Genomic DNA, 72,089 nt, shown 5'->3' on the forward strand with positions numbered 1-72,089 from the left:
GGTCATTCTGCCTCTTTAAAATACCTCTTTCATGTACCCTTACCTCTTTGGATAATATTACAAACACTTCTGAGCAAGTTTTTTTGCACCAAACAGATACAGTCTCAAAGTCATGGCACAGTATCAACACGGGCACACTCTAGCCTCTCTCCTTACAGCCTGGAATTTTGTATTCCAACTCTGGCATTATATTCCAGAATTTTGAGTTCTACAGTCTCATACTTACTTAATTTATTAATTCTTACCTCATAATTAGATTCCACTCATCAGGAATGACCGTCTTTGGAGATGCAAGCTGTGAGGACTTTACGAGTCAGTAAGATTTGAAAACAGACTGTATAGAGAAAGAGGATTTTTAGTCTATGTTATGAAGAGTTCTCCATGTATGTGAACACTACCCGTCAAGGAAAAAAAAAAAAAAGAAAGAAAAAAGGTATGAGATACAAGCATGGACACTCAATGGAATTGTGACCAGTTAATGATGTGGCTGGTGTGCACAAGAATGGGCTGAAACTACATTTACATTTCCCTGAGGATATGAGAATACACATTTATTAGGGAGAGTAAGCTGTCTGTTCTGTCTGCAATGAGCAAATTATGCATCTGCAACTAATAGAGAAGTATGAAAAACTCCATACATTTGCATTGGTAAGGTAAAATTCTGTCATCTCAGTCAAACAACTTTACTCTTTCAGTGGTAAACAACAGAGTTTCTTGGCCCGTTAAGAAAAAGAAATGTCTTACATCAGAGTCTGTTTCTCTATTAGAATCTTACTCAGAGAAAAACCTTTCAGCAGAAGGTACTACAAGGAAAAAAAAAAAAAAAAAGCCAAAATGCATATGGCATTTCATCCTTTTCCAATAAATTAGTATCTCAGTGAGCAATGTCACTAAACTTGAATTTTGACTGGCATTAAACACAACATTGCAGACATAAGGCTATGTATTGAATGCAGATTTTATTTGGGTTGCATCCAAGTAAACTGATAACATGCTGCTATTTTGTGATTTATCAAAAGTTGTACACAAAATCATTTATTCCATTAATTCAACATTTATCACAATAAGGTAATTATGAACTTATTAGACATCATTTATTCCTTAAAACAGATTTATGCAGTATTTTATTTCCTTTGATGGACACTCATTTATTTTTAGTTTTATTCGTTTTTCTCTTGGAGGTAAATTATGCTCTGCATTGTAATTTAATACTGCATCTGTGATAATCACATTGAGAGGATCTACACTTCAGACTGAGATAGACTATTACAGGAACCACTTCCTGTAGAAATTCCTCTTTATATACAACTCATCAATTTTTTAAGAAAAGTATTGACCTTAAAATTGAGTTATCATCATCATTTACCTAGTGCTTCTAATTCTTAAGCTGTTTTAAACATCTAACAAGTTATATATGGATGATAACAAGTTATCTGTGGCAGAATATGTTTAAGCTGCTCAGCATGACCTTGAGTGGAGCCACCAAAACAAAAAATAATTTCAGAAGTGACATTTACCAGTATTACTTCAAAAACTGGACTTTATTCAGATAAGAATATCTAATCCTAAATCAGATCCTGAGCATAACCAAATAATATTAGTATATTTGTTCTCTTCATCATGAAAGGAAATATTCTTGACTAAGGTAATCTTATTAGGAAAAGTAGTTTAACTTCTAAACAGAATACCGTGAAGTCTTTGACTGCATCTTGGCTATTTTAAGAGAAGGAAGAGAGAAAAGTATAATATATAGTGAAGAGAAACAAAACAAAACAAAAATAATCCAATTTTCTAGAAAGGCTGATCAGAAAATAGTTTTGCTTCATTGTTCATTATTACAGTTTGGTGAGCTAGAGATTTCTGAAACTAACACAAAGAATACTTCATAACATAAATGCCGACTTGATGCATTCCTGACTATATGCATCTGCTTCCTGACCACCTGTGAGGGAGGAGCTGTGTGAATTAGTAAACAACATGAGGCTGCCTAATATTGCCCAGGAAGCCCGAGGCAGGTGTGGGGTGTGTTTATTCAGCTAATTGTGTTACTTAGGAAGCACTTAGTCTGCAGGTTTTCTTCAGGAAACAAGAAAAACCTTTTCACCCCATGTTGTGTTGTCTATGCATGTTCAGTGTTTAGGTCTAAAACCCTGAGATAAAGACCAATGCAAACAGGTATTTTGACAATAATAGATTATTTGAGGGCCCGGAAGAAATCGTTTGCTCACACTTTGCAGAGGCTGGTGATGTTTCTCTCCTGAAATCAATCTGTGTTCTGTAAATAAATTGTTAATAAATATGCCTGCTTATTGGAATCAGCCAGAGAAACAGATAAAATCCCCAGCCAATTACTCTGCTGTTCTAGGAATCAGGTAGTTGGCTGATTTGTAATCAGATACACAGGCTGGCTGTCCTTCGGGGGTTCTCTGTGGGAATGCTTTCTGAACTGCATACATATCACCCTATCAGAAGAAAAAGGGAAAAAAATAAAAGCACCTCAGCAAGCATCAAGGATCTAGAGTGTCAAAGGGAAAGGCTTAAGGTGCCAAACTTTCATGCTCACTTTCCTGAGAGACACAGAATTTGCTGCTACTAAACCGGGTCTGTCGGAAAAGAACAGCTCATGAAAGTGGAATGAGAGAAAAACAAGTCTCTGATGGCCCTCCCCAACCAACTGAAGCAAAGTGTTTGATTTCACCATTTATATTAGTACTAGCTTACAAGACACTCTGTAGATGGGATTTCCTGCTGAAACATTTCTATGCAAGGTTAACAGATGAGTAGGAGAAAGCTTTTATTCCTGCAATGGCTTTGCTTATGAAGAGACAAATGTGTGGTGTAATTACATTGCAAAAGCTGGAGTCCTGCTTGCTGGATGTCTTTATAGACAGTTTTGTAAGAAAGCCAAACTTTCTACCTAAAGAATTTTTCCCAGATATACAAGTTCCCATGCAAATCATGTAAAAAATACATTTTATTTTGCTACCATACTGGGAGAATGATTCACTATGAATCATTTATTAAATGAGTTTAGCCTCTTTTTCTGCCTGCAGAATGTCTACAAACGTATCAAAACATTATTGCATATATTTGTTATTCTAAATTACTTGACAGGTCTCTTTTGTCTGTGAATTTGTTTACTCTGTAGGTTGCAATGTAGATTGTGAAATTATAACTTACCTAACAATTTGTGACTGGTTATCTAAATCAGGAAGCTTCCTGTTGTTTCCCTGGTTGTCAAATTGCTCACTCTATGTAGGACAATCCTCTTAGTATGGATAGTGCTCCATCTGAAGTTAAGGATGCAGCTTTGTTCATCCACTATCAGTCCTCCAGAATAGAAGCAGAAATCTGCAGTGAAAGCATATGGTCAGAAGTTTAATGTGGTGGGTTTTGTTTCTTTCTTTAATTAAACTTCTCTAAAGGCCAATTGCATCATCATTTACTAAAGGTAAGAGGATCAGAAACCCTTTTATAAATCTAAATAATATATTTCATTATGAGCTTAATGTCTTTCTTGTTGCAAAACTCTGTAAAATTCTCTACGCAAATAATCCAGTAGCTAGTGATTTCTAAGTGTCAGATGTGCATACTTGGGGGGAAAAAATAAAAGTAAGGGAATTCTACCTAGATGTGAAGCTTCTTCTGAGCAAAGTTCAAGTAAATTCTAAGGGAAGTTGATTCATATCATCTCTTAGGTCAATGGGAACAGATGGAATCTCCAATGTCTGCTGAACACTTTTTTTTTTCTAGCATCATTATTTAGTTATTAGTTACAGAAATTAAAGATTTTTTGTTAATCTAAGGCAAATAACAGTTTCACAGTAAATTGAAATGCTAGATTCATCATTTAAAATGTGGCTTTAAAAGACTATTTTATATGTAATAATCTTGCATCATCTTGCTGGGTGTGTCTGAAGCACTTGGCATCAATGTGATTCCACATTCCCACTTGCAATAACTGTGGCAATATTCATGGAGACTGTTAAGTGTTATCCAAAAGCCAGTGAAAACAAAAGTTTAATAACTGAATCCCATTCTGGTTTTATCATTTTCAAACTGATATACCACTATTGATTTTAGTAGATGAAAATCAAATGAGAACCTCATTTATTTTGTTGGTGCAAGCTTTGACTTGACACACACATGCAAAAGAATGTTCTCACTTACCCCAGAGGGGTAAAAGACCTTGTGGTAAGAGGAAGGGAAATAAAAATCCTTTATCACTGCAAGATATTTACCCACTGTCCTCAGAGATGCTAAGCTAAAATGGACATCACAAGCTGAGCATTCATATATTAAAACTAGCACAATGTTCATTTTAAAATCTAACCTGAAACAAAGGGAATGCACTTCTGTTGAAATACTGAGTGGATTAACTCTGGACATGAAAGGAATGGGATCAATGAGTTGTTTTCTAAATAGGGATTTAAAATTTAAGCACACAATTATACTGTGGTGGTTTCCAGATATCATTTGCACCTTTACTTCAGGAATACAGGCCTAGGAGTACTATCCACAGTGATAATAAGCATAGGTTGCCTCAAGGAGAAAGAAAGGCATATTAGAAATATAGCATACGTCAGAGCTGGTATATACTGCTGACTGAGAATTAGGCAGTGACAGGCAGCAATTCCAGGGGAGCTGTCAGTGGCTCCACTAAGCTTTTCTAGCAGGTGTCATTGTAAGATAGTGGCATCAAATAAGCTGAAGACAGTTTGGAGGAAAAACTGCAAAAGCTGCATAATGGATGGGATGTATTCTTGTGTGCATGTGTGTCCGTGTGTATGTAGGGTCTTTATTGTCTGTGCTATCTGACTTAATAACTAACCTTTCTTTCTATGTAATGTCTTCTGATCAGGAAATAACTGGAGACACATTTCCAAGATCTGTGTTTTCTTAACCCATACTGGAACAAAAGCAACTGCTGGTTCACAGACACCTTCTATGGTAGATAGAAACTTCTCAATGACACAGAGGGACCTAGGGCAGCACAGTGAGATTTTGGGTGTGTAAATGCATAGTTGTGCACATGCACCAGCATGTTCTTTCAAGCCAGCCTTGACACATCACTACTGCCTAGTCTAAAGACAAACCAGTGTGGTACCCTTTCAGTAGCAACTATGCCTACTGTATATGGCTTCAAGGGACAGTTTTGTTCTATTTTTAGGCTCTACTCTTAATTTTCTAATTTTCTCTCATTGCAATATAATTTTATTGTGTAGGTTTTATACTTGTCATTCCTCCATTACCTTGCCCTTTAGACACTATTCTGATTTGTGTTCTGCCTGACTGGATCCACAATATCAGATGCCTCCTTGTCTGACAGTCAGTAGAGACTTTAGTTTTATTTCCCATAACAAATAAAAGTTATCTTCCTTCTTTAAAGCTTATCTGTGACTTGGAGAGTCTACAAGTTCAACAGTATACTGTTGGTGGAAGGCTATAATACCAATGAGCAGATGAGACAATTAGACTCTAACCATTTGTTTAAAGGATTTAAGGTCTCTTTACAGCCTCTTTGAGCCATTATTAGTATTTTATTACTTTGCCTTGTAATGGAAGGACACATAAGACAAAAGACAGTTTTTTCAGAGGTTTTTATGATGGAAGGTTTGATAGGAGAATCCACACAAACTTATGAGCTACCTGTGCTATGCCTGTGAAGCAGCCCCTTACTTGGAAAACATCCTCTAATGAGAACAGTCCTTTCTCGACTCTTGTTTTCTCAGTAGTAAACAATTTTATAATCCATAAATCCGTGTTGCAATCGTTCCCTTAGAAATTGTACTCACAGGCCTCCTTTCAGCTTTGCTGAGAAGTCACATGTATATATATGATTAATTAGAAGTCATTTTATTATCTTAATTTTGTGTCAATTAAAAGAAAAAAAAATATGTTCTCAATCCTGGGTAAAAGGGTGAAATTCAAGAGAGGAGAGATTGGGTGAGAGGACTAAATACCAAGACCAAAAAGAGATGGCAAGCAAACAGTTTTTATTACAGGCAGATAAATCTTGACTGTAGTTCCCAACATCTCAAAGAGCGGGGCGGGGGGGGGGGGGGTGCTATGCAAAGGTGGCAGATATGCAGGTCAGGGACAAAGGTGTTTTGAGTCAGCACTGCACTCTGTTTCTGCTGGCATGTTTCAGTATCTGTGGACAGCAAATTGTTCAGATAGCCAGCTGTTTATTGACACGTAAGAGAATGCACTTTCATTTTATGATTCCTATAAGGATATAGCCAAATAAAGCAACAACATTCCATGGGACACATGAGGTTCTTTGGATCACAGTCTGCTCCAAGAAAATTGTACGTTTGAGGACTTTGAGATGCTCAGAAACTTAAAGAAGGAAGGTTCACAAGCTACAGTACCATTTAATGTTATTTTTCCCTTTAATTTTAAGGCATGACAAACTCCAGAGTTCAAAGCTTGTTCAAGCCTTTCAGCTTGAAATGTTAAGAGCTTTATAAAGCAAACATGTTTTGATCCTCAAAGAATGACATTTGAAAAAAAAGTACCTTAAAGGCTAATAGTACATTTAGATTTTTGCTTATGTTTCTAGGCCAAATAGCATAGCATGTAATTTTTTGTAGAACAGTAAGAGAGTGCCAGCGTTTGCATTTATTTGGTTTTGGCTAAGAAAAAAATTAAGATAAGAATTTTACAGTAAAATATGCTATCATAGAATGACTGAAAATGTGAAGTTATAAAAAAAAATAAATATATAATTGCCTGTTATCTTACAATGAAAATTGTTATTTGCTGCTACTTCTAATTACTACAAGTAAACCTATTCAACTATTTCAGATAGATGTGTTAGAGCATTGTAGTGTAATATCTCAGTAATTAACAAAATGCAAACTAGGAGACAGACAGTTAGGATACTGCGAATAGTATGATGGGCCATAAATGCGTTTTTTAGGCCATAGCAGAAAAACTTGCCTGGTTTACATTAGTCAATTGTTTGTCCAGAGGAAGATAGCATCATCAAGAGGCAGAAAATAGATAAAAAGTCATCTTATACTATTCATGACTAAGAGTTGAAAAGTCACCAAGAAAGGAAAGTAAAACTAGATGAAAATGAAAGGGGAAAAGTGGCCTATTAACATAATTCAGAATATCCTTAAAGTTTAGAATGCTTTGATCAAAATTCTTTTTCCAGTACAAAAAGGAAACACCACCTTGTGGGAATCATGATGCATTTGAAAAATAAATTCTCTTCTGCTAAAAGGAGAAACTGAGTGGAAAAAGGAGCCAGTTCTCCAAACTGATGAAATGTCTGAGCTAAACTGAAAGGTGATCTTAAGGGATCCTCACCACTGTTCATTCTGTACTAGGTAGATGAGAGCTGAGACAAACTCCAGTGTTCTTTCAACACCTCTTTAGGCAGACGTCCCTGTAGACACCTTCAGCCATTTTAAAAATGACCTTGCTCAGCAAACTACATAACCAAATTTTGTCCTAGTTTGGCACTCAGGGCAAGTTCTAGTACATCTACTGATTTCAGTGCCAGCATCAGAGATGGTAATCTTTTAGTTGTGCCAAAAGACAGCAGCAAGATGTTACTTCGCAAATCCATTTGTAATATATATCGTCAACCATAAAGTAAGTCTCTAAAGAGATTGTCATAATTTCCCATCAGATGATGACTTGTTTCTGATGCTTTTAGAACAAGAGCAAATTAGTGGAAAAGCAAATGAATGAGTGTGTACTTACGAGATTAATTCTCAATAAGTATAATAACTTATGAAGTGCTTGGAAATCAACAACGGTGAGTGCTTATTTTGAGTGTTTTCATGAAAAAAAAAAATCCAAAATTAGTGTTACTAGCAATGGTATCTTATGACAGTGAATATTCTAACCCGCATGTCATGGACTGAAATGACAGGGTAAGTCTGGAATGTGTTTTGCTATGATATTTGTTTTCAAAAAAAACAGAGCCAGTGTTTGATGACAGGTGAACATTATTTAGATGATTTACTGAAAGAAAGAGCACACAGAAAGAGACAAGAGAAACCTGTCCCTGTGGAGATCAGGGATGTCTGGTAAGAAAGCCAGGAGGCAGAATCTTTTTTTAAAGAATCCATCCACAATGAGATTTATAGTATGTAAGGAAAGAGAGGAGTGATGCCATATAGATTATTTTTCTGCCTCATGGCAGGCTCAGCTATAGCTATGTTACTCCAGAGCAATATTTGGCTAAACTGTGTAATGGATATTCTGCATTACTCCTAGACTTTCTGTCTCACTGGTTAGTTATTTTTGTCTTTTTTTTCCCCCCCACTTCTGCAAATGAAATCTTTCTTGTGCTGTAAGACTGTATATTATTATCCTACACATAGTAGGCCTGGTGAATGATTTACCCCCTTTATCTTTACATATCTGAGTACCTTTTTCATATAACCTTCCCAAGTAAATAATCCCATTTCTTCCACTCTTTATCATTATCTTTATCATTATTTTCTTCCTGAAATGCAGCGTGATAAAAAGCTCATATTGCTCTAGCACAAGTCATTAAAAACAGAGGTGAAAAATTATTTCACATATTTTACGAATGACACTCAAGTTTATACACTGAAGGCTGATACTTCCACTACTGCAAGTCATTGCTAATTCCCATCCAGTCTATGATTTGCTGTAAAGCACAAGTCTTCCTCTGGAGACCTGATGCATAGACCACTTTGCTACTTTCTACTCCTGCAGCTCATTGTTTTTACTACCTGATACTTCCTGAATAATATCTTTTTTTAGTTAATTCTTGCAAATTGTTAGAGCCATGTATAAATCTATTCTTTACCCCTGTACTGGTTGGTAGCCCACTCACCTTGGTATCAATAGTAAACCTTGCAAGTACCATGTCTATTACAAATTTTAATGAAAATAGCGACAAGTTTTACTACCTTCAGAACATGACTGGGACATGACATACTTTTGATTATACAATACCAATAACCAAATGGCTTTGAATTCTATGACTACACAGAACAAACAGTGTCCATATTCTTTGAATATAATTTTACGACTACTTCTGTATCTACATTATAAAAGTTCTATCTAAATAACATTTCCTTTTTTATAATACTGTCAGAAAAACTGTGCAACCTCTGGTCAAAAAATGCCACATCTATTTTTCCTTCACTCCAAAAGGTCTCTTAAGCTGCGATAAAAAGAAATCAGAGTGGTTTGAAGTGTTTTGTTCTTTACAAATATATGTTGCCTTTTACTGTTCTCTATCTGTTTACAAATGTATTACCCAGTCAAGATTTTTAGGGGATGGGATCACTTTGCTTTGTTTTGTTTCCCTTTGCTTCATTTTCACAGAAATTAAGGTCGGGAAGACTGTTCTGCAAATCCATGGTTCCTTCAGCTCTTTTAAAGAGCAGCATGGGCCAGATTTTGACAGCCTGCATTGTGTTCCAATTCCTACTACTGGTCCTCCATACTGACTGGGTGTATCTTAAGGACTAGACCCTTAAAAAGAAACATGAGACACAAACATTTGCGTATTTACTCGTGCGTTGATATGTATGATTATGAACCTCTGTTTTATTTTTTCCAGACTTCTGGAACGTCTTCATATAAATGGAAGTGCAATACCTTTGAATTGTTATTCCTTTAGCACATGGGTTAATGTTAATGTTGTTTTAACACTTATTGCTCTTCCAAGGGAAGAGCCGTTATAACCAAATAGTTTTGCTATTGACTAAAAACAAGGACAGATTCAGCTTTAAAAAGAGATGGTTAAATTTTCAATATTAGATTTTAGGTCTGATGAATGCAATTTTGTACTCTCAGACATATAGACCTGGCACTTTGAAAATGCAACTTTTGAGAGACCTTTGGATATGTAATAAAATTTGGTATTTGTAAGTAAAATGGCTGCAAGAAGGCAGAGCAGAAACGAACATTTATTTTTTCTGAAATTATATATATATAAGCATGGACTTAACATGAAAATATGGTTTTGGCCTAAGAGCTAATACATTAAAGTACATATCTTTTTCTAGAAAATTATATCTGGAGTGAGGAAAATAATGGAAATCTCATACCACACAGAATTTAAACAGTCAACTTTTTTTTTTTTTAATTCAGCTTTAGAATAGAAATCAAAAACTCTGATACAGTGTTTCCATTATTTTCCTTCCTGTAAGTCCTTTTTAAACCAAATAAGTTTTAATTTATTTTTATATGTAGTATGAATAAAAGCAGATTAAATGTTGTTCTAAAAGACAAAAAATCAGTTTTATTTTTGTAATTCTGAAAAAGGCAAATTTTATATTCTTGGAATGTATTTCTTTATTTTTATTTAAAATTTGGTTAAATTGACCTTGTTCTTTGAATGACTTTGAGGCACTTAAACTTATTTCTTCCTAAGAGAACCCAGCTTTGTCATAAAAGTTCTAATTGTATCTTCTGAATAACCAACATAAAACTTTTGCATCACTAAAAAGACAAGAGTATTCTGGAAAATAAAAATGGACTGAAGGTCAGATCAATGAATCTGCACTAGAGTTTTGATTTAGTGTCCAAAATTCCAGAACTATGATCAACCTTTAAATGATGATATAAGAAGTCAAAGCACAACTTCCAAACTCTTGTCTGTGAATTATAAAACCACTATCCATAACATTTAGAGCAAATTTGATAAAGAAGTAATTTAAAAATAATTGTGAAAATGACAAAATCATTCTTCTATATTCACAGAGCATGCTAACAATGAAGAGAAGATTTTTATGAAAATCAGAGGAACTCCTAGTTAATATAAGCAAGAAATTAAAATTAAAGATCAGGTAAATCAGGATATAATCTTATTAAACACTTATTGTTTGGAGCTTTTAAGTAACAGGAGAGGATAATTGAAGAACTCAATTGAGGAAAACACTATCAGTAACTTAAAGAAAAATGGATTGCGTCAACTGCAGCCACCAAAGAACTACAGCAGATTTTCTCCTGAAAATCAAACAAATGGAACAAAACAAAAACAAACAAACAAACAAACAAACAAACAAACAAACACAAAAACAAAAAACAAACAAACAAACAAACAAACAAAAACCCCAAACATTTCTAAGTTAAAGTCTAAGGTAAACTAGACTTTAGGTGCACAAAGTGTGACAGAATGTATCTTAACTGACACTGTATTTATATGTTTGGCATTTGAAAAGCCAATGGTGATGTATTCATTAAGTGGGATTAACTACCTGTCACAGTTTTCAACAGCTTGATATTGTTCTGGGAGTCAGGGGGATTAAGAGTGCCTATGACACCAAACTCCAAAATGTATCCTCTTATGTTCCATTTCCACATCATCATCAGATTAGATCTCTGATTGTTTTTTGAATAAAAGACCTACTGTTTCTCTCTACCTTTAAAAGGTTATAGCAAAAAAGCCTTTTAGATTTGCACTAATAAAAAGCAATCACCTCACTGCATAGCCATGTACTGTAGTTACTCTATCTACACTATTAAACTGGCAAGCTTTGACAGAAGTCAAAGAAAAACTGTATAGTAAAAGCCATTGTTTACTTTTCTCATTACTTTTATTTTATCAGTATATTGGAATTACAGAAAATAATATACTGCAGCCACAGGTTGAGACAGATCCTTCTGATATACACCTAAATTAAATTCAAACTTCACAACTGGAGAGAGTGGAGTGATCTCCCTGGAGGATGCTGATGCCATTAAGGCTACTTCTCATTATTTCCTATGGGGTTGTTTTCAAGTGAGTACATACTCAGTCTTAACTTTAGTGCTCAAATTTTAGCTTTTTACCAGTTCAAAAAAGGCAAGAAAGAAAAAATCATTCTTAACCAGAGTCACTTTGCCTATTTTCCCCATAAGACACAAGCAATTTTTTCTTATTTTTTTCTCTTTTGCCTGGAAATACAGCTTTATGCTTGATAAGAAAACATTTCTTGACTGTAAGAAAATGTAATTTGTATTGAAATGTAAAGAATAAACTCCACTAGCTGTAACAGTCTGAAACTTGCCAAATCTCAGTCTGAAGGGGGAGTCCAGAGAAAGCAGTTCAGTGTAGTCATTTCATTTTGGAGATGAAAGCTTATGCAGTGCATAAGAAATTGCATATGTGATCTAAAAACTGCCTTGTTTTTAATATTTTGGTCCATTTCACTGGGCTGAAAACAAATGAACAAAAAAGTCACAATCATTCATCCTCAAAATGTGTGATGCGGCAGTTCAGATCAGGATAGCAGTGGTCATCTGTCTCCATAACACAATATTTAGCTGAAGTCATCCAGGTTTTTTTTTTAGTAAATAATGCTCTTGAGAATACATTTCATTGGGAGATTTTCATTATGGCTTCAGATAGACCAAAGTAGTGAAACAAGTGTCTTCTTGATAGCATAGCCTTGAATTATCTTCCTACGCTGCAGGAAATTGAAAGCCGAGTTACACAGAACTTAGTGTATTGTGGCAGGGGGCTTATGTAAATATTTGCTTAATAGCTATGTGCCATGCAGGTCTTGAAAATGTTTGTTTGGATTTCAGTGTGACTTGATGTGTACCCTCTCAGCTGTAACAACTTGTTTTGAGAAAATATTTGTGTGAACTTTGCAAACCAAAAGGCTGTTGTGCAGCTCAACTTCACACTTTTTTCTTGGCCAGCCACATGAATAAGAAATATGGTGTTGCCTGGAACAAGGCTTGTGTTGCATTTCTTTGGGTATTTCTGAAAAAAGACTATGCTGCAAATGTTATACAAAGGTAGGTAGACTTTTAAAAATAAACATGAGAAAAAATACGAAATCTCAAACAATGTGTTTTACATTACTTTAACCCAAACTGTCATCATTCAAAATAGAATTACAGATGCTTTTACTTAAAGTACTTAGATTATAAATTATAATAAGCTGGAACTCTCTTTTGTCTGGTGTTCATAAATCACCTAGCACAATAAGGAAGCATCGACCATTAAATACTCACAAACAAGTATTAAAAGGCAGTGTAAGCATTCAAAACACTACTGATTCATTTTGGTTTTACAAAATAAATTCAAACCACATGGTATCTAGTTTCTGGGGACACTATTTTCTGGCAGTTCCATGTATTGGGGTATTAACAAAAGCAGCTGTTTGAGATAACTGAGAAGATTCAGCGCACCAACAAGACTGAACTGATCTGAGGTAGCCAAGATGCGTCAATTATCTGAGCTATCTCAGAGAAGTCTTACTATTTCTTTCATGATTTGTAAAAAACTACTGAACAGAGCTGGAAAACAAAGTCTATTTTCCACAAGTAGAGTCAATCAGCTGAAAGGCCATGTATGTAAGTTATTCATATGCTCAGAATAATAGAGTATTTACAGTTTAACTTTCTTCACTTTGCAAATTATCTGGGTGCAGGTTGTGAATTTTACAAATATATTTTTCTATTTACAGTTCCTCAGTAAATAGCTTGTGTCAATAAATTTTAACTCATGATTTGTTCATGAGCTGATCATTGAGAATATTCATTATTTATATTATATAATTTGTCCTCTAAATTACATGGCATTATTTATGTTCCCTGAATAGGTGATTTATAAACAGCTTTATAAATAAAATTAATTGTATTTTTCTTTATCAGATTAACCGCGAACTTTCCTGGTTGTTCAAATCTATCATCCAAATAATAAGAACAACTTGCAAATTGAACTGCTGATCCCCACAATTCCAATAAAATTGATGGTGCCTTTGTTGTTAATGTTTTCATTAGAAATGTTGAAAATAAGCATTTATGTGTTGGAATGTAGGTAAATTACTGAATGAGAGAAATTATAAACAAAATAGTCTGAGGTATTATGAGTTCTATTTTTATAGAAGCAATAATGTGGCTCTTGTACTGAGGTATGTGAAAACATTATAGGGGAGAAATATAGGGTAATTTGAATGAAGCTTAAGATTTCCAGGGCTGTTATTGTGTTCACGAGAACAGACATATTTATCCTATTGGTTTACTTTAAGAAAGAATACACTTCTTTTTAAAAGAGTGAAACATTTTACAAAGAAGAGAGGGAGGCCAAAAATTGTTGGGGGGGGGGAGGGGAGTTAAAAATTACATAGCAACAAAGCCTTCAAATTACAGTTTTCCTTTCAGTGCTGCCTAACCCATGAGCAGTAACAAGCAGTGCACAGAACAGCAGGGTGCAATCCAAAAGCCACTGGTTCTGGGGATAACAATGTCCCTGAAACAATGAGAGGAGGTGGCACAGCTGTAGCATTTCCCTCAGACTTTCATTTTACAGAGGTATTTAGAGCAGCAGTGGCATCTGGGCCCTCCAGCTCAACTGCACAACACAGTAGGGGTTGGATAAAAAAAAGAAATGGGAAGCAATGTACTTGGTTGGAGTCCCACATCTGCCTGGCACTTAAATACTGTTGAAAGTGCCAAAAGCCCATTTCTTTGGGATTCCTTTAAATAATAAGAACAACAAAACCCCTCACTATGAACAACAACAACAACAAAAAAAGTTTTAATTTAATGCTTTTTTCTAACAAAAAGAGACAATGAAACAACAGGGAAGGAAATGCAACTAATTTGTTGCAGGGATGTGTGTTATTGAAGTCACCTTGGGTGCAGGGGAAGGCAGCATCATGAGCAGGCTGCTCTCCAGTGAGAAGCAAGCTGGGAGCCAGGAAGGTCAGCAGGGCAGTGCCCTCACTGACAAGAAGTGCAGTCCCACAGTGCCAGAACAAGAGGAGCAGAGCAGGTTTGGTGACAGTAACCAGTAACCTACGACATGTGACAGTCTCAGGACCAGAGCTTAAATGTGCTGCCCAAGCCAAAGAGCAGAGGATGCGTGGGCAGAGGTCCCAGATGAGCTTCTCACAGCTTTTTTCCACGATTTAGCTCTTTTCACAGGGGTCTGATCCAAGGTTACATAGATAGATGGAGGATATCTTAGCACACAATCAACAGTGATGGTTACAGGCAGGTCAGGGTATTTAGAGCCTGTCAGTGTACTTAGGACTGCCAAGCACAACCATCCAGGCTTTTCCGTAGATCTCATTGTGTATTTTATTATTTATTTTTGAAACCAGGCTTTCTCTGAGGTGCTAAAGGAGCTGGGTAAAATGTTTTAATATTTGATTGTCTTGGTGGAGTCCCTGCCAGTTCTTTCAAAGGAGTTTCTTGTACTACAGTCCAGAGGCTGATGAATAAACCCAATTTGCTTTCTGCCCACCTGGCCCAGACCTCAGAAAACTAAGTGAACTCTGTCAGAAGCATGATGAAAAGGAGACTTTGCCTTGCTGAGAGATGGCAGCCAGGCAGGAAGAAAAAATTAAGAGGCAAAGCTCTCCCATCAATTATGATCATGAAGAATACTGTTCATGAATATGGGCAGATGCTGGGATGAGAGATGGGGAGAGCATTTCCCTCCTCAGACTGTCCATATTACCCAAGCTGCTGGAGTGAACAGCTCCTTCCCAAACATAGGAATCAGCTCTGTCCATGCCTTCTTTTGCTCCCACCTGCACAGAGGTTATTGAATGACGAAGCTGGGTTTTGAGAGGATTAATCTTTCCCCTCACCAGTTGAACGCCTGGTTTTGGGAAAGCACCAATAGACAATTATGTGGTCTCTTATGACAGCCAGGTACTTTGCCATGATTCTGTGTCTGTATCGTTGAGTATCACACTTTGATTCCATTACAGAGAAGAATTACAAACTACTTTTATTAGACCAATAGATGTGGTTGGAGGAAAAAAAATAAAAATCAAACAAGAATGGGTGATGCAGTAAAACTATTCATGCTTTCTGCACCTCTGAATGTATTATTTCTTTTGTGCCAGGAGCTATGAAGATAAAACACCTCGGTTAGCAACTAAATATTCTGAATTAATAAGAAAAACTCTCATCTCTAAGGAATATTAAATGCCCCATAGAAATGTTGATTAAAATCATGTTTGGTGATTGGGAAGCAGATCATAAGAATGAATGAAAACAATAAAAAATTAAAAAAAAAATAGGGCAAACCAAACTCCAATGTTGAGTAAAGAGATTACAGGATATTTGCATATTTTTCTAGTTACTTTCAATCCAAAATGGGGGAAAATATATTAGAGGTCAGTGTGGTAGAATAACAACACAAAGGTTACTATTTAAGTAATACACAGAACACTTTAAAAAACAACAGAGGCAAATTAAAATCATGATTATAGGAGAAAGCAAACACAAAAAGTCAAACTGAAGCAAATATTTCAGCTTAATGTGTCCACTGGAAGGTCACTGTAATTGGTTTTGAAAGGTTCTACCAATTTTGCTTTTAGGGTATAATTTTTAATTTGATACTGTAAACCAAGAGTATGCCACATCCCACTACTGAATCTCTAAGGGGCAGATCCATCTTACCTCTTGGGCTGCAAGAATTAGGGGTTGCAGCACTTACTCACAGGCAAAGTACCTAGAAGCCTGGCTATCTAAACAGTGGTTCTTGTAGATAAGCTGAATGCAAGCAACAATGCATTGCGTTGAGCTTGGGAAAAAGGGAGCAAAGGTGTTTCCTCTATATGTTTTAATGTTTTTTTCTCTTTGTTTCCCAGTAATCAAATCAGTAATTAAATATTTTGAGTGAAGTTAAATTCCCCATGTTGAACCTGTCTTGTCTGCAACCATAATTGATGAGTGATTTCCCTGTCTTAATTTTGACCCACAAGTTTTCTTGCTCTTGTTATTTCTATTCTCTTCTTTATTCCACTGTGGGGATGGAGTGAACAAGTGGCTGTGTGGGTGTTTGGTTGCTGGCCAGGGTGTATTAGGTTTGCATGGCAAGGTTTTGGTAGTGGGAAGGCTACAGGGGTGGCTTCAGTGAGAAGCTGCTAATAGCTTCCCCTGTGCCTGACAGAGCCAGTGCCAGCCGGCTCCAAGATGGACTCACCGCTGGCCAAGGCTGAACCCAACAACAATGCTGGTAGCACCTCTGGGATAACATATTTAATAAATGGAAAAAACCCTGTGTGACAGCAATTGCAGCCAGAGAGAGAACTGAGAATATGTGAGAGATACATCCCTGCAGACACCAAGGTTAGTGAAGAAGGAGGGGGAGGAGGTGCTCCAGGCACTGGAGCAGAGATTCCCCTGCAGCCTGGGGTAAAGACCATGGTGAGGCAGGCTGTGCCCTGCAGCCCATGGAGGTCCACAGTGGAGCAGATACCCACCTGCAGCCCATTGGAGGACCCCACACTGGACCAGGTGGATGTACCTGAAGGAGGCTGTGATTCTGTGGGAAGTGTGTGCTGAAGCAGGTTCCTGGCAGGACCTGTGGCCCAATGAAGAGTGGAGCCCATGCTGGGGAAGGTTTTCTGGCCGGACTTGTGACCCCATGAGGGAACCACATGGAAGCAATCTGCTACTGAAGGACTGCACCACATGGAAGGGACGTCATGCTGGAGCGGTTTGTGAAGAACTGAAGCCTGTGGGAAGGACTCACATTGGAGAAGTTTTTGGAGGACTGCCTCCCACAGGAGGGACCCCACGCTGGAGCAGGAGAAGAGTGTGAGGAGTCCTCCCCCTGAGGAGGAAGGAGCAGCAGAAACAACATGTGATGAAATGACCACAACCCCCATTCCCCATCACCCTTAGCTGCTCGGGGGGAGGAGCTAGAGAAAACCAGGCATGAAGTTATTCTCACGAAGGAGGGGTGGCAGGAAGGTGTTTTTCAATTTGGTTTTATTTCTCATTACCCTATTCTGATTTGATTGGCAATAAATTAATTATTTTTCCCCAAGTTGAGTCTGTTTTATCCGTACTGGTAATTGTTGAGTGATTTCCCTGTCCTTATCTTGACCCACGAGCCCTAGGTTATATTTTCTCTCCCCTGAGCAGTTGAGGAGGGGGAGTGATAGAGCAGCTTTGGTGAGCACCTAGCATTCAGCTAAGGGTCAACTCACCACATCAGGGCCAACCCACCACAAACACATTTTTTAACATTCCTGAGACACTTAATTCAGTATATGGGAACGACCCAGCATTCCAGACAGAGGTGCTGTTTTTGCACATTCACCTTTTCTTTCCATGAAAGCAAATATAGGAAATGGTTACAAGGAAGATGATGTTTACATGCTTTTTCTGGTTATAGAGGCAAATGTGAGCAAGGCATATGGATGCAGGAAGTCATTGGTTCTGGACCTTAGCTGTAGCTATAGGCACCTGCAGGGTGAATGGTGTTATGCCATGTGTTTGAAAATTTTAATCTTCCACAAGAGCTGCCTATTTCTCTCCACTGAATATGTAGGATACCTAGGGTGACTATTCTGCTAGTTTGCACTCCTCAGGTGCTTAAGCTTAGGCTCAAGTAGGTTATTGGGAAGTGCTGACCTACAGGGAAACAGCAGGACTGTAATCAGTCCAATAATCCAACCCCTTGAGTGCTCCTTGGAGTGGTTAGGAAATACACTTGGGATCCTTAGTCCAGAAATCCTGAACTGAAGGCAGGTAATAGCATGAGCTTTCCTTAGATGAGCACAGTAGGAATAATTCCTGCCTCTGAAAACACAACTGCTCCTTTTCTACTTAAAATCCTGATTACTGAAATATTCTGTTAGAGCATGTGATAAACCAGTTCAATTCCTTCCCTTTCTGTCTTTCAACATGCCAATTTTACTTGGAAAATACCTTGGATAAAACATTGGTACTATCCTTGAAACCAAGACCGCAACAAATATCTCTCCCACAAGTTGGAGAATATCTAGAGGGTTAGACTGCTGCTTACACTGTCTGCAACAATTTGTTTTCCCCTCTAAAACCTCTAAGTCTGTATTTCCCACATTTCTGACCTCTCTTAATGAGCACTGAGCTATGTACTTATAACTTACTGGATAAAGAAGAGATGCTCTTTGGGTTTCTGTGCATACCCACAGTAATGAATCCCACAGTGGTCCTTGCAGATTCATTGGGATGATGAGACGCTCGCTTTGCTCTCCTTTGGAAACAAGACCAGGCATTGCAGGCAAGGGATGTACTTGTAAGGGGTCCCTGGTATGGGCAGCTGCAGCTTGGAGACTACTGGGCATGCTGCAGAATGTACTTATGTTGTCACACAGGCACAGCCTTTTAGGTTTAAGCGCTAGCTACGCCTGCATTATGTAACAGAGGCAAAACTGTCAGATATAAAATAATATGAAGAGTAAAAATTCTGAGACCTTGGAACCCAAATTGGACTTGAACTCCACTTTTTAGCTTGTAAAAACTTTTTAAAGTTACACTCATATTTATTTTGTGTTGTTTTTTGATTGTTGGGGGTTTTTTGGTGTTTTGTTTTGTTTGTTTGTTTGTTTTTTCATCTAATCTGCTCCTTCACCCTACCACTGGTGATGTAATCCAACGCTAAGATTCAATTTAACAACTGCTTAACTGCATGGGCAGATGAGGCTACAAACATCAGAGATTGAAAATAATGAGCTGATAAGTATTTCAGACTAAACATCTATAGAATATCTGGGTAGATACAAGATGCTATGAGCTTAGAAGTCAAAGTAAAGAATTTTATTTGAAAAACAAGTTGAAATATAATTATTTTCCTCAGTAAACAGTATTAGTTAAGTTTTTCTACAATGTTAGTCTGAGTTTTAGGTTAAGTGGTTTTCCTCTTCTTAGAGCATCTGTTATAAGCAAATGGAATGGAATGAGATTTTCAGACTATTTTAATAAAATTGTTTATTTTTAAAATGAAGACAAATACAGAACTCTTGAGATCACCTGAATGACATCTAGAATTATGAGAGGGGAATAATAGCAAAGGTACGACAAAATATTCACAGTGTGAATGATTCAGACTTTAGAGACCAAAATTTAAATGCAGAGAGATAGAGCACACAAAGAGTTCAAGCAGAGAATTTCACTTAGTGCCATTGCCAAGTAAAACCATCAAAGCAAATAGCTCAAATGAGTTTAAGAGAGAACTCTGCATGTCTGAGCAGGGAGAGAATCAAAGGATATAGTTACTAAGCAAGAAAATGAGTGTGAGATAAACTTAAAGGGAATGGCTTATTGGGTCAGGTGTCCTTTTCTCTCTCTGACAGTGCCTTCTGTCCTTGTTTCCTAATCTTTCATAAAAGGAGGATTGAAAATAGTCATAAGGAAAAGCCCTAACAAAGACCATAATTAAAATGTACTGCAAATGTTTTAATCTGACTGGCTTGTGTTTTGATTTGGGGTTATCACATTAATTAGAGAGACTATAAAGGCTGCAACAACCATTTCATCAAAGACAAAGGCTTAAAGAACAGCCCAAGACTGAGAGATTCTTTCTTAATGAAAACATCTTCAATATGTGAACTAAAAAAATTTTGAAACTGTGTGTCTGAAGAAGAAAAACTATGTAGAAGTGAAAGGTGGAACATAAAAACTATGTTTTGCAGAAATTAGCCTAAGCTACATAAATCAGAGAGTAAAGTCTCTGTTAGAATTCAGTCTACCTGAAGAAATATTAAGCATAGGTTGCAATACTAGATATTGTACATCAGTATATAACTTTTAATTTGAATCCCAATTGAAACTAATTTGCATTTTATGATTACCTTTCCAACTGTCTTTGGGGAGATAAAAACAGAGCTATTAACAAAACTTCAATGTATCAGAGCTTCTAGACTAAACAAATTTACTCTATGATATTGCCTAGCAATCTTTCCCGAAAATGGCAAAAAGCATAAATATGCTTCATTAAACAAAAAGAACTGGAAACATTGGAGGTTTAAAATATTAGTGCTTAAAGAATATTTTGTACAAACAATCATTTTAATGATTTGCTTTCAAAAATAAAACTGCGGTTTTATTTAATAGCTTGATTACATATTTCCTTACAATGTTTGGGCTGCTATAAACTACACTGTTTAGTGCTTACCTACAAAGTTCATTGAAGACAACTTACTGAACCTTGGAATGTCTTCACAAAAGGATAAGTTGTGGCAATCCTTACTAAAGCCAATGTTTCTCGTGTAGGCAGGTGAAAGCGGGTATCCTGGAGTGCTGAGGGCTATAAGAGAGGTCACTCCTTACGCTAAAGGTCACTGGAGTCCAGTACCTATCCTTCAGATCATTTGTAATATTTACATCACCTGCTTTAGCCATACAGACTAGAGGTACAAGATTGGGCATAATTGTATAGCAAGGGCCTACATGATCTGAGATTAATTTCTGAATTGCAGGTAACTTTCTCTTTCTCCTGTGCTGAGTTTTAGCAGTTGGAGGGATTAGACCACTGCATCACATATCTTCCTTCCTGAACAGATTTTGTGTGTTTGTGTGTTCAGAATTAATTCTTTCCCCCTTTCAAAGTACTGAATTCCAGAATATTGTTCTTTACTACCTCTAATTTGGAAGATAGAGATAATCTGAACCCCAGATTAATTTTGCAGCCATCCAATTGGGATCAGATGACACAGTCAGACTAACAGACCCAGGATTTCTTTTTTTTCTTTATTTTTTTTTTAGGAATAGAGTATTAAGTGTAGAAAACTTCTATTGTAGAAATTTTTCATCTCAGGAGGAACAAAACTAAGTCTGGTTAATAACCAGAATATTTGTGGGGGTTTTTTCCTGGGAAAGAGAGAAGGTTTAGTTTATGGGATCTGCATACAGAAGTTCAAAAAAAGCCACACAGGAGAGTGACGTGTTGATATTAACTACTCTAGAGTGAGACAACATTTAAAATACATTGTTCTTTATTGAATCTAGTTAATTGTATGGTTTAGGCTTACCAGGGATGTTTAAATAAAGATAATTTTGTTTTATGGGGATTTTTTGCATTTTGCTTTTCCTCAGTACTGCAAAATTCTTAAAGGAAAACACAGCATCAGGTTTTCCCAAGTAAAGCCCCAGTCCACTTGGCTGGAAGCCCTTAGTATTGATACTGGGAGACTGGTCTTTTAAAAAGCAGCACAAGAGAACTGGATGAAAATAAAGTAGGTCTGACAGATGAGTTACTAGCTTTCCATAATATCTATGTCAAAATTAGTGCCTGCAGACTGATTTGATGTTTATGGCATGGTATTTTCTAACAGAAAAATACTTTGAGAAAATACAATCCACTCTAGCATACAGACACACTGTGGTGAATCTTGCTATGGTGATTTAAGACAGTAGCTTATGACCCATACAGAAGAGGAAAAGAAAAGCATACTTGAAACACTCCAGTCCCGGTCTAGTATAATTACTTAAGCTGCCAGCAATGGTAGTTTGTGCTGGTATGCCAGAATGAATCAGATGAAACATGCTCACAGGGTCCCTTTTTCCAACTCTGCTATGAGGGTTTAACCTCCAGCAAATGCATGAGGCAGGCAGCAGAGCAGTGGTAATATCTTAAGTAGCTACAGTGATCTGCTTTACTGAGCATGAGTGAGAGTCTTTAGCTCATAGCCTGGCTGTGTATTTTTGCTGTTGGAAGAATGTAACTCTGGGTGCAATAGCTAATGAGTGGAGAGCAGAAATATAAGTTTGTAATTAACTTCATGGTGGGAGAGTAGAATGAGGCCACAGTATTTTGCTTATTTTCATTTTGGATTTGAGATAGGTTTGAAACTATGCCCCTACACATACTCTAAATGAGTGATGTACTAATTCCCTGTGCTGCCTAAAAGTCCTCCAATCCACATGATCTGATCTTTTGTAAATATAATTTGTATCAAGAGAACCCTTGAATTTCATATGCTTGCATTGAAAAGTTCAGTGAGTTACTTGCTCTTATATCTCAACTAGAGAGAAATACTGGGTAAAATCTAATAAGGCATTTTACCACAAAGTAAAAGTAAATCTATATTTTTGTCAGTCAATAAATTAATCTCCACAGGTTTTTTTACTTTTTTTTTTTAAATAAGCTCTTTAGTTTAAATTCAAAATTCAAATGTACATGAATATATTAGAACTTACTTTGCATTCTATGTGGAAGGCTCAAATTTCTTTCATATCTGTATGGATTTTCCTGTAAATTTAAAATACAAGCCTTTTTATTTTCATCCGTTTGTCTCATAATTCCCTTCTCCAGTGTCTGTCTCAAAGATATAATGTAAACAAACATCTTCACTCAGGTTCCTAAGGGCAATGCTTAGAGATATGCAAGCAGATCTGTGTTGCTAACTGTCATTATGAAGCTTTATGATGTTACACCTTCAGCCCAAAAAGGCTAGTTGAAGTGATTTCAAGTTTCTAATACTGATGCCAAAAATGATAATAACATTAATGAAAAATACTTTGTATTTTACACTGTAAATGTATATGATATCTCTAGAGAAAAGGTCAATTTTCATTTCTTTGTTCTTCCAAGCTCATATTATTTGCTACTGTTGATAACACTCTGAAGGTATTTTGAATCCTTGTGGCTGTGATTTCCTTTGACAATACATTCAAAGCTCAGACAAGCTGATTCAATTAAACAAAGATTTGAAGCTGTCAGTATAGGAAGAAGTTGAATAATCTTTTTATATAATTAATTGTACATATGAAACATATAATGAACCAGTCTGCAATATAAGAATATTATTTTTTCTTTAATACAACTGTTTTGCTAATAAAGTTCTGCATAGCCCTGCGAGATTCAGTACATCCAATAAAATGGAGCAATAAGACAGATATTCTATTTAGGTTTGGTCTTCTGGTGTTGTTTTATACCCAACAGTAAACAACTTTCTAACTTGTTCTATAAAGACCAGCTGTAGAAATTTAAAATTATCCATAACCATAGGGTCTATCAGGTTATACCACAAACTATCTCTCCTGTTTTTGTTCTACCACTACAGAACAGATGGAAGAACAAGGACGGTAGAACACAAAAGAAAGGAGATCAAAGAACAAAGTGAAAATATACCCTTCCAAATATATTGGAAACATGCTGTTTTTCTTCTCCCTACAGTTATTCAAGATGTGGCATACTACACATCCCACTTGAGGATAGAAATATCAGAGTCAATGTGATGAGAAATACTTCTGAAGAACATGGGAACATGATAAAACATCTGCAGGCTCCAGGTTGTCCAATATCCATCAGTGCTCTCTTCATCAGCAAACAGTGTGGCACATTTCTAGATTGAAACAGTGTCACCGAGGACCCAGGACCTGCAGCTTTTGGAGGGTTACTTGGGACAGGCTCCAGCCTGGTCTCATGCACTGGACACCCATCAGTAGCTGCAGCACATTACGTGAGCTCCTGGAGCACAGCTTCCAGTTAATGTAAGCAGAAAACAATACAGCTTGTGTGCTTAAATATCTCCAAAGGATATGAACTGAACCAACTGGGGGACTTTTTCACTTACATAATGCTGCTCCACATGAAAATGTGAATGTCCCTTAACAGTGCCCAGGGTTATGAGCTGATGCACCTTGGGGGACAATGTGCCTGTCGTTAGGATGGGATATAGGTGTTCAGTCTTGTTCACATCAAAGGTTCAATTAACCATGTGTTACAGCTATGGAAATGATCACAGGAATCGTACTTCCTTGATACACTCTTCCACAGGTGGCAGAGAACCTTGCATATCACTGCCTGTAATGGACATTTGTAACATAAATGTCTCTAATTGCTTCCTAGACTGCTATAAACTTTTGGTATTCACAATAGCCTGTGGCATTGCATTTCACAGTTGGAGTGTTGGGTGAAATAGTGACACCTTTTTTATTTTAAACCTGTCATGCAGTGATGATTTCATCTGAAGATTCATAGATAAGAAACAGTCAACAATCATTTTTACATGTCTTCTCATAGTTGTATAGATCCCTATCATGTTCCTCCTTAGCTGTCTATCTTTCAAATTAAAAGATCCTAGTCTGTTCAGCACTCTCTTCTTGTACCGAAGCCAATCTGTAACACTGATTTACCTTTGACATCCTTCTCAACCATTTTTTTGCTCTATATTCTTCTTGAATTAGGGAGATCAGACCTGGCCTAAACAATGAAGATGTGTGAAGATTTATGTTTTCTAGTTTGTCTTCTACTAGTTCTTTAGGGATTGTGAACATTTGACATGCTTCTTTGACTGCATCTACTCATTCAGCCAAAGCTTTCATGAGGCTATTTGTTATAAACCCTGAACTTCATTAACTGAATATTAGCAACTGTTTCAGATCCCTTTTAGATATTTAAAGTTAGAATTATTTTTCAATATAGTCATGATTTTATATTTATTAAATTTGAACTTCATCAGCCATTTTATCACCCAGATGATCTGTTTAGTGTAACAAAATGTTTGACAATAAATTCCAGTTTTCAGTGCCCTGAAGGGTTAGCACCAGTAACCTCAGCCCTTGTTCATTCCACCTTGATCTCAAAAGTCAGAACGCAACTTAAGCCTTACTCAAAGAAGATATTGCATAAACATGTCTCCAATGATGTTTCAGTGAATACTGTGTTAATTATTTCCATTGTTATTTTATAATTTTTATTAAAAAACCAGTTTGTTCATGTTAGATGTTAGATCTTTCTAAGTATCCTCTAGTTAGGATGGGATGGGGCAGTGAGAACACTATCTTAATATTCTTTCTCTAGAACAGCTTTTTCTTTAGAAGTTATAATCACATTATATCCTTTCAAGATAAACACTTCCAATACTCTTGGTCATTTATTCAGAGATCTTTTTTTTCACACACATTTTCTAGCACAGAAAGAAAATTACAAGCTCAGCCACTTTTACTGCATTTTGTCATTGTTATTGCTTCCAGATCAACTTCTTCTGAGTGAGAAATTAGAAGGACAGATTCACAGCAATAGCTGCACAAATCAGAGACCTTCAGTTCTGACAGTTCTAGGGGCTGAACTTAATGCATATCATTAAATGCTGTAAATGGGCATGTCTCTATTGAAAGCAAAGGAGACATGTATCTGACACTGTACGATTGTCTGACTCATATTGATGACATGTCAGATGTCATAGGACTCATCTAGAAAATAGCTTGTCTTGAATATACTTGAGAGAATATGGCAATTTTAACTAAAAATGTAAATTATTTTAAAAATAGTTTTGGAAAATGTCAATTTCCAGTTGGTTGTGAGGTAGTTGTCAACTCTGAATCATAAATTAGTATAGAATGGAGACAAACTATCATAGATACATTTTTCTTTTATATGGACACTAGCTATATGGAATGTCAAACTGTGTGGATTGTGGCTTGCTCCTGCGAAAGGATGTAGTGTTAATAAGTCCAGGGCATTGTGACAGCTCGGTTCTCAGGGCTTTCAGAACACTCTTGATGAATCCCTACAAGTATCAATCACTCTACACCACTGGAAGTTAAGTGTGCATTAACGAAAGAGGTTGCTGTTCAGGCTCCATGAAATAATTAGGTATTCTTGTTTAAATCACTCTGACTATAAGTGACATATAGAGTGGAAAGAGGTTGCATTAATTTATCAGCCAATTAATCTGCCAACAAAAAAGAATCTGGGAAAATATCATTCCTAATTTGGGGATCTTTTTTTATTTGGTTATTTCTCATGTAATAAACACGACCCTGCAGCAATGACCTTTGGTGCCATTGGTCTAACATCTTGTAGAGCCTGTGGGAGAGCAACACAAAAAATAAAGAGATGACGCTGCCAACAATACATTCTAGACATAGAAGAAAGTAGCTGTAGTCACATGTCTGCTTTATAAGTGGGTCCCTCTCCTCTTGATAGGTAGGTAGATTTACATTGCTAAAATGGTAAGGAGGAGCTGTGACCCTATGGCTGATGACAACTAGCTACTAAGCAAAGCTGCATTTCTTTGTCTGTTTCCAGTGGCTCTTGTGATTGAATTTTATGTATTTATTTATTTCTGTTGTTTCTTACTGCTTGTCTGCATTACTCTGATGTTGATGTACCTGTGTTCTCTTTATGCTCATGATGTACTAATTTACATTGTAGTTGACATATGTTTATTTCCATTGGGTGTCTGATACTCTCTCTTGTTTTGCTGTTAATTTGCATTCTTATTTTCTCAGATTTCTTTCTACCTGTACTACATTGTCCTGGTAGATTTCTCCTGACAATACAATTTTCTTGGGCTTTTAAATAAATAAATTCCCATATTTCTTTTGATACTATTGTACTTTATTATGTGCTTTTGTTTCAGCAAATGAACCCTGATGCACTCTAGGGAAGAATCTTTTCAGCCTATTGTATATACCTTTTAAATTCTTATAGAAGGTGACCATGTCCCCCTTCTAATGTCATTTGACTGAGTTATTTAGCTCTTTTAATATTTCCTCATCAGCCAGAATTCCCATTGCCTTAGTCATTTTTATTACTCATGTCCTAAATCCTTCTAAAAGCTGGATGCAGTTTTACCTGTAGTGAAGGGAAATGTTTACCTTCCTACTTTTTATATTATGCAGTAGATTGCTTTCATCTTTTTCTTCTTTCCCTACCTTATTATATTGCTTCTTCATCCCCAGTCTTCTGTAAATTTGGGGTTTAATTCCTTCCAAATACTTCGCTCTCCATTACAGTCTATATTCAGATTTTTTCTTTCCCTGTAATGTATGAAGTCATCTTTTTCAGACAGAACTTCCTGCCTCTGACCCTTTTTGATTTATCTCTTTGGCCTCCTTGTCATTTGTAACACCTCTCATTAAATAGGGCCTGAACATTTTAATTAATGTGCTGTTTACTGCTTCATCCAATTCAGTAATAAAAAATGATGGTTAATATATTAAGACTATTCTTGACAAAGGGCAAATGTATTTCAATAGTAATATGAAAGACCGTAGCTCAGGAAAATGACTACACAACAAGAATACATTTTGGCTCAGAAAACTAAAGCAAGCAGCTTACCAAGAAAGGCTATGAGCCTTTGTTTCTTAGTATAAAGAAAGAAGAAAACAAACAAAAAATACAAGACCTATTGGTAATATAAATCAGAGTTAGAGCAATGTCATACACTATCACCTCTTTTATCTCACAGAAATGTGATCTGAAGTAATGAAAGTAATGAACAGTGTAAAAGTGAAATATTTATAGCAGTTTCTTGGAATCCTTGCAGTAGTGTCAGGATGGTAGTACAAAGTATCGGGCAGCATTTTCTGGCATCTTGAAGAAACTTGGATGTCCATGCAGCATTACTACTTCTAGACTTCTCAGTAGCTAAATCTCAGTACCCACCATAACAATATCAGAATTTATTTATCTTTTTTAATTTTATCGCTGTTAGATATGTCCCTTTCTCTATTATCATCAACCTAAAATATCAGTGTCACAGTATACGTTCTGTTTCCCATTCTCTATCATCTGGGCATCAGTGAAGTTCTCATTCTGCTCTCCCTTCTGCCTTTATAAACCAGCCGTTTTTTTTTTTTTCCTGCTGGTAATATTGAATTAGAAAAAAAATCAAGCTTTTTGGTTTTGTTTCATTCTGGTAGCACTGAAATAAGCACTTAACAGTGGGGAAGGAAAATAAGAAAAAATATGTTGTTGTCGCAGATTCTTGTTTTTGTATTTCTTATTAAAAACTCAGTCAACTTTTTGCCACGTTTGTTATACCTCTGCTGAAAAATGAAATATAAATGTTGTCCTCATGGATACTAAACCAATATCAAAGTGTCTTGATTCAGCTTAGGTTAAGTCATGCTCAGGAAAAATTGAGTGTTCCAGCATTCCTTGAGTTATCATACTTTCACCATGTACAAATATATGTATCTCATTAATCTGTATATAGAGAGATATATGGATTTACATATACTATACAATAATTACAGATGTATACATATATACATAAACATACACATTCTTACATCATGTATGGACTGAAATCTTCCCCATCTCGAGGACAATCTTTTTGTCATTGGGGGCCTTTGGGCAGGCTAGTCAATGTAAATTGTTTTGGCTTCATCTCTGATCTGATGCCTCCAGAAAAGAGGCAGCAGCTGAACAGCACTGGCCAGCAGGTAATGCATGAGGCGCTGATGTGTTCCCTGACTGTTCTACATGAAAAGGATTAACCTCCGTGAACAACATCAGAGCTACTGGCATCTGCTGGTTTAAAAACAGGTTAGACAGGTAAAATAGCTCTAAACTACATACACACACCGATGGCTTCTTTGTGATTTTTGATTTCTTTGAAGTTCAGAGCAGTCTCAAAGTTCATGAAACCACTCACACCAATTTTAAATGATTTTTTTTTCTTGAAGAAGAAAAAAAGAAACAAACAAACAAAAAAGAAACACCAGAATATAGTTCCTTACTCGTATACTATAACACTGAAACAAACACATTTTATAAAATGAAAGCCATTCTAAAGAATTCCCTTGAGGAAAAAACAGCCACACAAGGCAGCTATTACTTGTACTCACAATTGCATCAATCTTTGATCTTTATTGTTACGGTATTATTTCTATTCTGGTGCTATAAAAATGTTCCTTGTGGATTTTCCTTAAATAATAAATGTGCCTACCTTAAAACTGCTTGGAAAAAGAGACAGTTGCAGATCAGTGCTGCAAATAAAACCTAAGGAGCCCCTTTATTTAATTTCATCCAGAAATGACTTCAAGATTGCTATCTTGAGGGAGGACCAAAAATTAAGTTTTCACAATTTCCTTCTTCCACGACAATCTGTACCATGCAGAATAGATTTTATGCCGTTTCCTGTTCTTACAACGACTTTCATCCTGAGAATTGGGACTGCAATAGAATTTATAATTTCCAAATACATCATATAAAATATCAGTGCCCTGTACTTTTTGACTTTTCCATCAAGCTGTACTTTATGTTTTGATATATTGATAATCAATTTACCTAAATTTTGTTGGACATTATAAATGAAGGTAAAATTAGAATGCAGGAAATAAGGGTTTTCTTATTTAGCTTATGTAAAAAATAGGGTAAAAACATTCAAAAGATTAGCAAAAGGATGGTGAACAACAAAACAGAAGAGGAAATTTTTACTGTCCATTGCTTACAGCTTACTGAAGTAGACACAGGAATGTTTAAATCAATCATCTTCATAAGATATTGCATTCATCTGAAGACTTCATACTAATCTTAGGACATAGAAAAACAGAGACCATATGCATGCAAAAAGCATATTTTCATAACTTTGTCTACATACCTTTCATATTGTTCTATAGTTTGCTTTCTATTTACAAATGCTTTACAAGTCGCAAATTCTTTTGCACATTTTTTAATCTACATGAATTTAATGATTCTGGAAGAATTGTCCATTAACATGACACTGCTCTGTTCATTTTTCCCTGGATTATGTAATGCACACACACACAAAAAAAAAAAAAAAATAGCTAGGAAGAGGAAAAAGTGACAGTCTTATGAATTTGACATGAGAATTTTCCATGTAAAATGTAGCATGAAAAAAGTATGATTGTAAAGGTACAAATATGCACCTGATTGTAAGTTTCTCCCCACCCCCAATAAGTCTGCAGTACAAACTAAAATGATGACTTTAAAATTCACTCTATTATTGGATGCTTGGGCAGCATGCAATACCATAGGAACTTTAATGAAAGCCTTGTTTGCAGTCATGGAGCTGCTTATCACATGGAAGTTCTTAGCAGTATATAATCTCAAATATAAAATAGCTTCAACTGCGTAAGTAGCAAAGTTTGGTGTGAACTGAGAGAGAGGTTTTGTATTCATTTACCTCTGTTCCACTTTCATGGGAAATACCAAGACAAAATGGTGAGAACAAATTGTACAAATTTCACACTTCCATTACTTCTCTAGAGTCACCTGACTCAGTGATGTTAGTTGACTTCATTGGGAGGAACATCAAATAGCTGAAAGTTGAGTTGTGGCCCCATACAGTAATAGATGGCTCTAGGACAATATAGTTAACAATACCTAGGCAAACAAATGGGAGAAAAAACAACCTTTTACTGTGAAAGTGTCTTCTCAGGCTTCTTTTCATTCTGTCCAAAAGGACATACTTGCCTTGAAAGATCCCTGACATCTCATTTAATATTATATCAACCTCTTTTACATTAATAGAAGAGAATTTGTCTCCAAAGTCTTCAGTATGCCTGTTTTATCATTATATAGCTGTTCCAGTAGGAGGTTCTTCATTTATGAGTGAAGAGTAATCTCTGTTAACATGCAGAGAGATAATTTGGGCCTATCTAAGTCTCCAAATGATGATTGAACTCCATAAACCCAGTGTGAGATTCTAACTACTTTAATAAAGAAGGGAAGTAATTTCTTGTAAAGTCCAAAGGTCTGCCAAATGGTGGACAGGCAAAACTGTAGTGTTTGGCCTACATTATTTTAAACAATGGTTGGATACAGCTTTTTTCTCTTCCCAGCACTTATCCCCTCTCTCACTGCACTAAAGTGAATAGATCCCTCTTCTTGAACTGGAGCCTGTTATTAGTTTTGGCTCATAGCAACCCCTTTCTTAGCAGTTCACTTTGATATGTGTAGCTCAGACTCATTATGTAGTCATTAAATTAAATAAACCTGAATTCCTCCTATATTCAGAGTGCAAAACTGCAGGATGTTGCTCTAACATTAGGTATAATGGTACAGAATTATTGCTGTAATATTTCACTAATGTGCTACAGAGCTGTCACAGTCAGGACAAACAACCTAACTGAGATGCAGAAAAAGAAAGCAGCAGATCCAAAAAGTTCAACTGTAAATGTTAGAAGGACTTTTTTTTCTTCCTTTTAAAGTAGTAAAACTGGAAAAAGCTGGTGTCAGACTAAAAGAAAATGTAAAGCTTCCTCTTTTAATTTCTGTGTTAAGTATTTAAAAAGTTAATTGACTAAAAGCATATAGGAAAAAATATTTAAACTTAAATTTCCATATTTTGTATCTATTAAGAGAGATTACACCTTACATATGTTGGATAAAATTTATGACAGTAAGTTTCAATTACTATATTTTGGGGTTTAGAGCATACAAGCAAAGGACCCAATTTTACATTTGTGCTTATTGGTACAATCTGGAACTGAGCTTGAGAACCTGCATAAGAATTGCAAATAGTGTCTATAATAGTTACATCCGCAAAAAATGGAAGTTTCATTAAAGCCAGAAGGAAAATCCATCCCCTCAAAAAAAAAAAGGCGTGTATATATATAGGTCATAAAAATGTCCCAATTTACCATATCCTTCTGTGACCCTCTAGGTATTCAATGTTTAAATATATCTAAAAGGGTGTAAAAATACTTGGGTAAGTTGATATAACTGCTGCTTAAAAAAGTATAACAGTTATATCTCATTTCAAAACTTTCATCTAGAGTTTTTACAGACTTCTTTTACTAATGTTTTTGCACTATACCAACTTGTGACCTATCTATACTGTGTTTTGCCTCAGAAATTCTACACTTGATATGTAATATAACATAACATTTTAACATTTGTTTTAGAGCTGGATGCATCATCTTTCTGAGAAAACCTGCTTATAGACTGTACTTCTAATATACACTTAGGAGGTTTGTTTTTCATTTTCCAAAACCTGCTACAGGAACCGCAATGGAGTTATGATAGACAGACATAGAAGACAAAGCCTCAGACACTATGTGAAACTCTATGTGGGGAGATGTTATCTCCATGTAAGAGATACCTGAGCAGTCCATCTCTTACACTTCAGCAATGCTTCTGTGTATCTTGTCATGTTAATAAAATATCATTGAATGTAATTGACATCACATACAAAGCTGCAAAAAGACAGTGAGAATAAAAACTTCACTTACTTAACTTCATAGCTAACAGCATGATAATGCAGTATTTTGAAGAAGTAGGAAACAGCATACTTTCTAGAAAAAGATAGGTGACATTCAGATTCAGAGTAATTTACTGGTAGCCAGAATGCAAATTTTCTTCGTATGAGGACAAGCTCAGAGTCATACCCTCTGTTTTCTTGTAATACATCTCTGGCAAAACTCTGCAAAGAAGCTAGGAGAAATGAACATCCCATCATCCCACACATTATGCTCTTGCCTGTATACATATGTATATACACACACAAGAACTAGAGTGATGTAAAACAATGCACAAAAAGGAGAAGGTGTTTTTCTTAGGTTATGAAAGCAACATTTTTTAAGCTTATTATGTAGGAAATTCCACATAAGAGGACAAATTCCCAAGTGAATTGAGAAGTTCACCTAAATGTGCAAAAATGAGTTGCTTCAGAGGAAAAGAAAGTCATATGTAGTGAGATACTAATGTTTTCCATTCTAACTTACTCTCTGATTTGAAACTAGTTTGGAAAGGCTTCTCTTTATTCTCACTTTAATTCCCAGTATGCTTTTCTGAGCCTCAAGAGGCTTAAAAAAATGTGATCTGCTTTGACAAAAATAGCAAAATACTTCTTTAGGGGGTTTTCATTATTTTTATTTCAATTTTAATACATTTTGCAAGATACGAATGCAATAGCTTAATAAAAAAAGCAAAAGCCAATAATCTTTTTCTATTCAAGTAGTGTCACTCATACCTTTAAAAATGAGGAAAATCCTGATGATTGATTTGGAATTCATAGATTCATGCAACAAGAAAAAGCATGACAGTATTCACATTTCCTTGCAGATAGCCATTAAAAATTAAAACAAGACATTTGTCAAATTATATCAAACAACATGATTTAAATCTTACCATTATATTAAAAATGGCATTAATGTAAAACATTGAAACTTGATTATTTTGAACAAAATTAATAGCATGTATGAGACAATTACATTGCACAGGCATGCACTTCAGAGAAGTTGAAAAGATTTAAAAACAAAAATGTCCTGAAGAAAGTAACTGTCCTCGAGCCTGATATAATGTTACAGAGATCTGTTGCAAAGCACACTTTGCTCTGCTATCAATATAGAATCTGACCTTAAGCTCAAATTTTCATACAGCTAAAAGGAAACTCTCAGAAAAAAGTAGAGTACATGCTTGCACTAACCTTCAAGCATTGTATTGAATGCTGAAGCTTCTCCCTTTTCTTCCTCTGAAAGAGAAAAGTTGTTGTGGTGATTTACTGTTATATCTAAATTAGGTGTCTAATGCTCATACAGTGAGTAGAGTGGAACTCAGACTAGAGCCTTCAAGCCTTTCATTATAAAATGATCTAATTTGATAACAACTGAATTAATGCAGCTTGAAATTCATTGTCAGTTGGTTTGATTTCTGAAATAGCTTCCCAAAAAGCAGCTGTTTACATGTGCTAAATTTTGAAAATGTAATTAGTACTTTATCATTGTGAAGTAGTTTATTAACACATTGTCTTACAAATTCAAAGTCCCGTTTCCATTCGATTAAAATACAATAAAATATTTTAAAAATGTATCATATTTAAGAAATTTATCATTTTTAAGATATTATAAAACATCAACAGATCTTCAATGTGACAAAATAAGAGATAATGCCAGCATATGACATCAATTTTTTTTTTTTTTAAAAGGGAATTAAATGGCATTTCATTATTTTATCTAATTAAATAATAGAGTTATACCGACTTTTAAAATCTGCTTACTGTATTGTTTTCTGGTACACTACTGCTTGTTAGGATTGCATTGTTCATGCTCCTATTAAATTACATATAAATATGTTAAACAGGAATAGAAGTTTTACCAAATGCTTAATTGTTGGAGAATGGCTCAGAGACAAGGGTCCTGAGCCCACCGAGCAATTGTATGATCAGAGCCTGCTCTAGCTGCTGATGCTGGGCCTCACTAGGGTTTGCCTGCAGCTGCTCGCAGCTGCTGATACCTGAGGAATGTCAAGGACGCTTCGGCCTTGTGTACCATGGTGTGTCGAAAACAGGCTAAGGGGAATTAGGGATAGTGGTCTGAGAAACCTAGTGTTATGATAACGGTGGTCTGAAAAACATTGTGTTACGGTACTGTTGTGTATCGAAAACAAGTCAAGAGGAATCAGAAATAGTAGCATGAGAAACTTAGTGTTATGAGAAGCTTGTGCTGTTAGCTAACTGCAAGTAGGTGGACCGTGCGAATACGACCCTCAGAGCTTAAGCCAGTCAGCTAGTGACTAGTAGGCATAATTAGTAGAAGGATTATAAAAGGCTGTAATGAAAATCAATAAACTGAAGCACACTTTATCACTCATACTGAGTCGGCTGCGTTCTTCCTCCTTGGCCTGAGTCCTCGGCTCGCCCAGCCCGGCAATTGGCGCCTGAACAGGGACCCTCGAGAAAAAGGGTCAACTGGGAACAAAGGGTCTCTCGAGAAAAAGGGACCCTCATTGAGGCGAGAACAAAGGGATCCTCGAGACGAAAGGAACCCTCGTTGAAGGACCTGGCTGAAGGACAAGGAGCAGTGCGCCAGGGGCAGTGACCGGCGGGCAAAAAGAGCGACCAGAACATCGCGTCCTGTGGTGTGTCGTCTCCAGCCTGAACCGATTGAAGTTCACCACTGCAAGGGCTACAAGCTGAGGGCTGCAAGGATATTATAACAGGTATTAAGGTACATGGATTTTGAAGTAGCCCTAGATTTATTACAGAGCTTTTTAGAAAAGCGTGGAATTGATAGTAGTTGCATTAAACAGCTAGCTGGTCTAGTAGCAACAGGGAAAGCAAAGGGGTGCTTTAAGGACTCTGATCTGTTGTTTGATGAAGAGGAGTGGAGGAGATATGGAGATGTACTGTGGGATATGGTGATAGATGATGACAAACTTGCTAAGAAATTAATGAAACCTTGGAGGGAGATAATCAATAACATTAAGCGCCATAAGGTTGAGAAGAACTTGGCTGTTTGCTCCACCGCGCAAGAAGCCGCAGAGAAATCAGGCGGCGCGGGGGGACCGGGTGGAGCGGCGTGCCACCACAAACTCTGCCCGCCCCCCCCCCCCCCCCTTCGGATGGTTCCGCCCCTGACAGCGCGTCAGCGTCTGAGTCGGAGAGAAAAGCGGCGGCTCTGTCCGAATTAAAGCACCAGGGTCACACATCGGTAAGGGACTGGGGCAAAGTCCGAGAACTTGAAAGAAAATTACAGAAGTTAAGCTACAGAACAGAACTCTGCATTTATAATTACAAGAAGAGGAAGCGCTGCCGGCAGCCCCCTCACACCCACTCCCATCACCCTTACCAGAACCAGCTCCGCTTTTAGCTCAGCCCCGATGGAGTGGGGTGATTCGTGATGCCTTGTTAAAAGGGGACTGGCATGCTGCTGGGGCGTTGGCCTGCCCGGTAGTGACAACGAGTGGGGGACACCTGGGAACTCAAGACCACAAGCTTCTCCTCGGGGTGTTTGGACACTCCTTACGAACTTTAGAACTCTGAACCGTCATTTGGGCGTTTCAACATTGACACTGGTATCAAAAACTTGTTCATGTAGTATCAGATTCATTGTATGTTGTGGGTTCATTCCAATGTTTAGAACATAGCATGGTGAAACCTGTATGACATTCTGTATTGCACACTCTGTTGTTACAATTGCTGACACTTTTAAAACTGTAAGGATGGTTTTCTTGCTACATAAGACTGCATAAGATTGGAACATGGACTGACAGACTGGTTACGAGACTTGGGAATTTGGAAAATGGACTGATGATGGTTGCAAATCTACAAAACTTGGAAATTAGTGGGTGGCTGAAAGCTTTGTTGATGCATGGACTGGCAATGCTGATTGTCATTATGATTGTCATGGTGGTATTGGGGTCTGTGTGGAAATGCTTTGTGAATGCTATGATTCAAATGTTAAAAGGAGTCTGGATTGTCCAAAAAAAGAAAAAGGGGGAAAACCTGGAATTTTTTGGGGGGGATCAGGGTCATGCACTGATCCTACAGGGTTTGGACAATCCAGGCTGGGTCTCTGATCAGAAAACTGCCACGTGGTAATCCTGCCCTTGGGGTCACCTGGAAGGGCAAGAAGGAGGAAGTCAATCTAGTGCTTCCTCCCTGTTTTGAATGCCTGGATGCACTAACCACAAAGTAGATTTAGTTTGTTTACGCATACTAACGATGCAGACCTATCACAGCACTTCCGGGTGCGTGATAAGTGCCTTTAGCCAGTAGATTGTAAGCTTGCATGTTTAAGTTGTGCCTTGTCATGTATTAAGAAAATCTTTGAATGAACGTTGGCGCAGGCTCTGCTCATACAAAAAGAAAAAGGGGGAATTGTTGGAGAATGGCTTAGAGACAAGGGTCCTGAGCCCACCGAGCAATTGTATGATCAGAGCCTGCTCTAGCTGCTGATGCTGAGCCTCACTAGGGTTTGCCTGCAGCTGCTCGCAGCTGCTGATACCTGAGGAATGTCAAGGACGCTCCGGCCTGTGTACCGTGGTGTGTCAAAAACAGGCTAAGGGGAATTAGGAATATTGGTCTGAGAAACCTAGTGTTATGATAACGGTGGTCTGAAAAACATTGTGTTACGGTACTGTTGTGTATCGAAAACAAGTCAACAGGAATCAGAAATAGTAGCATGAGAAACTTAGTGTTATGAGAAGCTTGTGCTGTTAGCTAACTGCAAGTAGGTGGACCGTGCGAATACGACCCTCAGAGCTTAAGCCAATCAGCTAGTGACTAGTAGGCATAATTAGTAGAAGGATTATAAAAGGCTGTAATGAAAATCAATAAACTGAAGCACACTTTATCACTCATACTGAGTCGGCTGCGTTCTTCCTCCTTGGCTGGGTCCTCGGCTCGCCCAGCCCGGCACTTAATAAGTGTAAATATTGAAGTAGAATAATAAATTATTACTTGTCACCATGACACAGAAGTGTTTAGAATAGTTCCCTTAAATTTGCTTATAGCGTGTATATGCAAATGGTTATAATACTATAATGATATATCAATGGAAAGTTTTCATGCACACTGCTTGAAATTTATTACAAACATGATATAACTAATGCATTTCACAATGTACATATACATATGTAATATTATAAAGTAAAAGTACTCTTTTTCTATTTATACTCAAAAGCGCCCTGATGAATGAAAATAATTTAATTCGTTTCCTGCCAGATTTCATACTATTATTATGCATAACTGCTCTTCCACCTCTATAGCCCTGATCTGTTCATATTCTTTTTCCCATTATACAAGAAGTATTATATCTCATATATTCAGGAAGTGTTATATCAGTTTCTGAAAGACCTGAGAAACTACGGAGACTAAACTGTCAACAAAATATACAAATTATACACATTCTATAATACATTTGTGTCAAATAGAATACATGTTCTTTTTGCCTTACTGTGTGAATGCTCTCCTTGTTAAAAAAAAAAAAGAGCCAAACAAAAGAAAAAAAATGGCTATACTGAACAGTCTGAGCATTCTTAACTCTAAACATTTCTCTTGGATGTAGTTTCATAACAGTTTAAACCCGCATAAAGTGGCACTGCTGTTGCCATCCTTGGACCCTTATCTTCTGTTCTGTCTTTTGCCAGCATTAATCATCATCTGGTCTTACCATGATTCATCATAGGCAGTTAAACCAACAGAAAACCACTCATTGTTTTTTCTTGTAAAGGTTAGAACAAATGAAACTTCATACCTGGAGTAATTTTTGGCTTTCTCTGTGAAACCTGAAAACCAAAAATATCATGACAGAAATAATCTCCTCTAATGTACACCCTCTTTTATCACTTTTTGGTTTTTAGTCATCTGTGCATGTGATCTAGTCTTGAAATACTTCCTGATGTAAATAAAGGTGTATGATCAGCAGTTGAGATTATTATACAATTACAACCTTATTATTCTGCATATTATATATTGGGTAGGATTTGTTTGTTCAGGAATAAGTAACTAGTGTCACCAGGGGCATCCTTGTCAGATATTCCCTAAGACACACATGCAAGTTTGACAGTTATGACACAGAACTGTGAGAGTTATTTCACCCCTCTGAAATATCATGTGGGATGCCATATGAAGTCTAAAACTGTTGTAGACACCAATGTTTAACAACTAAATCCTACCACACATAACTTATTGAATATGGAGTGTACTCGACAGTGCTGATGAGAATTATGACCCACTCTTCCTCCAAAATCATGGCAATTGTGAACCATACAATAATGAAAATATCATCCATCGAGGAAACACTGAAACCTGGAAATTCAGTATTGACAGGTAATAAAAGCTGAAAATAATGATCAGTCTGAAAACCCACATACAAAAGAGAAATTCTCGCAATGATCTAACAGTGAATGATCCCACAGCCTCTTCCAGGGATTAGAGAGCATCCTGTACAGGGCCAGATATGTTGGATAACCCAGATTTAGCTGCATTGCAGAGGGAAGAAAATAGAAAATTTGCCACTAAATTTGACAAAAAATTTGGAAGTCCCCTAAACCAAAGCAAGCAAGTACCAAAGACCAATGTGCACAGGTAAGCATATTTGGCTCTTAATATTCAAAGTCACATCATGCAAAGTCAAAATACAAGCTACTGTTAGTGACAGAAATGTCTGAAGGCAAGCAACTCAAGACAGCAAAGGAAAAGGAAAGAGAGGTATTTGGAAAAAGTCTGAGTCACTGCTTGGTTTTATAAAGAACAGTCAGAAGAAACAACATCATAGAATTAAATTACCTTGAACAGCAAGTGATAGGAGTACATCTCACAGTGAAGCAAGAGTGTCAGCAAGAGATGGGAGCTGAAGATCTATCCTTTGAAGGATTTTGATGTTAAGTAGGCCATACTGATGTCAGTAAAGCCACATATTCATGGTAAACTAAATTACAGAAAGCTCTGAATCTACCAAACAAAGTGTCAGTAACTGTTCATACCCATTATTCCACATTATCAGAACTTGTTAAAAGCAGTCTATTGACTCTGAACGGAGTAACACAGGTTGCAGATAAATGTTAAGGCAAAAGCCGAGCAAAGTTGGTCTGTGTGCACTTAGCTGGAATGATAAAACTAGTTCTTGCTTCTTGGAAAATAACTATTTTTGAAAGAGAAACAAGTTTCAAAAATGTTCAGCAAGACTGAAGTGCTAAAATGGCTATCTAACAGTGCCTGGCTGTACAAGCTTCTACAAGTCTACAAGTCTTATACAGGTAGCTACATTACTGTACATTACCATATCCGAAACCAGACTAGATACAGGTGCTTAAACAAAAATAATACTGCCTGTAGTATTCTTGTGATATTACACAGCATCAGTAACATGCAGCGATCATTAAATTCACCTTTGTCAGAATTAAAGACTTCTTCCTATCCCTCACCCCACAAAACTGAGCAAAACACAGCTCCATAAGTCATTTGTCCCTTCACTTACAAAAAAAGGAAAAGCAAAATCAGATAAATGCCCATTTTCACATTCTTAATGACATAATATTTCTTGTAACCTGTAGGAAGTGTCATTCAACACAGTTCTCCATCTTTGACGCTGGAAATGGACACCACTTACTGTAACTCGTTACTTTTTAACATCCAGTCAGCTGCCCCAATTTCCTTCCCTCCTACTTAAACTGGCATCTCTAAATCCTTAGTATACCCTTTGAGCCAAGATCTGTTTGGAAAGAACAAAGTCCAATATCCTAGTGAGAGCAAAGCCCGTTGTATTTTCCACTTAAAAGCTTCCCTTTGGGTCCCAAGGATCCCAGGAGATCTGTACAGAACTGCATAATCTTTTGTCACTGTTTTATCTCCTGGTGTTTCCTTTTTTAAAAGCCTTTGATTCAACTCCGTATATACAGGATTAATAAGATTGTACAGAAAAGTGGAGGTCCATACAGTATTTATAAAAATAATAATAACAATGCAGAGTGTAGGAGTTACTTAAAATGAGGATGATTTGGTTTTTTTTTCCTCAGAAACAGATTACAAAGAAACAAAAAGAAAATATCAATATTAGATTAAACACAAGAAAATAGAGGTAGTATGCATATGAAATGGGATGACTCCCTGGTGTATGAGGGACTGTGGGCACACTGGGGAGGAGTAGCTCTGGGTCCTGGAGCATACAGAATGTGACCGGTGATGCAAAGCCAAAATGCATGCCCTGAAGCTCTGCCACCATCCAGCACACTCTGCTATGCTCCAGTTAAATCTTCTGGGTCTGTTCTCAGATTATATTTTCTGAGCAAAAATGAGCATTGTATTAAATTCTGATCTTTTTTTGTTTTAGAAATTGTATAGATTGACACTACCATTTTAATCCCTAGTCATCTTTCCTGGTTTTGTGAAAATAGATTTCAGTCTATGTATTTCTAAACAGCCTTCTTCTGAAATTGTTGTATATCTAGAACCCATCGACCTTTTCACCCTGAGTGAGTCTTTTCTGGGCTATGTTGCTATGAATTGAGGTTCATTCTTCTGAAAGCTCTGGAGTCACCCTGGTATAAAGCAGTATAAATGCAGGGTACTGGAGACACAAATTCTTTCTCTAATGGCTGACTAACTGTGGCCATAACAAAAATAAAAAACATGCAGAATCACATTATTTTGATCTTTCTGGGTAGCTTGAAGAGTTAAAAGAAATGTAACTGAAAAACAAGACATATTTTCAAATAGTTTATACATTCTTTCTCTGAAGCTTTCAGCAAACCTGTCTCACAGCAGAAATTAGACTAGCTTGGATCATGATATTAAAAGTTGTTTAAAAAAAAAAAATCACCCTAATTTCACTGAATAATTGTATATGTGAATAATAGTGCATCTTATTAGACTGGTTCTCTGCCATGGCTCTGCTCAAGATTATTTTCTTTCTTTTAGGAAGTCTCATATATGAACAGTAAGACATAATCTCTCTTTTCCATTTCCTCTACTGCATTGGCAGTAGAGGCTATAAACCAGGTTCTGCAAGCCTTGTCTTGGTGATGGAATTAATCACTGTACTATAACTCTTCCAGTGTCACAGAAATACATAATGTGAAGCCACCCTCTCATTCACTGTGGTCTACTGACACCTTATATTTACTCATATGACTTCTAAGAGTCTTTTTATATAGAAATGGCAATTGTCATTTGCTACTACATGTCAAAAATATGGGAAAGGGAAAGTCTGAAGCTGTAAGGTAAATTTGGCTTAATTTTCCTAGTCAATGCCAGTGGTTTGGATCAGCTGACAGTCCCAGACAGGACATGGGCATAAATAAGGGACTGTTGAAAATAGCAGCAGAGGTCATTCTTCTTATAAAGAGGAAACAGGCCAGATTTACAGTTTTATTGTGGTAATCTTAATTTGAATTAGAAGTTCAAATATTAAATAAAAATACCTCTTTGTACAATAGACTTCTTAAACTATGATTTCATTGCAGCTTCTATTCCTTGTCACAGCCAAAAGCACTTCAACAGCATGGATAGGAAGGGGAGGACTGCAGGGATGAGCTCCAGCTACAGAAACGTGACCTAGTTCTTCTGGGATCCTCACAATCACTGTGAGAAACAGAAGTCTTCAAGGTACTGCAGAGGGGAAATAAACTGGAGGTGCTATTTCCAGAGTCTTGTTTTTGCCTGTTGCCCATGTACTTTCCTTAACATCAGTTAGCCATCAGTTCTGCAGGAGGGGTAAATCTTGACCAGTTCTTTGTAGAAACCCCAATAGTAACAAAGAACATGTTAACATTTGGCAGCTTTGAGATGCCAGCCACCTGCATGGCTCCTGGTTTATTGTGTAAACTTCAAATGTGGATATACTTTTGACAAAAACAGCAGTGGGCCTACCAAAGGGATTACAACAAAGCTAAAAGGTTTGAAATTTGGGTCCCACTGTGGTATTATTACATTAAGCTGTATTTGAAAAGTGCTCAAATACTAGTTTAAGAGAATCAAAATAGAATAGAAAATAATACTATGATTTTCATAATCAATTTTTATATATGTTAACATTGTAGGGTTTAGTTACTGAAACAGTATTTCACAAAAAAAAAAACCAAAAACAAACAAACAAAAAAAAACAACCAACCAACCAAAAAAAAAAAAAAAAAAAAAAAAAAAACATTAGGCAGTTATGTAGAGTCTCTTTGTCATATTTATGGAAGAAAAGTAGAAAAGGTGATAAAATTACCACTAGCTTACAGGGCTGTGACATTGGAGCAAGGGAGAAATTACAGTGTGTGTGGCTGTCTGAGGTAAGCATATTAGCTGCTGAATGTGTAAATTGCAAAAATAACTTAGAAGCCAAAAGTGAGAACAAATGAGCAAGCAAGTGATCTAATCTCTATTGAAACACATCACCCATGTGATTTGTGGGGTCCCTTGGAAACAAAGAAGCAGATGAAGCAGGAGGAGCATTTGTGGTATCAGCAATGGAGAAAAATCAATAACAGATACAGTCTGAGTGTCAGAAAAATAAAGGAGCTTTCCATTCCTCTCTGAAAAACTGACACATTTGAAGTAGGGGAAGCCTGGGGTCTCATTACAGTAGGAGATACTCTGAGCTCTGTTGGCTGCCCACATTGAATGCTTAGTTCCTGTCATATGTAGTTTTATGGCAGATAAAGCTTAACTATAATTTTTACCTTTTTGAGGTAATAGCCTCAAAAAAGAATGTCTATTTTGGAGAGAAAGATGTAAATGTAAAACAATGCCATTTGTGGAATAAATCAGAGATAGGAGACATGCTTGTTTTGTAGACACTGAGAAACGATGAAATACAGAAATAGTCTTATTTAGGACACAAACTGTTCTTCCTCACACCAGAGCAGCCGCTCCTGAAGTGCTGCTGCAATATGAGTTACAGAGTGTAATAAATTGGATTTCACAGTCTGCTAGAACTGCAGGCAGCCAGCGCTTTGAGCTGCAGGAAACCCTGCTCACAGACATAGGGCTTCTGAGCAGCTCCAAGGAATCCTGGTACGAGACCCAACCTGTCAGGAAACCTCCAGTTTCACTGAAGGAGGAAATATGGGAGAACCACAAATAAACCACTTCTTAAAAGATTTTGGTCTAGAAAGATGTCTCAATGTAAGCCAGGCAATCCACATGAGCATGGTTCTCTGTAAGAATATGAATCTGTTGGTTTTGTTGATCCTGAATAGGCTGGAGGCACTTGCATCTGACTCCTCTGTTGTTGTTTTAGGCAGTGGACAACAGTTGCATATTTGAACCCCGTACACAGTTGTTTTCTTCTATGTTTCCTCTCTACAAACCTAAAAGAAAATAACAGGTGGAGTGATAAGCTTTAAAAGATAACATTTGCCACGTAGTTATCTTTCAGCAATGTCTGAAATCGCTACACTTTTTCCATGTAATTGGAACCAGATAGGTCCGTGATAATTGATTGGGAAAATATTGACCGTCTAACTGTTTGTTGGTTTTTTTGTGTAGTTTTTTTTTTGTTTTTTTTTTTTTTTTTTTTTTCTTCTTTTATGTGGAAGACTCACAGGTTTACAGTGTGTTTCCAGTTAATGTTTTCCTGTTAAGACTAACAGGCTAAGCTTAAAACCTGAGCATCCAGGAAGTAGTATAACCAACAAAGCTGGTTAGTTGTAGAAGAAAGATATAGAAAGAAATAGGAATGGTACACTCAGGTGAAACACGGTGAAACAGAATCTGAGATTACTTACTGGAAGGGTCTCCAGGGATAAATAAATAAATAGATAGATAGATAAATAAATAAATAAATGTAGTGAGTGCTACATTTGTCTTAGCAACAGTCAAGTGGGTAGCAAGGCTGATGGATAAAACTACAAATAGCGGTAGGAACCAGGACAGACTGTTACCAGGACTGAAATAAACCCTCTGTACAGACTCAGAGATTCTTAAAAGGTATCTACTACTACTGAAGAAGTCAAATAAACTACTATCTTATGGAATGACAAAGAAAATTGGCTCACACTTTTAGAGAGCATATGGTGTTAAAATAATAACTTACTGAGCTTCACCACACTTGAATCTGCCATTTTTTGACCCAACCTTGAAGTGGAATAATATCTTTATAGTCAATGATACTGTAACTAAAGCAGATTACAGTCCTCGTTAACTCTATCTTGAAATCTGAGACTGTGTCCACTGTTGTTCTACTGTTTGCATTTTCACAGAACTTGTAAACTGTTGATATCTATAGGGATATGATTGCTTTCAGCATTATGTATAAACAGAGGTAAAATATGATCGCTGAAGATTTTGGGGTATTTTGCAGAATTTAGGGTTTAATATTTACACTACATTTGAACTCAGGAAAAAGCGTCCTTACGCAGTCACACCTTCTGGAAATATTAGAGCACTACAACCCACAATTCCCCCTTCCTCTGAGAGCCAGAAGAGCCATGACTTTTCAACACTGATTTTCTTTTGGCTGGGACAAGACAGAAGCCATTCCAGGTGCCCTGTAGCAGCTCTAGACCACTGCTGGCTTATGCTTAGATAACGAAACCTAAGAGAAAAAGTGACTCTCCGCTGCAGAAAATAAGAGTAGGCATTAAATTTTTCTCCACTGTTAACCAAACTGAAAACAAAGCAACTCTTTATAGCTGTATTTTTTCCCCACTATGACTAGCTTTTTGTGTCAGAACTTGTCCCACAGTTTGTGTGGTCACACAATTTCAGGGAACAGCTACCTGTGATACAGGAACACAATCCTGGTGTTTATTTTCTAATTAAACCTCTTTTTTATCTGGCCCCAAAGGTGCTTTCAGCACCTTTTTGGCAGGAAACTTTAATTACTGTGTCAATCATCAGCACAAATCCAAGATATGGTGTCGTGGTTTAACCCCAGTTAACAATTAAGAACCACACAGCCACTCTCTCACTCACTCCTCCCCCACCTCCCTGTGGAATAGGAGGAAGAATCAGGGGGGAAATGTAAAACTCATGGGTAGAGATAACAACAGCTTAATAACTAAAATAAACTATAAAAATAACAGCAATAATAATAATTGTAAAGAAAATGAATATAACAAATAAAACCCAAGAAAAGACAAGTGATGAATAAAGCAAATACTCACTGACCAATGCCTGAACAATAATCTACCCCTCCCAGGCAACTCCCCCCAATTTATATACCGAGAAAGACATTATATAGTGTGGAATATCCCTTTGACTAGTTAGGATCAGCTGTCCTGGCCATGGTCCCTCCCAGTTTCTTATGCACCTGCTCTCTGGCAGAGCATGGGAAACTGAAACGTTGTAGTAACACTGAAAAACATGTGCCCACATTTGTTGCTAATTATGCTAGATTATGATAGTTTAACAGTGATTGTTACTGAGACCCCAGAAACACCCGCAAACACGAAAGAGAGCTGCAATATTTCCTATCAGACTTTACATTCCAAGTTCACTGGCTTTGGGATGACTTCAGTGGATGTACTCATAAACAGTGTAAATCAGTTAAAAGCACCTGAGCTGTAAGACTGCAGTTGATAACCTTTTTTTCCTTTTCACTTTCCCATTAGTTCATGCCAGGTGCTTAGTGATAGAGGTCACAGCCATATTAGATCATCCCTTGTTTCCTGCATGCATTTTCTTGTCCTTCATCACAAAGTAAGCATTTGATGAAGCTAATAATGTTGCAGATAATGTACTGATGATTCTTGAGAAGATAATTAAAAGAATGGTACAATGACTTTTACAGTTCAAGGAATAGATGCACTGATAATGTTATAAATCAAATCACCACTTGGCAAGCAATTGTAAAATGCTGAAACATTACATGAGCAGGTATTTAATATGTGTGCACTCAGAATATCTGAGGCAAACTGAATTCTGTTTTTATTACAGTTATGGGAAATAAAAGGTACTTTTTGAGACAAGAAAAAAAATTCACAATGACGTGAGTGGAAATCCCCCCTCTCCATAAACATGAGAACAATGGGAGAAAAAAAGGTAGGATACTCCGAGCTTTTTTTTGTTTGCCTGAGTGCTGTTACTGCTTTACTTCAACTGTTTTTTTAAAATCTTTTCTTTGTTTGTTGCAGTTACACTGGATGCAACATCTCTGAATCCATATGCTTCAAAGGCAATGCAGGCATGATATGGATGCAGAAGGAATGTTATATATCTTCATCTTCAAATTTAAGTTACTACTTAGGCTACACAGAACGAAGTCCTAGTGGACTAGGTGAGGTAATGTTGAAAAGGAGTTCCCAGGGTTGTGAAGTCAAGGCCCTGTTATTGCCCATATACCCATGCAATAGGTTATAGTTTGCTGAGAAAAATCATTATTATTATTACAAAACTCTATAAACTCATTTGTTTATATGGATGATATAAATGTAAAGTAAAATGATCTAAAAATTGCAGCTGCTTTAACAAATACCTATCATGAAATAGGTGATAAAATCTTTCCTTTTTTTTTTTTTTTTTTTTTTTTTTCTTCCAGAGAGTGCTACTGAAACTTAGTAGAAGAGCTTTTTCAATGGGCCATCTACTATACGTTAGATCAGATGGAAATTTGTATTTCTCATGGTATTTTGAATCCCAAGTATGGAACTCATACTTAACTACGTTGTAGACACATTTAAGTCTTAATTAACATACACTTCTGAAGCATTTGTCTATAAATAAGAGTGTGATAAAATAAGTGAAAAACACTTTTAATATAATTTACTCTTATATTTAACTTACATAATTGGAAGAAATACACAATGTAATAACAATATTGATATTGTTTACACATGTGAATACACATATTTAGGAACTAAATTTCAATCCAATCTGAAAATATTAATACAGTATGAGCTTTTAGTGGGCCAATCCATATATTATATCTTCCACAGAATGCCATTTTCAGTAATGGACACTAATAGGGGCTTGGGAAAGTGTCAGAAAAGAGCACAGTGATTGCCTACCTGGTATATCCCACTGGTTTATCAGTTGCTTGGTTTATGGAAGGCAGCTGAAGATCTGGTATTAGATATCATCTAAAATGTAGACCAATAAAGCCCTCATAAATAAAAATAAAATAAAAAAGAAATAAAAAGCAAAACCATACTATTTTGACAATATTGTGGATAAAATCAAATGGTTAGGAAAATATGCATGAGATCACTTTTTCACTGATACCAGCATTTGTAAATATATCATATATATCATACAGATTGTCTGGTAGATGTATGGTGGTTAAGTATTTGCAGTCCCTGCCATAGTAAGGGTAATTGCAGTTCATTAGCAGTCAGTCATTACTACAATAAGGCAGGCTTAAAAGAAAAATGCAGATTCTGTTACATAAGAAATCTGTTGTTCTCCAGAAACAATCATGTTGCATTTATGAGATGAAGATGAACAAAAGATTTCTTGAGACAGAAAACAGTTCGGATATCATTTTGTAGTCACAAACTACCTTGCAGTCGTGAGGAAAAAAAGAAGAAAATAAAAAATCCAAACAATATAGGTTCAATTACTTATACTGTTCTGTTAAGGTATAGCAAATCCTGGAGAAAAGTGTTGGAAGTTATTCTTCTGAAGAGAGTGAAATGTGATCATCCTCCTCTAGTGTATATCAAATTTACAAGCTGCTGGAGAGAGAAATACTGACACAGGACTGTCCAAAACTATCATTCAGTAGAGATTTTCTGAAAATGAATAAAGAGAATTAAGAGAATGCCACATATCTAAAGGAAGAAATTGAAATGAATGTGTTTAAACAATTTCTTGAAAGTGTGAATTTTCAAAGCAGGCACCTTTCCTGGTACAATCTGATTTCACTGTCAACACACTTCTAAGTGGCTTAAAATATATTGCCCTTTCCATAAGACTAAGAAGTCCCTGAAGGATTATGAAAATCTGAATTCTATTTCTTCTGACCAAATGTTGGAGGAACAGGAGGTGGGCAAAAGTCAAAATCCTAGATGTGACATTTATATCTTGACACTTGTTTTGTGAATGGCTCTAGGAGCTAAATCTAATCCTGAATGTTTTATCTCTCCATTTTAGGACGAATTGAAACATATTTAAATTTGGAATGGAAATGTTCTTAGATTAATAAAAATTCCTTATCATCATTACTAGCCAGATAGCATAAGATAGATTGTTATTTTTCAGTTAAAAATTCAGAGTGGAGAGTAAGTTCCTCTAGAACATATTCCTCCTGTATGTAGATCAGGAGTTGCACCAGGGACATAGGGAAAACTTTAGTTACACTTATAGAAACCAAAAGCAAATAAGAAGTTAAATCTTGATAATGATATTTAATTTTTCCTGATAAAAAAAAACTTTTATTTTTTCTATAAAAAACAAACAATATCAACCTAAATTCTGATGCTTCAGAAGCAAACTCTGTGAAACTTTGAGACCATCTCTGAAGTGTAAGGTATTGTATCTGAAAGTCTGAGAACACAATACATGAAAGAGTTGTGGGAATTGTTTGGCCTTTTTAATGGCTACATGAATATTTCGTCCATTGGAAATCAGTATGAGTCTGCTGTTAACTTCTACAGGACCACATATTTCAATCACATATCAGAAATCCTTGCCTTACTGTGCTATTGTCTGAGTGGCTGTTTTGTTCCTGTCTTGCCCTGGCTTTCAGGGATTAACTAATGTAAGCACCATGCACAGCCATACAAAATCATTTAAATTATGTATAATTTTCTTCCACATGTCTTAATTTACTATGTTCACTTTTATTCAGTTAAACACAGAAACTAAAACTTTAACACATCTGCATATTGCCAATTTATCATTATAGATGATAAAATGCTGCTGGGGAGCTTTCTTACATCCTTTCCCTGGGATTTCCTGATCTAAAACTCTTGTGGTACATTGATTCGATGCACATCTTCCTGATGTGTGAATTTGACACACTTTTAAATCTCTGTTTTCGTTATATACGGACTGAGCTTTGATAACCCTGGACTAATTGTGGGTGTATCGAGTTGACTTCACCCCTAGTGTGTGCTTGGGATGATCATAACCTTGAGAGAAGCCCACCTCAAAACTACTTTGGCACAGGGAACTCTCTCATGCTGTGTTGACCATGGCACAGGCTGCCCAAAGCAGGAGAACCTGCATGACACCTTCAGCAGGGACAACTTTCTTCTCTGTACTGCCTGTGGTGCAGGCAGACGACGCAGTTACCTGGGTCACCTTTGGATGGTAAATGCAACTAGTCGTAGCATACCGGCCTCCTGCTGTGAAGCTCTCTGAAGGTGAGGAAGCGATGCTGCATTTGTCTTCCATGCGTCATTCGGAAGTGAATAATGGTAGCCCCTTCAGTGAAGGTTATCTGATGCAATCCTTACAGAAAACACCCTCAGTGATATGAGGAGAAACCTGTAAGAGGTTTTCACTTTGTGCTGAATTTTAGTCCCTATGTCCTCACAAAGTTTTTATGAGATATGTTTCTAATTTGAGAATAAGTATTCAAGGAGTAGATGAGGAGAGACTAAAAGTAGGTAATGAGATCATAAATGGCAGTGGTCACTTTGACATGACATATGAGCAGGAGCCACAGACTCTTTCTGTATTGCTACCATCTGTCTCTATGGTCACTTGGAGAGTATGTTTTCCCTTTTAAATCTTCCTTAAGGTAAATAGGGACGTTTTGGGAAAGATAGGAAAAAATCTTTATCCCCAAATTCCTTTATTCCTTGCCCCTTTGATCCTGCCTGATTCATCTATCGATTTCTTCAGAGACATTTGGTTAGTAAAATGACTTTTATGACACTTATCCAACACATGCAAAGAAAGAATAAACAGCAAAAGGGAGCTGAGGGTACAATTTCTTCTCTGTTCCTTGCCTTGTGCTGGAGTGAGCTGCTAGATTCTGAAGTTCTTTGATGATATTCAGATTTGTACCAAGGATTGGCCTCTCACCTATACATCTAAAGAGCATTTCTGAATTCTAACCACAACTTCTACATTTCAGCAAATGCTTATCCTTGTGGAATACCTGAAATGTAGAAGATGCAAGACTACTGCCTGCTTTGATTCTGACATTGCTCTGTTATCAATTCCAAGTGTTTCTTTTTGAGTGTTTTGTTTCCTTTGCTTTTAGAAGTGAAATGTGAGAAGCATTTGGGATTTTTTTTCTGTCTTAGGATGTAAACTCTCACTCAAAACTTTGAGAGAATTGTTGTCAAGCTGTAGCTAAGTTACACTCCACAGTCTGATGTAATAATCCTCTCTATATCCACAGCTGACATTTGTACAGGCATGAAATTTACCATCTCGTGCACCTGATAACTTTCTTTGTCTACAATATCATGGCTCTAGGAAAAGGATTAATTTCCTGCTTTTCCTGTGTATCTTCTCTGTGGTTTTGATTATATGACATCCTTCTCTTCATTATGTATTTTATCTACCAAGCATAATAGAATAGGATTTCCATTTTACTACATATATTATTAGAGTATGTAGTTATAGGACCAAAAGTACTACTATGATACAAATCACAATTACAATAATAATATCCCCAGTAGAGCTCATAAATGACAAGTTACTAATTGTTTAAATGAAATAGAGACCTGACATTAAACATATAATCAAGTTTATTAAATATCTTTTATTCTTAGACCACCATAGACTGAAATCAAACATGATGCGCCATGTTAAAATAATTCTCTAAAAACATAGCTTTTTCAGAGCTTCTTAATCTGTCCCCTTATTGTCGTCACCAGAAAATCCCACTGCCAGAACAATAATTGTCCCCAGAACAACAGATTAGAACTTTTATTAGAGAATTAGGAAGAGTGTGAGGATTACACAAGGAACTAAAGCATATATATCTATAAAAATAATCCTTTTATGGAACAACATTATAAATGAATATTGCCAAAAATACATGGAACTTATTCAGCTTCTGTTAAAAAAAAGAAGTTAAACTAGGCATAAAAGCCCTATTAAAAAAAAATTTACAAAGACCTACTTTAAATCCTATTACTAGATATCAAATCCAGACTAATAATGTAAATGACTTCCATGTCATTTTATATCCAAGATGTTTATTTTTTGTTTCCTATTCTAAGCTTCTGAGAATTTATTTATTTTTTTTTATTCATGTGATTGCTTCAGCATTTTATAGCCATTAATTTAAAAGTCTGGGGTTTTTTTCTTGTTGATAGAGAATGCTATATTGACTCAATCCCAGAATAAAAACTGCCATATAAGCAAAGAAATGCCATATATGGTCAGTGTTTGTCCATCTCTCTTGAAATAAGTTAAATGTCATAGTGGATTGGCTGGCAACATCATGAGACTACTAACAGAAAAATGTATGCAGGACAGAACAAATTCATTCACCTAGGTTAGATTCTCTGCATAATCATTGTGGCATTTTTACAGTCAAAGACAAAAGAGAGAATAAGTAATAACTCTGTGCTAACTGTTATCTGAGCCAACATCCTTATCTGAGGCAGGCATTTCTGTCAAGTTTTCCTTCAGAAGAGGAGCCTTGTTCAGTGACTGCACAGTCTTCAGGTTGCAAGATGGTTACTTCTGACCTCAGTGCTCGTGTTTTCTTACAATGTCAAAATTCTTAATCCTTTTTCTAACTCTTGTTAATAAATATATATTTTTTTTTTCAATACTTGATTCAAATAATTATTTATCTTCAGTTTGAGGATATATAAAAAGTAGGTTTGTTTTTTGTTTGGTCATTTTACAAGCCACTTAGTTTTGTTGTAAGTCCAGATAGATTCATACTAATAGAATAGGGAGGGCAAGGCCACAGGTACAAGCCATGGCAAGTGATCATAATATATGCTAATCATTAGAAAAATCACATGAGAAAGTTTTGGTCCATGCCAGTCAGTGTGTTCAAATACAATACCCAGGTAGGGACTGGATGTAGTTTATTCAGTTGCTTAATAAAATGCCATTCTGGCTAATAACCTTCTCTAGTGACACTTTGATTTTTGTCTGAAAGGCATGAGTAAGGAATTATGGACAACATATCCTTCTGTTCTAAGTCCATTTGATACCTGAAAAAAAATCAGTTGTAATATCCTTCAGGATGCTAAAACTTGTGCCAGAAAACCTCTTCAGAAAAAAGCTCTGTACCAGTCATCTTTAGATTTTACTTCAGCCACCTTTGAATTTCAGTAACAATTTTATATCATATTTGAAACTCCACTAACTAAATTCCACTAACTTGCTCATATCCTAAAATAGCACCTCAGATGTCATTTCAAATTAATTTTTAGTGTCCATTTCTGTTTAATGTCTAAAAAAGTATTTTGAAACATTTTTTGTTATGAAAATCGCTACCTGATATATGCCTGGGAAAAAGGGATCTGTACTGAGAATTGTTTCTGAGTGAAAAAATTTTTTGAGGTTTTTATTGAAAACATTCCCATACATTGGGGTGCACATCATAATAATGTATGTTTACGAAGCACATTCATCAGATGCACTAAAGTCTTACCTTGTCTTTCATAGCAGACTGAACCTGATCCTGACTCTGAACGCTTCCAGATATTAATATGGAATCCAAATGGAAATCCAGCCTTCTAGTTTCATTGTATTATTGTTTAATTTGGGGACTTGTATTGAATTTATACCCAGCTAGCTTTAAAGTTCTATGTAAAAATGATTTCATTTAATTTCAGGTCTTTTTTCACAGTTTTGATAAAATGTCAATAGACAAAAATGAAAGTCAATGTTTTTTGTTTAGAGATGTTCAAAACTATGCTACTTCAGTTCTTGGGTGTTCACCTGAATTTCACATCACAGCCTGAAACTCAAAAATCTAAAAGTCAAAACAAAATCAGAAAAAAAAAAATTTCTAAATTGGGACTGTAACTTATGAAATCTCGTGCAATAAGTAGCCTGAGAAAGACAAGATTCTTAATATGAAAACGTCACTGTGCAATACTAAACAGTTAACTCCAATGTTTTTCATACAGGCAACTCAGCCTGCTTCACCCCATGAAAAACAATGAGCACAAAAATTTTTAAACCATTTTTAAGGAATACAACAAAAAGTTATTAAACCCGTTTACAGTGAAACGTAAAGAATTAAGCAGAGATTTCACTCCATTCCTTTTTCCATTCACTGGTATATTTTTGTAAAAAATCTTTACCCTGTTTGACTGTCTTATAGATGGTATTAATGTCAGTAATTGTTATCCTTTCTTGGAAAGAGACATTTGCAGAGAAGGGCTTGAGCAGTTGTTCTTGTTGGAATTCAATCCTATTTCCTGAAAATAAACAAAGAAATTAAGGCAAAAAGAGTGGGGAAAAAAGAGAATGAAAAAAAAATAAAAGGAAAAACAGCTTCAGCTTTTGTTCTTGATTCTTACGTACATGATTGCTGCTAGAAAAAAAAAAAAAAAAAAAAAAAGGCATAAAATTAGGTTTTATCATCTACTTCAAGATCTGAAAAACTTGTGTCAATGTCACAGCATTTGAGGCATTTCTTTCAACTTCTTTTTCGGTCACAGGCTCACAGCAGTGCTGGAAAAAATCTGTCATGGCTGGCAAATTCAGACTGTTTTCAAACAGAAAGCAGGAAACAGATAGGAAAGGAACAACTGAATGGAGAAGAAAAAAAAAAAAAAAAAAGAGAGAAATTAGAATGAATTAGAATGGATGTAAATTATAAAAATTAAAAAAAAAAAAAAAAAAAAAAACAAAAAACACAAAAAAAAACCCAGACCAAAAACAACCCTGAAATAGTAATTCCAATGACAATGTCCAGAAAAACACTGAGGATTTAACCAATGTAAGTACAGGTGTCCTAATCCTTTGTTTCTCTTTCATCTTATTTCTAAATATTGAGGTGGTGGAGGCTCATGATATTTGGGGACAACTGTTGTGATGACAGGAGGCAATGGCAGGAAGGAACTGGCATGTACATGGCAAAGTGGTACAACCCTAATTGTGTACTAATTCTCTCCAAATCAGTCAATTGTGGGTTGTCAGAGGATTTAAAGAATAGTCTAATCTTCTATATTTGTTTATAATTAAATTCTAAACATTAGACTACCTAATTTTGTCCACTGTTTTCTGGTTCTCTCTTATTTTCTCTTATTTAACAATATTGGCCACTATAAATTATTCCTGGAACTATGAGTCATTAGATTAATTCAGTGTTTTAGGGAGTCCAATAATTTTTGTTTTTTCAAAAACAGCATGATGGTGAAGACTGATTTTTATATTTTACCTTGAGCAATTTAGAATACAGACCTAAGAGAGCTGAAATTAGGACAAGTCCTTCACTTTCAAAGTATTTTACACTGAATAAGACACAGATTGTTCTTTGGTCCTAGGAACTGAAAACTGGTCAATTTCTCCTGAAATTTATGTTTTATTAAGAATTTTTGTACATCTGTAGTCACCAATTTCAAAAAGGATGTGTCTGCTCACTGCAGTAAGGGAATAAATCATGAATGTATCATTGACTATGACAATACAGTCACTAATATAGATCGTTATTGCAATATATTTTGTCATGCTGGTAAAGTCCTGTATATGTCCAATACAGAATAATAATAATAAAAAAATAATAATTTCCCCAAAACTGCGAGTGTTTTCGGGACCTAAAGGCAAAGTAATTACAGGGGGTATAGGTCACTTGGCGTTTTTTTATTTTTTTCTAATAAGCATATGTTACTAGTTAATGGCAGCTAAAAACCTACACTATATTGTTGCAGGCACTATTCTTTAAATTATTTTCTATCAATGAAATCACAGAAGCCTAACATGAAAGCATTCTTCAGAGAACCTAAGGATGAATGTCATGAATCTAAGGAAGCCACTAAAAAGGCAAGAAATTGAATACTGTCTATTCTTAACTCATCCCAACCATAAATGGAGGAAGTTACTGGTAACACGATACCTCCAGTTCTAAACAATATTTATTTTATCATTATGCCATATCACAACTCCTAATGAAACCTAGGATAAAACTGTAATGTGAAGTCTACCTCCTTAAATGGTTCACAATCTGAATGAAAACCTGCTTTATAAACACAAGCTGAATGTGCCAGAAAGGTATAAGTTTCCTGCTGGAGTACTGCTGATTTGGTGGAAAATTGTTTCAAAGAATGAGCTAAAATGAATATGTTCAAAGCAATCTAAGATGCAAATGTAATGCATTGCTCCAGGATCCCTCTACTTGTTTTTCACATGAAAGTTCACTGAACTGTACTGAGTGGTAGTCAGAAAATGAACAGATCTATTTTAACTTCAAGCAGATCTCAACAGCTGCAACTGGCAAAAAGATGATTCTTAGCAGTTGGAGATGACATCCTCTGCTTCAGTAAAGCAGAAAGGATTTGGAAAGTAAAAGTAGACCTCACTCTATGTATCGGACATGTAAATGGAAGTAATGGGGAAAGATTTAATCTAGAAGAAATGCTAAAAAGAATGACTTGCAATAAAACTTTTCAGGTTAGTGCTGAAAAATAAAATAAATTTAAAACACAGAACTTGTGACTTTAAAGCACAGAATATCATTGATCCCCCATTGAAACAGCAACCAAAAAAAAAAAAAAAAATTAAATGCAGACATTTTCTCATTAACAGAACAATAATGAAATGGTCATATTATGCTTCCATTTTGAAATAGATTCTTATATATTTACATATTTTCAACAGTACTTATGAACCTGGTGTAAACAGTAATTGAATATAGTACTAGTTAATGTATGTAAAGACTTAAATACGTATCTCATAAAACACACATCCTAGTGAAAATATATCACTTTCAACAACTACTCTATATGACTCCAATTATATTGGAAATACAACCTCATTTCATTGACACTATTAGGATATATTATCAGTGTTTCTTAAAAATCTCCATTTGGAATATTATAAAGTCATAATCTTTTCATTTTATATCAGCTTGTAATCAAATAATAGGCAGTTAGGTCAATCTTGTTCACAGTATGAGTCACAAAAATAACAAAGGACTGGTTTTATAATTATGAAGGAGAAAATCATCAACAAAGGTGGAATATCTGTCTTATCAGAGCTTTGTGATGTAGTTTGCTCATACCCTGGAACTGAATAAAAGAGATATTTAAAAAGCTACAGAAGAATGAGGTCTTGCAATAAGACTAGAGTAAAAGTTATAAGAGAAAGGATCAGCTACTTCACCTGGAAGATTTTGCCTGATTTTTTTACACTTTGTTTTAGAGCATGATGACTTCACTGGACCTTCAGCTTTTCATTGTGCATTCCAGGTAGGAAAAGTAACTTAATTGTGCATGCTAGCAACAACACCTGGTCTGAACACTTGTGATATATGTCTTTATAGGTACAGCAGGTATTATATATGGTGTTTCACCTTCAACTTAATAACGTGTTTCTAAATTCCATTGAAAAATCTTGTTCTAACTTGAGAGAAAGGAATACAGTCTTCTCTTACATATCGCTTTCTGAGCATTTTTTTTTTTCTTGAAAATATTCAGGCAAGCAGGGTTTTACAGTAGGTAAGTGAAATACTGTTTGCTTTACAAGGGTGGGGGAACTTGTCCCACAGAGACAATTAAATGAGCCAGACAAGGATCTGGCTGTCATCTTTACAGATAGGACAACATATAAACTCTCACATTTAATTGGTGTGAATGTGACAAGAGAAAACTGAACATAAGGTCTCTAGACAGCCAATAAATCTGGCTTCTGTCTTTCTCCCTCAATCAAAGACAGAAACTGGCTATTTTTATGTCTTTGGTTAACGTACAATTTTTTGTGTGTGTGCAAAAGAGAGCAGGAAAGAAAGGGTTTGACTGGACAAAAATTCCATAAGCTTGCTTGTATTCCTCTAATGCATATAATGTTCTCCCAATCCGATGTCCTGAATGGATCCAAACTGCTGTGATTTTTGTTTGATTTTTAAAGTCTTCTCCTCTTTGTTAATTATAAATCAAACAAGCCAGAAATGTATATTTCTACAGACATTTCATCATTCATTTTTTCTCTTGTGTTAGGCTAGGCACTGTACATCTGTATGATAATATCTAGTCTCTAAAGGAGGAAAGCATGCACAGAGTATAAGGGGAAATAAGGGCACATGCCCAAAGAACAACTTGTCCAAGGTCAATGAGTGGTTGTTATTGATGGAGAAAGAAATAAATCCCATCTGCCTTATGTTCCAGGTGAGAACCAGGACATTGAATGTATCACTTCTATGTCTGATAAGGCCATGATAAAATTTGAGGAAGCTTGGGATCAGAAGAAATGCTGAATTTTTGTTTGTTTCCATGGCTTTGTCTCTCAGCCTTTTCTAAACATCTCATACTAATAACATTCATGACTAAGAAATGCCTGTTTGGTCAATTTCTGTTGATTTACAGCCTGCCTGCTCCTATGGTGTCCCAAGATGGTGTGTCATATTCCATGTGTGTAGAGTAGCCTATATGGGATATCTTCGATGGACACCACAAGACTTGCTTCTGTCAGCAAGGGTGACCTCTTCAGTAGTCAATGTAGAGTGGGGTAAGGGATAGAAAAATCAGGGTCACCAACACCATCACAGGAAATAAAATAAATCATCCATAGAAGTAATACTTCAAGTAATACATCATATAATACTCTATAGAAATCTATAATAAAGCTATCCTCAGTAAGTTTGGCTTTTTCCCTCTCATCCTGAGTCACACCAGCTGAAACATTTGGGTGAAGAGTCTGTAGTTTAGTGCTAATATAGAAATTGAAGCAAACTTTCTTCAGTTCTTCACTTTGAGCTTGCTTTCCTAACTTCAGACTTTAGTGTCCTTACATTCAGATTTCTCATTTCTTCTCATGGGATGAAATGCCAATGGAAGGAAATGGAAATGGAGGAAATGGAAATCGGGACTTACTATGGTGATAAGACAGAGATCAGAGAAGTTTCTGTTCAGGATGATGTTAAATTTTTCTAGCAGAATGACTTGAATGCGCCTAGATTTCTGGATACCTGTATTTTAAATATTTCAAAATAAAAAAAAGTCAGTAATTCATAAGGAATAGATGCAATTTCTGTTAATCTTCCATTAATTACTTAGGCATGCAACCTTCATTTAAAGTGTTTCTGACAATCTTTTCTGTGAGCTAAACAGTACATTTAAAAAATGAGCCTTGAACAAACATGATGATTTTCATAATATTCTTTTATTCTATATGAACTCCTAATTCATGGGATGAATGGGAAGCTTTGTAATGTTTAAAATCATTATGTGAAGTAATAACTGTGAATACATGCTAATATTTTCCAATTTGATATTCATATCTGCAGCTACCATTCAATAAATACAGAAACTAGAAGGCAGAACTTAATTCAAACTAGTAATTGAGCAAACAGAAATACTGCTTTTCTTAACTTGATCTTTGACTTAATATTTTTCTTTTCTTAATCTTTGACTTAACTCTTTCACCACTAAAAAGAATTTCAAACTAAATACTAGTCATATATTGTAGTAAGTACACATTAATCTATTTTTCCTTTGCTATCCAGCTAGCATAGAGGTCACTTGACACTATAACTTCTGTAGCCTTGCAACCCTACTTCGATTGTTCAGATCCTGGATAACCATGCAATAAGAGATGTAAAAATTGCTTCTTGCTATGGATGGACCAAAAACTTTAGTCCTTGAATACTCCTTGGAATAATGAATGTTCTTGTGTTTCTGGGTGTTATGGAATGGAATTCTTATGGAATACTGACACATACTTAAAATTTGGTTATCCTTGGAAATGGCAAAAAAAAAAAAATGGAATTTTTACTCACACAGTCTCATGACTTTAAATCAACACCCTCTTATCACATCTGCAGTCTCCTGCAAGATTGAAATTGCCAGTAAAACATGAACAGAGGATGTTCAGTATAAATGAAAAACAAAAAATAAACAAAAATATTCAAATATTTCTCATCAGGAGGATGAGTGAAACTAGACATTTGACCTAAGTTTCCTAGAATAGAAGGAAAAATTAAAGGAAGAAAATGAGGTAAAAAGTAGAACAAACAAACAATCTAACAAGCAGTGCTTCAACCCAGTGCTATCAAAGAGCCTGAGAAACAAGAAGGAATAAACTGATATGATTTATACAGTTAATATTTTTCCATGGATAAGGTATTCTGTGACAGCATGTGCATTATCAATAAACAGAAAAGTATTTAAAATCCATATTACCTTCACTTCAAAGGGAGCATAGTTATGAGGTCTCACACTATAAAGGTACTTTGGATTTTCAAGTACTTCTTTTAGCATTTATCATTTCTGTCAGTCTTCAGCTTGTTTATTTATTGATTGCGCATACACTTGGTAATAAGAGATGATTTTGCCAGTATAAATTAATAAGACTTTACTGCTTTTTCTTCCACATTATGTTTGTATTTTAACTATGATTCAGATTTAGTTATTTTTTTTATTATCTTTATATTGGTTCTTATAACACTTTATTAAATAAAAAAAAAAGAAGAGTAAGATAAAGAACGGACAGTTGAAAAATCCTTATGAATGGTTTGGCCTTGACATTCTGCTAAGCTCAACATCTATTAAAGATACAAATTTTGTATTAAAAGCTGTTAAGAAAGCTTTACACTCCAAGAAATTAAATTGCAACAAGGATATCTTATAGCTGAGGTACTGTTTCTGCAAGATAAAATGGATGTAGTGCAAAAATAAAGCAAAAGCATTCCAAGAGGAAAAACTTTTTTTTTTTTATTTTATTCCATCTTTCCATGCTCCATCAAAAAGTAAAATTGACATGCACTTTGGTAATTATATTTTTGAAAGTTAGATTTACTTCAATAGAATCAACCTTTACAAAGAAAAGCTAGTTAGAAACAACAGATACATTCTTAATTATAATAGTTTTATTTGGTCACTGTATAATATCAGCTTTTCAGTAAGGACTTTGTGTTATAAGAAAAAAGCTGGAGGATGAAAAGGTAATAACATACCTTTGCGGGATGGTAGGTCATTAAATTAGTCTCTCCTAGAAGCTAACCTCCTTGCACCATTAGTACACTATTTCCAGTTCATGTCACTTTGTTCTGAGTTTTGTGAGGTGGATCTCACTGAAACATAACTTTCTTATTCATTGGGACTCAGAGTCATGGAGAATGGTTTTGAAGACAGATTAAATCTCAGAACTAGAATTGTCAAAAACCCAAAGAGCCATGTACTCTGGATGTTTGGTGAGATGTAGATTCCAGCTCATGATATAAAATGTAAATTTCAGCCTATTTCTTACCTCCAAACCACACTCTACTGCTTTAGAATGTCTAAAGCCATGACAGAGCTATATTCAGAGCACCTCAGAAATATCTGGTTTCACTCAACATATAGGCATAACAGTAATGTGAATTAGAGAGTAAAACAGATATTTTTTCTGCAATGTCAAGGACTTTTGTGCAAACACAAAGGCACCAGAAACAAAAAATTAAATTTTTACTCAAATGTTATGAGTATGAACATTTGGCTACCTGTCAAGCTGTATGAACCTTTACAAAATGTTGTTTATGCTGGCCCATAGAGATGTAGATGCCTTATGGAGGCAGGAGGAAGCTAATTAGAAATTACTATAATTTATTGATGCATAATTTACCTACAGAGTTATCACTTATCTATTAAGAACCTGGGCTGAAGAATCTGAAATCTGTTTTGAAATGGAGTTGACTTTTTTGAAGAAGAATAACCATAATCCGAGACTTCAAAATACCACAAATTCAGACTAGCTTTCTACAATACATATATTTTTTAAAAATCCTGCCTGAGACATTTGTTTATAGAGAATATACAAAGTGACAAATGTTTTCCAGTACTGCTGGAAAGTACAGAAAACTAAATAATTATATTCCCTCAATACTGCAATTAATATTTTCTGTTTACTCAACCTAGGGGCTGCTCTAATACTTCTCACTTAAATAACACAAGATTTCAGTGACTGAATATATATGCAAAACAAAATAGTGGGAAGCAAAGACCAGGAAATGTCATGGTTTCTTTTTTCTTAGAGAAGCAACTTCTTTTAATGTTTTGAAAGGCTGTCAAACCGATATTTTGGTAGCTGATTCATCCACTGACTCCTGGCTTTAACACTTCTTCCACCACCAAAGGCTGAAAATTCCTCATTAACACTACTGTGACAGATCATCATAACAGGTGGTACCATGAAACAATTAAGAACTCATTCAAAGGCTCTTATTTATAATTTATTTCATTAAAATCAAACTTTTCTTTCAAATCATGATAAGCATAGTAATTTCCACTGATGTTCTATTTTGGAAAGTAAAAAAATATGTGCAACCATTACACAACTGAGAACACTTATAAATAAGCAGAAATCTAAATATAAAGAGGCATTAACAGTAGAAAACACAATGCATAATAGAGCATGTATTAATGAATCAATCTTGCTATGAATTAGTGACTAAGTGTATTACTCAGTGAAATGGATATTTCTTCTGCAGCACAAATACTTTATGTTCAAGCAAAAGACATCAAATACAAGAAATTTAATCTTTATTCAAATCAAGCTGATGTCTGGTCTTAGTCTTAAGTTCAAATATTTTACCAAAGCTACCAGTTTTCTGCTTTTGAGGTTTATTGTTCCTACAGCTGATAAATAATTGCTATTGAATATAAGATCTATGTGCACAGTGAGAAGAGACTGTATCTTTATTTTCAGTATCACATACCTCATTCTCAAAGAGGATTTTTAAATGTTTTTATGAAAACAATGTTTCATCAAGCAAGAGTGTGAGCATATTCTTTCTATCTGGGTAGTGCTTACGGGGACTGGGAATTAGAAAAAGTAGGACATTAGGAAATATTCATGTTTCATAGTTAAGTAATGAAATTAGGGTTATATAGTGGAACTGATTTTGCTGAAATTCAGATTTATCTACAGTGGAGACATATTTGCTTAAGCATGTTGTCCAAATGTGCCTATAATCAATAGAAAGAAAAGCTCTTGTAAGTGTGGTTCATTTGACCCATCCTAGACATCAACTTTTGGCTAAACCATTTTTTTCTCTAGAAATGCCTGTCTTCCTCCCCAAATAAAAAGATGCTAACTAAAGAATTCAGAGGTTGTCATATACTTTGCATTCATGTAGATAAAAGAATCCACCCAAAGTTTTGGGTGTGATGAAAGAGGAAGTTTTGAGTATGGGAAGAGGGAAGGCTAGAAACATGTCAAGAGCAAAAAGACAAAGAGAGAGGAGAGTTATTTTAGCTACTGTATAGCAGATGTGTGGCATAAACCTGTGGGAGCAACATGCCCAGTCATAGTGTCTTGCTGCCAGTAGCTGTACTGCTCTTGGGACAAAGTTACAGCCTTCACATGGTGCTGCAACCTCCTGTGTAGATGCCACATCTACTTCAAGGACCTCTAGCATGATAATTCACAGAGGAACACGGAGAGACTTCTCAGTGGAAGCCAGTGAGCATTTGCCTCTGGTGCCAAAGTATGGTTGCTGCGATAAAATGGCTGTCATGAGCTCGTGGGTGTGCTGCTGCATATACTGTTGAGCTGACAGCCCGTGCTCAGCAGAAGGCAGCACATTCTGCCTGGCTCGTATATTTTTTTCTTGGAGGAAAAAATCCTGGAAGGTAGATCGCAAACTTAGTATTGATGGATATTTCTACTCCTCAGTAGAAATAATAGGCCTGTATACAGTGATGGTTAGCATCTGTATTAATGAACAATTTATAAATGTATGAGCAGATGCCAGAAATTCATATGTAAGTCATCATGTGAAGGTAAAAAGCCTCTACATCAGGACTGTATGAAAGAGAACTCAAGATAAACATGATGGCCACCAAAAACTAAGTAATTTCTTACTCCTAGAAAGGTTCAAGCTTTTAAATATCTCTTAGATGCAACAAGGAGTGAGCCTTCAATGAACCATCTGATTTGTACCTCATGTCTGCCGCTGGTTTCTGGCACTCTTTTGAAACAAATAAAGAAAGATCTGGAACAAGACCCTTGCCAAGTAAAAACTGAGCAGTTATTTTCTTGAAGATTAAATCCACTTGCAATGTGCACAATCCATCTTTCTGCTAGTATTTGTTAAGCAAGACCCTGCACCACAAGACCCTGAGCCAGTATTAGAATGGATTTAGCAACAGGGGGTTGTTATAAGATTGTAGCAGAAGGGGAAAAAAAATCCTGTGATAACATTCCGATTACTACTGAATTGGAGGAAAAAAAAACCCACAAACTTCTTTTGAGAAATACCTCTTCAGAGAAAGTCTTTTGGAGGAAAAATTCTTCTGGGAAATGAATCTCACGATATCCTTGTCAAAAAACTGTTTGGAGGAGAAAAAAATGCAAAGCAAAAATGTTTTTTACATAAACCTAAGCACAATAGACATACTGAAAAATGATTTAGGGTTAATAGCCCTAAGAATACATATTCATATTAAATTCAAAAGCTTGTCCAATTAATGAACTATTGAGTAATATTACACATCAAAACTTGATCTGTTATGATTGATCAGCTCATGTGAGTTATACATCCAGCCACATGAATTTCATTTTTGTGTTTTAGTTTTCATCTCTTAAGTGCATATTTCCCACTTGAAACTTGTTTTCTGGAAATACTGATTATAATATGCTGTTTTCACAATAAAGTACTAATGATTATGTTTGATGAAATATCTTTAGAATTAAGCATAAATCGTAAGGGAAACAGATCCATAGTTTTTATGTAAATACAGTTTTTGGAAAGACTTGCATATGTGTCTAATTATACTGAAACAATGGTCATATAGAAAATAGTATATTAAGTTTTCTTTAAAAAATCAGAAAATTCTTTTCAGAAAAATATGATTTTAAGCTCTGCATAAACTATTGAGGTTATAGTTTTCACTTTTGGAAAGAACTGTTGACAGTTAACAACACTAGTTTGATTTTCATTTATTTTGAATACCTGATCGTATAATACTATATTAATCAAAAAGAAAAGCCATAAACCTAAAAAACTGCCAATTAAGTATCAGGCTATTAGAAAAATGTTGGCAGAATGCCTAATCTACATGGCAACCTTGCAGACACCATTGTCAATAAACACATCTGAGTTTTAATTGCAGGTACTCACTCAGAAAATAACCATGTCTATGCATGATATAAAACATTAATATACAGTTGCATTTGCAACCCATACAAGCTGTTGCATCTCATTCTACATTATGCTCTTGAACAATGATCTTTAAATATCACTAACATAAAAGCTCTTGATAATTTCACTGTTATGAATAACATTATTGTAAATCTAGGCTGTTTATCAGACATATACAATTTACTGTAGCCTTGCAGTGATATTGAACTTTTTATTGGTAAGAAACAAGTAAAATAAAATCATATGTATAAATTTTCTTGTATGTCAAAGGGACAGTAGACAATGACAAGTATTATTTACCACTACCATTTTGTCTAGGAGCTTTAGACAAATAGCCTGTTGTACTAAGCACTGTATAAAGACATAACAAAATACAGCTTCCATCCCAAGAAATTGATAACATCAATAATACATAATATTAAAAGATTAAATTTGAAACAGAAAAAAGAAATATATGGGATTCATAAAAAACATATTACACAGACCATCAAATTATTATAGGTATGTCTCCTGTTTTTTCCATACAGACAAGTTTTCATAGATTACATTGTCATTATGCTTTCAAGCAGTAACAAAGAGTCATGGAGATATCAGAAGATGAACAGACAAATAAATTCTTCTAATGGTAAATTTGCTCATTAAAAATATATTATGAAGGAATTGCACCACATGTACTCAAAAGCCTGCAGAAGAACAGCAATATTGACTTCTATCTGACTCTTTTTCACTGTAAGTAAAATTACATAATTTCTACATAGTTAGTGATGCTGGATATTAAGGCCTCTACGTAAATTAGAACTTTTACCTCTAGGCCTTTCCCCCTAAATTATTTTGAGAAGTAGTGATAATTTTATCATCTTGAACACCTTTTTTTTTTTTTTTTTTTCTGCAGAATAGATTATATTTAATTTGGGTTTTTTAATCTATTGGCCTTGTCCTCTGAAAAAATATTTGTATATCTTTACCAAAGCCACCTGGAAAACCAGACACTAATGGAACTGATCTAAAAATGAAAACTTAGTTTTCAGAAATAACTAAAAATACTAGACTTTGTTTCATTTGTTTTTCAATTGATACATTTTCAGCCCATAAATTAATTTAAATCCCTCCTCCAATGTCACTCACATAGTTTTATTAAGAAAAATGTCAGTTAGTGAACGCCAGGTCTTTTATAGGAAAAAAATGTTCAGTCATGATTTGATAACTTTTAATGAAGAAGTAGTTCATAATTAAAAAAAAAAAAAAAATCAGCACTGGAGCTATTATTTTACAAGGAAATGGGTCTAAAAAAGACCTTTAGTTTTTGAAAACAAAACAAAACAAAACAAAACAGAATGTTGACAACCGTCTCAAAAACTTTTAGTACTTTTATGCTGGCATAAATATTTTAGGTAAGAAAAGGAAAACAAGTTTTTACACTATTCTTCCTTAATGGATATACTTGTACTTGCATGTCCTACTACATGCAAGTAGCAGCACCAGAAGACTGGACAACATATACCTGACAACTTGTGTCCTGCTCACTTCATGAGAATGTAAGTAGCCTTGAGGTGACTCCAGGGACATCGGTGTATTTATGGGGGGAGAGGAGATGAAAAGCAGTGATTGATAGAAGCCCTAACCCCATCAGTATGGATGACATAACTCACAGCATCTAACCCATTCTGTCAGTGCCTATTTCACACGTCCTTTCAGATACGTAAGGAGGCCAACATCATCTGTCATGCTGATGTAGGATACTTCTACAAAGTCACCGTGTGTGTATGTGTTTAGTCACGCTGAACTCAAATGGTTCTTTTGGATGGGTAGTTACACTGTCCCGAACTCCTGGTGACCTTCATCTGACAGTATAGAAATCGAGAGACGATAGAGAGACACAAGGTTTTCTTTCTTTGTCTCATCCTCCTTAGGTTGGGACAAAAAAAAAGCTGCACCCTCTCCTGTATTCCAGCTAGGATAGAGAGCCTCATGCCTTCAACTCCTGATTCATACCTTACAAATGAAATAATAGAGGTTACCTTTTGTAAAGTTGTTATAGGCTTATTATTGAATAACTTGTATAATGCAAAGATGAGTAGATTGAAGGTCAGCCCTGTTATGCACAGCCTTGTGTTACCCTTGCTCTTGCGATTTGTGAGGAGCTGGGGATCATCAAATGACATCACAAGACGTCTGCATCAATAGTAGATTGCCAGAGTCCAAACATCTCCCAGTCATCCATCTGTTATTTTCAGCTTAAGAAATCTAGTGTCTTCTTACAAGAGCATGCACTGATAGGACAAGCGATAATGGCTTTAAACTGAAATAGGGTAGGTTTAGATTAGATATAAGGAATAAAGTTTTTATTGTGTGGGTGGTGGGACACTGGAACAGGTTAATTCAAGAGGTTGTGGATGTCCCCTCCCTGAGAGTGTTCAAGGCCAGGTTGGATGGGGCTTTGAGAAACCTGATCTAATGGAAGGTGTCATGTCAGGGAGGTTGGAACTAGATGATCTTTAAGGTCCCTTTTTGTTGGAGAATGGCTCAGAGACAAGGGTCCTGAGCCCACCGAGCAATTGTACGATCAGAGCCTGTTCTAAGGGCTAATGCTGCCTCGCTGATGCTGGGCCTCACTAGGGTTTGCCTGCAGCTGCTCGCAGCGGCTGATACCTGAGGAATGTCAAGGACGCTTCAGCCCTGTGTACCGTGGTGTGTCGAAAACAGGTTAAGGGGAATTAGGAATAGTGGTCTGAGAAACCTAGTGTTATGGTAACGGTGGTCTGAGAAACATTGTGTTATGGTACTGTCGTGTATCGAAAACGAGTCAAGAGGAATTAGAAATAGTAGCATGAGAAACTTAGTGTTATGAGAAGCTTGTGCTGTTAGCTAACTGCAAGTAGGTGGACCGCGCGAATACGACCTTTAGAGCTTAAGCCAATCAGCTAGTAACTAGTAGGCATAATAAGTATCATTGTCTGTATAAATATATGTACCCTGGACCAATAAAGACACACGTTGATTGATGCTCTATCTTCCACATTGAACCCGTCTCGGCGTGTCGTTCATCCGCAGCTCCACACCTTTTAACCCAAACTATTATATGATACTATGATATACCAGAAAATGACAGTTGCTATATCATTTCTGTTATGTGGAAGGATATTTTATATGTAAGAGGAACTTTCCCAATAGTCTGATGATTTTTTTTTCAAACAAAGAATAGAAAAAAAGGACAAAAAGAATCAGTTCTAGGCATGAAAGCAATAACTACTTCAAATTATTTCCACATCAATTACTTCCTGGCTTTAGTAATCCTTTCCACTTATTGTCTGTTTTACAAATGTTTGAAAAAATAAAAAGTTTATATAAGGTTGTAGACCTAGTCCCAGGAAATACTCTGAAGCCCAAGAAACTGTAGTACTTTCGAATATATCCATACACACACACTTATATGCCTATACATACATTTAGATAATTCTACAGTATGTTACACATTTCATCCAGGTGAAGTCCTGCATAAACTAGAAATTTACTTTGCAATACCAGTTAATTAAGGTTCATAAAAAAAAAATAAAATCTAGCACAGAAAAGATCTGACATAACATCCAAGAAAAGTGCTTCTCAGGTTAAGAGAAAAAGTTATGGATATGAGAATGAAAAAAAAAGTGCAGAAATTATTCTAATTTGCATTTATGATGTGACCATCTCTAGTACAGATTAAAATCGGAACCCCTACTAACAGCGACTTTAATATAGCAGCTTGCAGTATCGGGAAAATGTCTTATCCTCTGATCCCTACCTATTGAAAGAATATGCAGAATACACAGTGTTCGAGATTCAGTGTCAATTAGGGAGCAACTCTCTACAGTTTGCCCCTGTAGTAGATGTCAGGCAATGAAAGGTTACCAGCTGGCTTTGGAAGAAAAGAGAATAATATGTTAATAGGGAAATGTGTCTGCTGTTTAGTCTTATTCTATATTTAATGAGATTATTGTAATGTGGTTGCTATCTCAGGCTCTTAAGAACCCAGAATACCTAAGGAATATATTTGTCCCAGAAGATTTTCATAGAGGAGGAAATCCTGACTGTCCATAAATCACCATGTACCCTCTATAACAATAACACTATTGCCTCAGAGTTTCAGTGTTATGTGATAAAAGTACTTAGAATATCATATTCTGTAGTGGTGCAATACCACCTTTATATTGTGCTGGAAAAACACCACCCTGAAATGAGAGAAGGAACCCGAGTAACAAAACATTGAAGCTTTATAGCTTCAAAGGGTTGGTTAAAAATGTGAAACACGCCAAATTTTTTTGTTTCTTAAATATGTAGAAATTAGAGATGACCTCTCTAAATCACACAGTTTTTATTTGATTAATTCTTGGATCTGTTCTGTGACTTAAATTATTTCATGATCTCTAATGTACTTGTGCTGTACACACGGCCATGATAAACCCTAGTTAAAGGCTAACAACTAAAGCATATTAGATGAGCATCCTTGGAATTCAAACACTGCTACTTGTAAAATCAGAAATTAAATCCTATTCAAAACAACCACAAGTGGATGATCTTGCATTTTTAAAGCTGTAAAACCCAAGGTCTCGGCTTGCTCTTAGTCCCTTTACTGAGATCATTATCTTATCTAATGGCCTGAAATTGCTTTTCATATAGTCGGTCTGGTTCAAGCAGTTACAAAATCCTAACTCTGCTAACACTGAACAAAATTAAAAAAGGCTGGCCCATAAAGAAGAAAATTTCAATTAAATTCCAAGAGTGAAGTGAGTGTGTTGAGAAGTTTGGAGGCCACTATGGGAAGGTATATACTAGCTTGCAAGAATAAAACCTAGTCAATAATCTGCTTTCAAATGATAATGTCATGAACAAGAAAGGAATATACCTCTTAGATAATAAACAATATCTATCTTAATACCTATATCATTAAACAATAACTCCTAAAGTACATTGCCTAAAGTTCTGAATATCCCACCTACTGAAATAAACCATCCATTTTTCTTACTATAAATTGTACCATTCTGTATCCCTATCTGTACCATTGCATAAAGTTTGTTGTACAATAATTACTTTTTTTTGTGAAACACATTTTATTACAACTGATTTTAGTAACAGAAGCTTCTGTATGATGGTAAATCAAGGATTGTTTATGTTGAAACATAAAATATCGCTCCACTTGAACACAAAATCAGAAAAAATCATCAAGTAATCTGGCTTTGTATTACATGTCATCTGCTGATATATAGAAAATTATGAAAACAATAATGTAACCTTCAGTCATCTTTTTTTCCAAAGTTTCAGATGTAGTAAGAAGTAGTAAGAAGAATCTGTGCTTCTTAAATAAGTTTATACATCCTCACATATCACATTTACAAAATAAAAAGTCAGCAAATGTACCTGCTGCCAGCAGTGTGTCAACACTTTACAATTGGATAGTTGCTGAGTAGATACTTTTCATAACTTGGAGGTAGATTGAAATGGTTGCTCTGTGAATTACTCAGTCATAAAAGTAAATGATTGAAATTACTTGTGGCTTGTGAAAGAAGGTGGCTGCAATCACTAAAGGACATTTTAGGATGCTTTACATGTGTTATCTTTTTGCCAGTACTGTGTTAAAATTTTCCACAAATGTTTTTAGTGAGAAGCATTATAATAATTTATTTATCTTTTTTTCTGTTTTCCACGCAATATGTTGCGATGGTTTTTTTGTTCAGGTTTTCTTGTTCAAGTGCCAAATAATAAAGCATTTTAAGTTTTACCTAACAGAAATAAGTTGATTTTTGTTGTACTTTGAGAAGTTCTGAAAAAGCTGCAGTTTAGTTTTGTAATGACCTTTAAACTGGTCTCTCCAGCTGGAATTCAATTTCTATGATGCAAATAAGTTAGTAGTTTTCATGAGTCATCATTTCTTTTTCAAAACACAACTTTTGACACATTATGGGATGCAAAGTGTAATCACAATGATCACCCTTGAGTCCAGCAGCTACCAAAAACAGCATTGGAAAAAAAAAAATGGTTTAGCAAATTAGTGGTTTTGCCTGCTTGTATTCAACAAGTTGCAAAGTTTTGCAAGAAAAAGAAACCAAGAAACATCCTGTATATTTTCACACTTTAATTCAGTGGTGATCAGAATGTGTAGTCATATGGCATTACAATTTTGTATGTTTCGGTTCTTGAAGAAATGCCAGCACAGTCAGGTTTATTTTCTAATCTTGCAACATGAGGTTTGTCCAACATTTTGAAATTTTTCTGAGTTCAGATAATTGCTTGATCAGTCTTCTGCAGTTTTCTTGTAGTAATGTGAGTTTCTGTAGAAGAGAGAATCCCAGTATGAATTACATTTTGTTAGTGATTTATAAATTTAAGACACCTTCTTTTATAATACAGGCATCTAAAATACACCTAAAATACATTAACATAACTTTATTGAAGTTTCCTAGATTTTCTAAAATCAGTGTAGAGATATTTACTCCCCTTCTAGTTCGAGTCTGATAGTTTACAACTGCTAGTCCCCACCTCTTATGGTGTCTGTCCTGTAAAAGCAAATGTTCATCTTTCTCCTCAAACTCTCCTAATATTTTTCAATAACAGCATCACCTTTTATTTGGACTAGAAATGCTGTTTCTTTCCCAGATAAGAAATACAGCTATTTACATTAGAATCTAGTGAATGAAAATAATTTCCTGATGCTGGATTATAATACAATAGCATTGCTCAAAATCAGAGCTCCTCCTGGGCTTTAGGATCATTGTATATTTTTGTATGTAAGCAGTTCTGACTTGTTTCCCTTTTGAAATGGAACCCTTGAAAGCTACAGCTGCAACTATGAAAATGCATGAGGAGTTTAGAGTCTTTGTGAGATTTCATTCATCTCCTTTTGACAAGACGGCAAGTTGCTTGTGAGAGACCTACATCAGATGCTTATGTTTATGCTATGCACTCCCATGGTAATAGGTTTCTCATTTTATTTCAAGGTTTAGGTTTTTCTTTCCTTTTACAGTCATCTTGAAGTTTCAACAGAAGGAAAAAGGTCCCTGTGACTATTCTACTTACTGAAATTTTAAATACAAAGTATGGACTTTTGGGAGCAGTTTGCCTTTTCCTCTAGGGGTGGGACAGCAGGACAACTACAGACAGTGAATGATAGTTTCAGTGGTAGAAATGAGATACTGTTGACATGAAAAGGAGGGTCATTCACTGAAGTCTTCCCCCACAGTCTCACAGTGGGAGCCAGAAAGGAATAGAAATGGCAGTTTTTATACAGAGAGAAAGTATTAGGTGAATATGCACTATTCTACCTTACAATCTAGAGATCCCAGAAGCCTGGAGTCCCTGGAAGACTTATAAAAGTGGTAGAAGCTAAAAAATATTTTCATGCCTGCATCTTCAGACCTAAAACTCCTGACAATCCC

General features: G+C 35.8%; 1 long non-coding RNA gene across 1 annotated transcript; it reads left to right on the forward strand.

Moving 5' to 3' along the window:
* Positions 1-3,350: 3,350 nt before the first annotated feature.
* On the forward strand, positions 3,351-46,563 carry LOC116963675. Its single transcript, XR_004408351.1, has 3 exons — positions 3,351-3,451; positions 42,065-42,206; positions 46,467-46,563. It is a non-coding gene; the product is annotated as an uncharacterized LOC116963675 (long non-coding RNA).
* Positions 46,564-72,089: the final 25,526 nt, after the last annotated feature.

The sequence above is a fragment of the Tyto alba genome, unplaced genomic scaffold, assembly GCF_018691265.1.
Source record: "Tyto alba isolate M040663 unplaced genomic scaffold, T.alba_DEE_v4.0 Super-Scaffold_27, whole genome shotgun sequence".
Lineage (NCBI taxonomy): Eukaryota > Metazoa > Chordata > Aves > Strigiformes > Tytonidae > Tyto > Tyto alba.